Source organism: Solanum verrucosum, unplaced genomic scaffold (assembly GCF_900185275.1).
Source record: "Solanum verrucosum unplaced genomic scaffold, falcon-dt-bn FXZP01000113.1, whole genome shotgun sequence".
Lineage (NCBI taxonomy): Eukaryota > Viridiplantae > Streptophyta > Magnoliopsida > Solanales > Solanaceae > Solanum > Solanum verrucosum.
The window spans coordinates 2360521-2432609 of NW_026020105.1; the positions used below are offsets into that span (position 1 = coordinate 2360521).

Consider the following 72089-nt stretch of genomic DNA (forward strand, 5'->3'; position numbering starts at 1 on the left):
TATACAAATTGTTGACCTCTCTCGCTCACCTCTCTCCTTCCTCTCTCAATCTCGCTCGCCTCTCTCATCTCTCTCCCAATCTCATTCGCCTCTTCTTCCCTCTCCCAATCTCTCTCGTCAAATATATAAATACATATGTATATCAATTGTATAATGTATATATACAATTATCTAACCGATATACATATACAATTCACCTCTCTCCCGCTCTCTGTCTTTTCTCGCTCGCTTCTCTTCTCCCTCTCCCAATCTCGATCACCACTCTCCTCCCTATAACATGTAGTTACAAATCGTAATTAAAAAACTATAGCTATGGAGTATAATTAAACTGTTTTTGAGTGGCTATATGCGAAAGATCATTTTTTTTTATGGGAAAAGAGTTTGATATACCCCTTCAATTTTGTCATTTAGAACTTATATATCTCTCGTTACAAAAGTGGAACACATATACCTTATCGTTATAAAACTTGTCACATATACCATACCGTTACAAAAGTGGAAAAAATAATTTTATGTTATTTGTTTAAGGGGAATTTTCGCAAATAGCCACTACAATAAACTTAATTATGCTCCATAGCTATAATTTGCATATTTACGGGCCGTAGCTACAGTTTATGCTGTCTCGTTTGTATAATTCGCGGGTTTGTATAATTTGCGGGTTCATTTGTATAATTGAGTTGTTTTTTGTATATACTCGAAATAACGAATTTATACAAACACAAATATCTGAACTTTAAACAATTATACAAATTATATGATACACAAAAGTTATACAAATTATATTATACAAATTTCGAATTATACAAACATGCGAATCATACAAATTCAAAACCCCAGCCCACGTAATTATCACTGAATGTTGGTCGCGAGTGGTAATTAACTAAAACTATAACTATAATGCATAATTAACTAGTATATGTTTGTTTAACCACGTAATTTTTCCTTTTTTTTTTAATTGTTAATGTTTTAAAAAATCACGTATTTGATCTTTTTCACACATACCTTAATTTTTGACTTCTCTGATTATTATCATTTGAGTTTTTATTCTTATTTTATTTTTCTTTAATTATTTAGTGTAAAAACAAGAGAAATAAAAAGAAAGAAGTGTGAATGAAAGCAGATTAAAAAGTAAGAAAAACTTAAAATTATTTTTTTACGGCTATATTATAATTTAGTTATTATATTTGTAAAAAAGATATTTGAGGCATCTATAATACATTCTACAAGAAAATAAGTGAAAAGAATAAATTTGACCATCAAAATAATAAATTCAAATTGGTTGATGAATACAAATAGTAAAAAAAAAAATGTGCGAGAAGGATCAAATACAACCCTACATGAATTGTTTTATTTTTTTAATAAAAAATAATTTTAAATTAATATTTTTCATTTCAATTAGAGAAAAATGTATTTATGAGCAATTTGTTTAACAATATAATATATACGAAGCCATTTCATAACAAAGATATATCACCTCTAAACAACAAATCGAAGGGTATACAAGGTTTTTTTTTAAAATTTAATAATCTCGCAAAGTTCAATGAAGTTTACTACTACTATATTTTATACTAATATTTATTTTTTAAAAAATTGATAAAATATTAATTTATTGTTAATTTTCTTTTTTGGTAAAAATCAATTTATGAAACACAAACATTTAATTTTTTTTAAGAAGCTTGTCAAAAAAAAGAAGAAGCTGTACTATTTTTTTTGAGAGTTCATTTATTATCTACTTCTATTAATTTAACGCCATTTTCTGCTGTCGTCTTCTTTGTTCTTCCGTCTGTGCACAAAAAAGGGCGAGAATCAAAGGCCATCCTCAACATCACCCAGGTATTGATTCTGCCATTGCTGAGATTATAGTTAGGGTTTTCCTAAATCTTCCATTTTGCTTGAATTGTCTGTTCTTCATAACAATCTCTTAACCACAGATCTGAAAACTTTGACCATCTGATTCCTTCATATCTGAATTTATTTGAGCAACTTCACAAATAGTGCTTATCGTTATTGTTAGTTTCATTTCGCACGAATTTGTTGTTTCTAGGTTGTGTTCCCTGGAAGAAACAGAAAATAAGTCAAATGAGAAAGTGAAAACATCTGTGTTAAGGGATATGACGATTAAGTAGTTAAAAGTAAGCATCTTTTTAACCAAAAAAAATGAACTTGAATCAGAAAACGCTCGGCCATTAGCTCGAAAATGGGGAAGCAGAAGGAAAGTACTGCTATGGAAATTGAGGATCAGAGTTCTATTCCTTCTGATCAGATCAGTAACCTTAAGTTCTCCGTCAATGGTACTCTCTCTCTCTCTCCCTCCTCAAAGGCTTATCCGCTGGTTCCTTTTTCCAATTGCATTGAAAATTGTGGATATTTCACTGAATTTAGGTACATTTTGTAGTGTTACAGCTTTTAAAATCTGCTCAAATGCAGCATGGATTGAGATTCGGTGATTATGCTCGTTACAGGTGCTATTCCGATGCATCCATGTTCCTCAAGACAATTAAATAAGTGATTTAGGTGTGATTTGTTTTTGAGTGATTTTGGTGTTAAAGGTGTAAGAAATTTGGAATTTACAGGAGGTATTGTACGGCTCGATTAAGGAGATTGTATAAATCGCTCAAGTTCACTCACGGACGTTTGAAGTACACTAAGCGTTCAATTTCCGTAACTACGGTCACTGAAGTGAGGTGTGTGTATTTGTATTTTGTTTGACATGTTTTGTATGGCTAGTATTTGCTTGGTTTATAATTTAAGTAATAGATTAGTTGAAAATTTAGGGGTTCTTTTTTTGATTCTTTTGGTTTCTAATTTTGAGTAATATGGTTATGTGTTTGAAGATTGTATTTACTTATTACAACAACAAAAATTACCCATCATTCTCAAACTAATTAGGGTCAATTATATGAATTCTCTACATTTTGTTCAGTCCAAAATTCACTCTTTTCTTTTTTAGATTATTGTGACCAGTGGCAAAGGCAAGATTTTCATTAAGGGGGTTCAAAATACGAAGAATTAACACACGAAGAAGTCGAAGGGGGTTCAACATCTATAATAATAATAATAATATTAATAATTTTAACCATGTATAAATAGTGTTGTTTTCTGCTGAAGGGTTCAAATAAACCCCTGGACCCTTATTAGCTCCGCCTCTGATGGCGACGTCCGGGCCAGCTTGTGCGTCACTAAAATATTTCACCGCATACTTGCTAGCTCCCACTAGTAGAGTTACTTGTTAACTTTATCCACCCGGGTTTAGGCAATTGAAAAGAAATCACCTTGTGTTTCTCTATGGAGATTTCAATCCTAGTCTCTGTTAACTTTATCCACCCGGGTTTAGGCAATTGAAAAGAAATCACCTAGTGTTTCTCTATGGAGATTTCAATCCTAGTCTCACATGTTTTTCATCCCACTTCATTGACCTCTAGACTACACTTATTACTAAAATGATACATATCTAACCGTACTAAAAAAGGGATCAATTGAAACGTAGGCATTGCCTAGTGAAGGTTTGTCAGACTCAGAGAAGGGAAAAAAGAGAGGGAGTAGAAGAGTTTCTGCTGTATTGGATTATTTTATTCAACAATTGTATGTTTGCAAGTCTAAAGTTCTAATTTGTGAAATTGTTTGATGTTGATCAAGCTATCATGACGCCCTTTTTGGAGCGGTTGGGTGCATTTCTTGAATTAATTTCTACAAAGTTGACATGTTAAAGATCTAGTTCCTTGAAGAAGTATAAAGAGAGGAGTGTTATACTTCTTTTTGTAGTGTGATCTATACTTTCTGCGGATATTGTAGTCTATTGAGTTATGAACAATCTACTCTGCCTAATATGAGTCATATTTTCTTTCTTATCTCTTGAATGTACAAAGTTGATTAATGCTTAACAATCTCAATGATTTATGCTTGTTGTAGGTTTCTTCACTTGGTTCTCTATACAGCTGAAAGAGCTTGGAGTCATGCTATGGAAAAGAAAACATTGCCTGATGGACCAAATGCACGCCAAAGAAGTTATCTGATTGGTCGGTTGAGAAAGGCGGTTAAATGGGCTAGTCTTTTCCAGGAATTATGTTCCATCAAGGGAGATTCGAGAACATCTTTAGAAGCGGAGGTATGCTTTTCTTGTGTCATGATTCTCATATACATGGCAATGTGTTTGCTCATGAGAGCATTTGATTTTAGTCATTAGCCTAAACCTTCGTTCATTTCGACCCCTGAGGTGCTGCCAGAGGTGTTGAGTTGTTGATCTTCTCAAAATGCTTTTTCCTTGCTATACTTGAAGTCTCTTTGTTCATTTTTCTTTTGATTAGGATGATCTTTCTGAAATACATGAAGTCAGGGAAACGAAACTCATGCCACTAATGGATAAAAGTGTAGTGGTGGCAGGAAAGTCATTGGGTCCTTCAGAATAACCATGTTATAGATTTTGGTTGATTTGCTTGATTAACATGTTAATATCTGATGACTTCAAATTATTATGAAAGAAACAGATTCTTCTGTGACTTATTTCTCTATTTACCTTTCAAACTTCGCTTTTGTCTGTGCTAAAACTGAATTTACTTCACTCGCAAGGGTGACCGATTTGGTTGAGCAGGGGATCTCCCAAATGGGGGCATCAGGTTCGAAACCCCCTGCATTCTTTCTTGGTCTAGCTCGTCGCACGGGGTCTGCCTAGCGCGGTTTTCCTCTCGTGTTGTTTTTGCCTATATGGATTTCTTTGCTTCTATTCTGTTTTATTCTTAGTTAAGTAGTCAGTGATTCCGATAAATTGTAGATCGTTTGAGACAATTTTTCTCTTTGTGGTTTTAGTTTTACCTTGTGGTGCACCTATAAGCGGATAAAACCCAAACAAATAATATTACTATGAAGATTCATCACAGTATAACTATTTTTCAAATACTGACCGCACTTACCACAATCATCTTTAATTTCTTAATGGAACTGGCTTTGAAGCTTACATCGTGGAGTTGTCTTGTACTTGCTAATGACTTCATAAATTGAGTAAGTTCCTAAGTGTTAGTATCCTTGTCTAGGTAGTAGCTTGTACTCTTGGAAGGATAAAACAAACTGACCCTAGTGACTTACTTGGATAGAAAGGATAAAAGCGAAGAAAAGAGCTTCATTTGGATGACAATTAGGGGGTCAAACTTGCTGCTGAAATTCTGAGGAAAAGAATGATACCTATATTAACTGGTGTTATATGTGTAAATGTTCGAGAGAAAACTTGGTCCACTTGTAGCTACATTGAAAGGTTGTTAGTCAATTGTGGTGTACACGGGACAGTAGTGAATCTGTTCGACTATAGTCATTAATGTTGGCTATGGTCAAGGATGTGATATTTAGCTACTCTCACAGAAGATGAAAAAATGTAGATCCTTTTCTATGATTCCGGTTATAAAAAACGGTTTTAAAGTTGCCTATTTCCATTAATTTATCTGCCCTTTTTTTTTGGTAAAGACCATTAATCTATCTGCCCTTTTGTGTGGCTAATCATTTACCTGACCCGGTATATCAACTTTGTTTCCTTAATGAGAACTTTAGTACAATGTAAAATCTGTTTTAAGTTTATATAATTGGTAGTGCCTTTCACCTTGCCTTTTGGCACCTTGCCTGTATATGTTGGTGGTAGAACAGAGAATCAAATGTAAAGAATCATATCATGTTGTTGATTCTCTACTTTCTAATGTACTACTTTTATGTGGGAGATTTTTGTATGATTAGTAAAATTATTTACCTTGTGAAAAAATCAGAGAATCAAACTTAGCAGATCTGCAAATTGTTGACATAGTTTTTTTCTTGTGGAGATTTTACATAAACAATAGTTAATTAATCTGAATCTCTGAACACCCCAATCACTCCATTCCTTTTCTAATCACATCCTTTTACCATTGTCATTATTTTTTTTCATTGCTCTTGTGTAGACGTGGTGTTTCATTTTGTGTTTGAATGCTTAAAGCGAGTCAATATAGTTTTTAATTATTGACACAAATCTTCTAGAGTTTGCTTTTGTAGTGTGATTCAGCAATCTTGTTCCTAATCTGCAGGCTTATGCTGCATACATGAAAGGGAGTTTATTGTTTGAAAAAGATCAAAATTGGGACGTTGCTCTAAAGTGTTTCAAAAGTGCCAGGTACTGTAGTCTTTATGGAGATGTATACTTGTCTATGGCTGACAGTATAATGGCCAGAATGTCTAGTTTGTTTCCAAATAATATCCACGGAGGAAGTTGTAGAATAATCTCTTCATTCTGCTCGCCATATCTGCTTCTTTTATTTGAATATACTATTGTTTCAACAAGGTCCTGAATTCTCGCTATCTCTTATTTGGATAGGGCTGTGTATGAGGAACTTGGAAAATATGGAGATCTAGAGAACCAAGTATTGTGCCGTGAGCGAGTTGAGGAACTAGAACCTAGTATCAGATATTGCTTACACAAGATTGGTGAGTCTAACTTACAAACTTCTGAACTCGTTTCCATCGGTGAAATTGAAGGGCCTGCACTGGACCTTTTCAAAGCGAAGTTGGAGGTGAGCTGTCATTTCTAAGTGTATTTACAATTTACCCCGATAAAATAAAAGTGTGTATGGCTTACAGGCACTATTTTTTTGTACGATAGTGCTTCCATTATACTCTGGGTGCTGTCTTTCTCAATTTTTTTTTTTTTTTTTTTAAAAAAAAGTGAGTATGGAGGATGATTTGCTCCTAATTGATCTATCACTTTCTTTTCTTTGTTAACAGGCTGCTATGGCAGAGGCAAGATCTCAGCAGGCTGCATCTATGACAGAATTTCATTGGCTTGGAAATAGATTTCCAATTTCAAATGCAAAGATACGGGTGTCCATCCTGAAAGGTATGTTTACTTTGATGCAAAAGGTAGCACTTTGAAAAACGCATCAATAGTCAACTTACTGGAGGTTCCAACATTAGGATTTTTTTGTCTCTTGAGTTTGGAATTGTTCCAGTCGACTATTTTGAACCAAATTTTGTTCCTTTAACCTAGTTTTAGATTTTGGTCTACATACTTGTGTTCTTTATTCAACAGAGCATTTCTAGGGAGTTCCTTGATATTTTCCTCTTAGCTTTTGGATGTCTGTACTTGAAATTGAAATCCTTGTAGGCTGCAGAGCACTCTCTATGACCCTTGTGAGTTGTCTTCTAATGTTAATGATGTTAACAGTTGCAGATTTGCATGTCTAGTCCCAGCGACAGTGATGAGGAATATAACAGAGTATAAAATATGTAACAAGATGAGGCAAACCAAAAATTGTAAGGAATTGTCCACTAGGAATGCCATGTTATACAATGCAACAAGTCTGTTATCTTACAAAGAATGAAGTACACAGATGCATGTATTATACCTAAAAAAGTTTGCATCAACATTGTTGCTTTTGCAAACTTGAGTGGGAAATGAGAATTTTCACCGGTTTTAACTTATGAGGCTCGTAATTTAGTTTTAAATTTCTCCTCATTTTCGCATCTCTAGTGAAATTCTCCATTTGTTCCATTTATGTGACACTTTTTCCTTATTAGTTTGTTCCAAAAAAAATGACATCTTTCTATACTTGGAAACAATTTGACTTTAAACTTCTCATTTTACCCTTAATGACATGCCTTTATAACCACAAAAATATCATTGCATTTATAAAACCACAAGATCTAAAAAAAAGTTCTTTCTTATACTTTGTTCATAGTCGAACACTAACACATAAATTGAAATGGAGGGAGTAACTTTTAACCACTTTGTGTTTTGGTCAACTAATTGCATATTTGCATATCTTCCTTTAAAACATCATGCTGGTTTTAGCTTTATTTCAAGCTTATATTATACACTGTACCATTTAATCAGCCCAGGAACTGGAGAAAGATATCCATGGTTCAGCTGCTGATTCTCTAACAGCAGAGAAGAAACTTGTGTTATATGACAAAATATTTGCAGCATATCACGAAGCCAGGAGCTGCATCCGGAATGACCTGGTGAGTGACTACTCCTTATATTACATTATAGTAGCTGGCTCTTGGAAATTTCAAGTTGATCTTGATATATATTGCATAAATCAAATTAAAGTCCTGAATTGGTTCATCTTGTACACATGGTTTTTCTTCTAGGTTACGGCTGCTAATTCAGAAAATGTGAAGGATGAGTTAAGTGGACTGGATAAAGCCGTTGGTGCAATTTTAGGGCAGCGAACCATTGAGAGGAACCAGTTGCTAGTTAAAATAGCTAAAAGCAAGCTCAACAAGGTTCGTGATGATAAAAATGAAAAGGTCACGAAGCCAGAGGAGCTTGTTCGGCTGTATGATCTACTGTTACAGGTAAAATTATCGAGTGTTATTTTCTTATTACATTCTTAATCAGTGTATTTTAGATCAGAATTGGCAATATGACAAGGCTCACTCATATGGCTATTGGACTGCACTGTTAACTGCTTTCTCTGGTGCAGAATACTGCTGATCTTTCTGATCTAGTTAGTTCTGGAAGAGATAGAAAAGTGGAAGAAGTTGCCTTAGCTGAAGAGTGTGAGCTGAGAAGTATGGCTTTCCGAGCAGAAAGGTTCGGCTTTTATTACTTCATTAAGTGAAATGTTTTTTTTGAGCCAAGGGTCTATCGGATACAGTCTCTCTACCTCTCAAGGTAGAGGTAAGGTTTGTGTACACACTACCCTTCCCACTTGTGAGACTATACTGAGTATGTTGTTGTTGTTGTTGTATTTTTTCTTTTATCATGTGATAGTTGAAAAAGTTTCTGGTGAGAAGAGGAGAGTGAAAGACTATCTGCATATGGTTTTAGCATTTCTTGTGGCCGTCTAAAACTAATATTATTGGTGAATTTATGAGAAGGAGATCTGGAACTTTTAGTGTCCTAGATAAGGAAGTTGTACCATTTCAATGTACAAAATGCTTAAGAGGTAATCAATGAAATTTTGGGTCAGTGATACTATGTAAGATTGTACTTTGCCTGTTTGGAGTAATTTGAAATTGTGGTTCCTGTGCTAGTATCTATTTAAACTATAATAAAATGTTCATTATCTTAGATAACGGACATCATTGGATTAATCTATTTGCCTCCTGCTAGTTACTTCACGACTTAGACTGAGTTTCATTCCGCACTAATATCTTCATGTGCAAAATTTTGTTCAATTTGATGTGGTAGACCTGTAGTTTGGTGCGCTAATTTCAACTTCTGGCTAAGACATTAGGAGTCCTACCGATTCTCTTATTTTAAGCCTGTTCTGAAAAATAATTTTGCTTTTGCACTGTGATGAGGTCTTGTTTATAAGTCCTCTTGCCCCTCCTCCTTCTCTTCCCCCATGAAGCACTAGTCATCTTAGATCTTACTTGGTTTCTGGGGTTGTAGCTTCCCGTATCTGTAACGTTGTCCTAGGATGAATATTTTCTTGTTTGAAATCTATTCAAAGCTTTGATTTCAATTTTCCTCCAGGTGCTTCTACTTAGCAAAGTCCTACAGTTCGGCGGGAAAGAGGACAGAAGCTTATGCCTTGTACTCTCGAGCTCGTTCTTTAGCTGATGCAGCTCTTACGAAACTGCAGTCCGCGAATGCTGCTGATCAGGTAAGCATTTAATCAGTCAAACTACCTGCTTTTATTATATTAAAAATTGATTGTGCATGTTCTCTAAATGTTCATTGATAGAGTTTCCTAGCTGCTTCTTAAAGGAGAAACTAGTACGAAGATGCCCGTGCTAGATGCAGGCCCAACTCCAAAAGAGTTCTACTCCGAAATGTTCAAATTTGTATCTTTATGTATTCATAATTTTCCCAACTTCCTCAGAACTTTAAATCTTATCTTAAGATCTTTCTTTTAACTTAATAGTAATACTACAGTTACTACAATATTAAACTTCAGTTGATTACATTTTTCCCGAAGGAAAAATGTGATGGAAACTTCTATGGTTTTAAATCTAGTAATGTATCTTTATACACTTAAATATTTACACTTGTTTTTTATATGTTACTAAAAAAATAAAATATAATAGTGTTTGCAACAAATTTTAAAGTGACAAAAAATAAATTGCAATCACAAATAAATTATGAAGAAACATAATTTTATTGATAAACAATGTGGGTACAATTCTATTCCTCCCTTTGATTTTTTTCTTCGAATTTTCTTCGTGATTGAGGACCATTACTAGCGTATTTCTATAATGTAGGATGATGTAGACCTCTTGGAGATTTATTTGATCTCCATGAAAGGATTTTGTGGATCTTCTTGAAGTATTTGGTTGTCAAGAAGAGTTCGGCCACATCTTATCTTTGTGAATATTCCATAACTTTATAGAATTTTCGAGATGCATCTCCAAGGGAATATATTACCCTTTATATAGGCATGAACTAGGGTTTAGGGTAGAGGGGGCATCTGCGCATCTTATGTGCACATGCCCAAACCATCCTACCCGCGCTTCCCTCATCTAATCTTCTCTCTTCTAGTATGTCCATATGTCCATCTCAACATCCTCATATCGCAACTTGCATCTTCTGAACATGAGAGCTATTAACTACCCAACACTCTGCCCTATATATCATAGTCGGTCTAACCACCACAATGCCATGAAATTGGATTTTATGGCTTTAAGCATCCATGTTGACCTTCAACTGGTAACTCTCCTTAATATATAAGTACTCCCTCCTTCCCATTTTATGTGACACTGTTTGACTTTGCACGGTGTTTAAGAAATAAAAGAAGACTTTTGAAACTTGTGGTCTAAAACAATTCTTGGATATTTGTGTGGTTGTAAATCATTTCATTAAGGGTAAAAGGAGAATTTAAAAGTTAACTTGTTTCCAATTATAGTAAGGTGACATTCTTTTTGGGACGGACTAAAAAGGAAAGGGTGCCACATAAAATGGGGCGGAGGGAGTAATTAAGTAAGATACGGAGGTTACTCAACATGGACAAAGCACAAGTGCCTAATTTGAGAATCAGAAACAAGTATATCAACATACAGCGGCAAAATCAATGAGGACATACAAAACACAAAATATACATGGCATCCCCATACATATCTATAGCAAATTACAAGTAAATCACAAAGAATCACTACAGTTGTGAGCACACCTGCTGAAAATGCGGAAGGCAAAGCAACACGGAAGGCAACTATGGAAATAAAAAATGGAGCTTACCACTCTTCCATCGGCTCTCTTGTCCGGGGGGGGGGGGGGAGCAAGGAAATGCTTCAATCAGCAGTCATGGCAGATTTCCACTCACAAGGAAGATTTCAACAGATGGGAATGAAGAGGAACATCAATTGTTGAACTCTTCTCAGCAATCAACAGGAGACAGAAGGACTACTTTCCTTTTTTTGTTTGGGGCCGGGTCTTTGGGCCTGTTATTTGTATTTTTTGTTATTTTGGACATGGGTCTTTGACCTATGTCAGTTAAATAAAATGGTCCACAGACCAAATTTCAATTAAAAAAAAAAAAAAAAAGTTCTGATGCATAATTATAGCAGTCTTATATTTTCTACTTATGTCACTTCAATCAGTAATATGAGTGTGAATGCTTTTTCTTCTCCATTTCTCCTTTTGTCATTGTTTTCTCTCCATCTGTAACAGGTCATGATCAAGGAACTGAGAACACTGTATAACGAGAGCAGATCTAACAGCTGTGCTGAGCATGCCAAAGGAATTATGGAGGAGGAAAAGGCTCCAGAAAATCTCTCGAAAAAGATATCTAATATCTCATTGAATGGAACTGATAAGAAGGTATGATTTGGCCTTCCATATGTCTGATATACTTTTGCAGTCATTCCCATTAGCTAATTTGTTGTTGTATTCACCTTCTCTTTGATGTTCTTGGTGCAAATGGAACCGGGGTGGGGGTGGGGCGGGTTGAGCTTAACCCGCAAATTTTTTAATCCGCCCCTCCCCGCCCTGCATAACAACGTTTTTCATTTTCAACCCGCCTCACCCCGCCCCGCATTACTTTTTTAATATTTTTTTTTCTAGTTAAGTTTGATACTAAAAATAAAATTCATAACAATAAATTCTTTTTTTCATTAAGTTGTATTAATTTAATAGGATAGTGACTTAAAAGATTTATTTTCAAGGGTCAATTGAAAAACATGTAAGAAATTATATTATTTTTTATTAAACCATTTTCATATACTATCTCGAATATTTTAGTAGATTTATAGAAATTATCTTAATAAATAATGTTCTATCACTTTTATAACTTTTATAACATGTAAAAAGTTAAAATTAAATTTGAACTCACATAAAATCACATATAATAGCAACCCGCCCCGCCCCGCATTAATTTAAAAAAAACCCATTTCAACCCTCCCCACATCCCACCCGCCCCTCCCCATATAGCCTTAAACCCACCCCGCCTTGCATCCGCCCTGCTCCATTGCCATCCCTAGAAACTAGGAAGAAACCCATGGAGATTTTCTGTATTGTTAAACTACTTCCAACCAACTTCTTCTATGATCTTTTCTGATTGGGTTTGATGACATTGAAGAAAGGAAGTTTGGATTTCTTATGAAGAATTAATATTGACTGAATGAATCGTGAGAGTTGAAAAAAAAAGTTTGAACGAAGAGGTTTGAGTTCTTGGTAATTCAAAATGTAGTTAACATTAGATGAACCTCTTGCTTATCTTAGCAGAAGCATTAATAGTTCTCCTTGTGTCCTTCAGAGGATACTGCATTTTGTGTGCTTGATTCCTCAATTGATAGGCATATTGTGAAATGAAGTTGTAAATTCCATTGTTTTTCAAGTGTTTGTGCTGGAAAAGGTTTCAACTCAATGAAATGATAACGCAGTTAGGGAATTTCTTCTGGTGTTATAATTCTGCTTGTGTTCCCAAAAAAGGTCAAACATGAACAAGTAAGCATGGTGTTTCTTCATTGATAGTTCTCACTGAGCACTTCAGCATTGTGTTTGACACAAATCCCCCCTCCTCTCCTCCACCCCCATAGTAGAAGTTTCAGTTACACAGTTCATTTCAGTTTTTTATCCATTTAGTACTACGTAGATGCTCCCGACTGTTAGACGTGTTTTCTGGTAGTTCTAAATAAGCTAGCACAACCTTTCCCATTCTCTTCTAGTTTTAGTTTGGTACACATTAGGGTCACCTGAATGTTTGAACTACCAAGTATGACGAATAATTCTGCGATATTTGATATGTGGTAGAAACTTAAAGTTTTCATGCTACTTAGCTTTCATTTAATTCCATGACAGTTGATTGCCTATCTGTTTTGTATTCCAAGAACTCCGGGGTTTCTATTAGGCATTTCATTTTGTATTCGTCCATTTCTAGTTTGTCTAGTTTCTGCTTCCATTTCCATTTGTGTTCTTCTGATCCCCCGACGTGTGTAATCCATGTTTTATACTTCTTTCTTTCAGATGGAGAAACTTCTCATGGAAAAATTGGATACATACGAATCAGCTGTTGGTGAAGCCAACATGAAGGTTGTTCCTCGAATTGAAACATTTCCACCTGCCTTCCAACCAGTTCCTCGTAATCCCATCGTATTGGACCTGGCCTATAACCTTATTGAGTTCCCATCACTGGACTCTCGTATGAAGAAAGATAAGAAAGGTTTCATTAGTAGGTTTTGGGGCTGAGCTTCTTTTTTTTCATTGGTCATTGATTTTTCAGTTGCACCATAGAGTTGAGGCAATTTTATCAAATTTTTAAGCTGCAAAATTCTTCAACATGACTTCAGAAATTTTTTCTATATCTGAGAAGTCAGAGAAAAATTCATTTTATATGCACGGTGTTTTTTCTGAAATTCTAATTTTGGAACAGAGGGCCTTCATTTGGTTGCATCTAATAGTTTGCTTGAATTTATTTTAGAAGTGAATTGTACTACCAAGTTGCATCTCTTTCTATTTCAAATAATAAGAAAATAAACAAAGTTTGTTTTGGAATAAAGGGCTCAGAGAATTTATTTATTTTTAATTGAAAAAGAGATTTATTTTTTCGAATGAAGAACAAATCTACATGTATACATACTCTAGAGTCAAATTAAACGTTTGAAAGGTGTTGGAGGAAACTACATTATTCCTTGTTCAAAATTATTACATGACAAAATGTTATCAGGCTATTCAAAATATAACATACAAACAAGAAGTTAAAAGGGTTTTTAATATTCTGCCGAAGGAAATTGGAATGAACTCTTTGCCTCTACCTGACTCCGGCCACGATTACTCCCTCGTTCGAATGTACAACATGACAAGAATCTTTTTTTCTAGTTTCATCGGCAAACATGTTATCATACTCGAAATTTCAATAATCAACTACCCTAAGTTTGATAGAGAAAGGAAGCACAAAAATTATTCATGTACTTTTAGTCAAAAACTTCAAGAATTGCCAAAAATCATTTATCAATCGAAAACATGATGTTAGTGAATTTTCACTGTATAATAAGAAGTTTTCTATATAGAATAAAAAATATTAAATGTTTAGTTGTCAATTGAGATTGATCAAGATTTTTCTTTGTATTCAAAGTGTGATGAAGTTAGCATTTGGTATTCTATAAAATTTATGTATCAACACTTATAATTAAAGTTTTCGACGTAGAAAGTTTTCCGTTTTGAAAGAACTTAATTTTCAAGGAGATTTAACACGGCTCTTAGAGAACAAATTTGTATACATTCATTTAGTTAGTTAATTTATTGAATCTATATTAAATTTTAATTAGTAGAGCAACATATCTACGATATTTCGAATTTAAATAATTTAATATCTTTTTGTAACATTAAGAAATGAAAAGAATGATTTTTGAATAATTTTTGCTATAATAGTCAAATCATATTATTTAACTGTCAAATATTGTTATAGGTGTAAAACAACCAATCGTTATAAAATTCAAAAAAGTGTTGAAACAAACAAGATTGTTACAGTGAAGTCTGACTATTGTAGTTTGGTTATTTAGGGATATTTTAGTTTGTGATGGCTAATTTTTTTGTTACAAGTGTTGTCTTGTTTATGTTAAGGAATTCATTTATAAGGTAGCGTTATTGAATATTAAGAGAATAGAGGCAAAACTATTGAAAACAGTTCTTAAGGTGTTACAAAGGACAATTATAAACTTATTTTGAGTTTGACCTCAAGCTTAGTGAAAAGTTTTGAAATAGTCATGTACAGAGGTAGGTCATAGTTGTTACTCTCTTGAATAAATATTTTTTTCACATAAAATACTTATGGAAATGAAAAGAGCTTTTTGGCATTGAATGGAAAATGACCATTAATAAAATGAAAAGAGCTTTTTGGTATTGACTGGAAAATGACCATTAATTATATTACAACAACAATATAAATATTAAATGAAAAATACATAAATATTAATTCATTAGAGACAAAAAAGAAAGAAAAAAAAAAGAGCTTTTTGGTATTGAATGGAAAATGACCATTAATTATATTACAACAACAATATAAATATTAAATGAATAATACATAAATATTAATTCATTAGATACAAAAATAAATAAAATAAAAAGAGCTTTTTGGTATTGAATGAAAAATGACCATTAATAAAATGAAAAGAGCTTTTTGGTATTGAATGGAAAATGACCATTAATTATATTACAACAACAATATATCTTAGCCTTTTGGTATTGAATGAAAAATGACCATTAATTATATTACAACAACAATATATCTAGTTAAAGGTCAAAGAAGAGTTAAATGTGTATATATTTAGTCAAAGATAGAAGTGTAGAATGTACGCAAATCATTATTCGTATTACAATAACAATACATCTAGTCAAAGGTCAAAAAAGAATTAAATGTCTATTTATCTAATAAAAAATAGGAGCGTAAAATATACGCAAGATTTGACTATATATATCCCGTCATAGGTAGAAGTAAGGGTGTACATGACCAGGTTGGTTCGGGTTTTTCAAATATCAAACCAAACCATTTGTGCAAAAATTTTAAATTTATAAACCAAACCAAACTAATAAAATTCGGATTTTTTTGAATTTTTCGACCTCGGGTTGGTTCGAGTTTTTCAAATACCAAACCAAACCATTGTGTTGAATTTTTAAATTTATAAATCAAACCAAACTAATAAACCTCAGATTTTTTTCAGATTTTTGGATTTCTTTGGTAAAGTTTGCATACAAACATATAATTAACTTGTGCTCCACATATTTCTTTAGTCCAACCAAAATACAATTATCTAAGGCGTTTCTTAAAAAAATAACACAAAATATGAGATTAGTACTGATGACACAAAAATGTTCAATAAAAAATAATAATAAAATCATCATATAAAATAAATATTGCAAAGTTATAATGAAAATGATCATAATTTAAAAGTACTAAATCATGCTAAAATAGGTTTAATAAGTATTAGTTACATTACTAAATATTTAAGGAAAATTAAAATTAGATTATGTATTTTAATTGTCTAAACCAATGTAAAACTAAAGAACAAATATTCAATATTATTGTCATTCTCAGTGTTGAATTGATTTTCTTTTTACATTAGTATTAATTTGATTTTGATTTAAGTTTTATTATAATTATCAACATCTATGAACTATAATCTTTATTGGACCATTCCAAATTCTAAGTTTTAAACTTGAAATAATATATTAAAAGATAAAAACTATGAAATAGTATAAGAAATATTTTAAAATTATATCAAAGTAAATATTTTTATGTATAAAATGAAATTTTAAAATTACATATATAATGTCGGGTTGGTTTTTTTTAGTTAAAACCAAATCAATCCAAATATAGTCGAATTTTTTTTCCCAATACCAAACCAAGTCAAACCAAACCACTAGTTGAGTCTTTTTTCTGGGTTGACTCAATTTGCGGTTTGGTTCGATTTTCGGTTCGATTTTGTACACCCCTAGGTAGAAGTGTAGAATGTACACAAAAAGAGTACTATGTGTGAAATTATTAGAAACTCAATACACATAGTAGTCTTAAAAAAAAAGGAACAAAATTTCCCTCATTCTTCCTCGAAATTCATTTTCTAGGCTTCATTGTTAGTACAATAAAAATACCCTAATAGTGCCAATTCCTCCTTCCTGCCTTCCTGGACTCCACTCCATTTCCCCCATGATTATAGGTAAATCTGTAACTAATCTATTGATATTCTTTATTATTTTGATGTATGAGGGCAATATATATATATATATATATATATATATAATATTATTTGCTCAATTTTGTCCTAAAGTTTGCCCTTTTTGTTCTTCTCAATTTGATTTTCATGCTATTTCTTTTCTATAAACTGTTTTTGTGAATTCTAACATCAGTTTTAAGTTCCTCTTTTAGTCTATTCAGGAACACCCTAAGAGACAATGATCTGGCTAGTTTGTGATCCTTGACAAATGTTTTGCAAATTCTTGATGATATACCTGTATAGAACCTATTTGCTTTTCTTAAAAGTATAAAATCATTTTTTACATTCTTCTAAATAGTTAAAGGCTAGATTGCTTATTCTTGATTAAGGTTGAAGACTTGAAGAGTCCAAAAAGTGCCTTAGGATTAAAACACTAATAAAAGTTATTCAAAATTTACTTTACTATTTTTTTTAAAACATTACTTTTTCTTTTCGATTAGCGTTATGCTATAGTTACATAGGTTTCTTAGGATTTTCGAATTTTAATACTAGTAAAATTGTTGATTTGATGTTTTAAATCTAGAAAATGAAACAACTTATGTTTATTTATTTTATTACTTAAAATAAAAAGATTTTAGTAATAACAAACTGGTGCTATTGAAAATATCCATTATTTTTCTTTGTAGGTTGAGCTCTAAAATGTCATGTTCGACAAACTTTCGAGTTCAAATGATTCTTCAGTATCACTATCATCTTCATCGAAAATCTAAGAAACATAACAAAAAGTCGACTCTCAGATTTTGAGGATCCCAAAAAATACGATAAATAACCAATAACTAAGGAGAAAAAGAGTTAAAACACTACAAACCTGCATTCAAGATATTCCAAATATAGGAAACTTCGTATCAAGCAAAGAGCATATGAGTGCTTATATGATTCCACCAACAAAATATCGGGCAGGTAAAAGCGTTTGACACTGTTAGGATTAAAGGGAAGCCATGTTGGTGCTTCATATTCTTCTTCAGAGTGAAGAAGGATATGAAGCACCCACAAAGCTTCCCTTTAATCCTGATAGTGTCAAATAATTTTGCCTACCTGACATTTTGTTGGTGGAATCAGATAAGTGTTCATGTGTTCTTTGCTTGATAAGAAGCTTCCCATATTTGAAATATTTCGATATGAAGGTTTGTAGTGCTTTAACTTTTTTCCTTATAGGGGTCATTTGTCGTACTTTTTTGGTTTCTCAATAATTTGAGAGTTGACTTCGTGTTATCTTTCTTAGGTTTTCGATGAAGATGGTATATAGTGATACTGAAGAATCACTTGAACTTGAAAGTTTGTCGGACATGACATTTGATCACCTCGAGGAAGTTAAGCTAGAAAATTTTATAGGAAGAATGTCTGAGATGCAGTTTATCAAGCTTTTGTTAGCCAACTCCCCGGTGTTGGAGAGAATTCTAATAGATCGACAGTTTCTTGATCAAGAACTTCTTGACACAAGATTAGAATTTTTCACTGAGATCTCAATTTTTTTTGTGTGCATCACCTAAAGCAATAATTGTCTACATAGATTTAAGCTGATCTCAATCTTTTGCTTAGAAGTTTAAACTCAAAAAGGAGAAAAAGATGTTGATGTAGTATTATAACCCTCTATTCTGCCGTAACATCTAATTCATAACATGATCATTGCTTGTATGGATGTTTTGATTAGTTTGTTGTCACTGCATGTTTATAAATGATGCATATATATATATATATATATATATATATATATATATATGTTTGTTGTCTAACAAATGATCGATGTATATTTACTCTTTTCGTTAACAAGTGTATATTTTTTGAATTAAAAAAAGTAATCTTAAATTGTTTTTATTGAGTTTTTAAAAATACCACACAACCCAAAAGAAATCATCTTGCCCATTTCTTAACTTTTCCCGCCCACTCAACTATAAAAACCAATTCTTTTTTCATTTGGGTTAGTTCTGGTAATAATTCAGACATGAATCAGAAATAACTGATAATTCAGAAGTGTTTTAATAAATAGTTGGTGGTAGTTCAAATAAAAAAAGTAAACAACAATAGTTTTGATAAGAAACTCTATAAAATATGATATTTTAAATTTATATTTGACTATTATTAATTTAAATAGACGATAATGCTCCAACGTACAAATCATTTCTTGATGTCAATAAATGAAAAGAATAATGACAATAAAGATTAAATATTATAATATGTTAAAATGGATCACTATTTTTATTATTTTACTTTTACCTCTAATTATTTAATATTTATTTAATATTCCTACGTAGATAATATTTATTTTAGGACAGTCAAAATAATAATAATAATTATTGTTTGAATTCATGAAATATAACAAAATAATTGTGTCCTCTTACTTTTATCATTTTATTGTGTGTTAATGCTATTTTTGAGAGTAGAATTTAACATTATTCTATATGGAGAGAAAATCACTAGTAGATTCTGAAGCCAGTTCAATGTCCAACAAAATGTGCTTCGTTTTTTTTCTTCCAAAGATTAGACGTATAATTATAAATTGGTATCTTGACGTTTGAAATTTTTTCTAACGGTCGCTCTTTCTTCAAGGAGAAGAAGCGGACGTAGACTTCGAGGGTTAGGGGATAAATTTGGTCGAGAATTTCATTACCTAAGTACGCCACTATAGCCACTAAAAGGGTCATATCTTGTTGAAGAGCAAATGAAAGAAGCGAGACCTTGCGGAGTAGGTACGGAAGGGGAGGCCTCTTCAGAGGTAGTTAAAACCCTTTATTGCAGGGAGGCAAGATAGAATTATTAGGATTACTCAAAAATCATTTCTCCATTTGACAGAAAAAAGCAACATTTTAAGAAACGTCAACGTATCAGGTTACCGTGATCAGAAATCTTTTAGCTTTACTAACTAATTTTAGTCCTTGAGTACTCTTTCTCAGTTGGTTCTATTTTAAAATTGATTTTGCTTGATTACATAATTTTTTTTCTGGTATTAACTTATCTGCACATATTTGAATACACAATTATGAGTGTCACTTAGATATCTATTGATTTTTAAAACTGTTAGATATCCTAATGCTTATTTTTATTGCAGACTGATCAAGAAAAATATGTTAACATGTACAAGGCTTACTGCCTTAATTAAAATTGACAAAATTATCACAGTTAATAAAGTAAAATTTGTCAATGGGAATCCAATTGGAGAGTGTTCTCTTTATGGGGAAAGAGATTTGACATTTACGTAGATTGGACTGCAAATGTAGTTAAATTTGAGGCTTTGGTCACATAAAAATTTTTCAGACAATTTATATTTTGTGTTTGAATACATAGAGCACAGTCAAGTTTGTCAAATCGTAGGTATTTCTTCTATTTAATTATTGTTTTAGCATTTTTAGGGGTTTCATTATTTATAACACGAGTTGACTGCAATTTGATTGAAAAAATAATCATTTTATAAGAAAAATACACATTATATTATGTATATATGTTACAGAGTCGTTTCAATGACGAGTCTTTTATATTTTGTAATGTATGTTGATGATGTCTCTTTAATTTGACTCTCCTAAAGCTAAATATATGTTTCCATATTGACACGGGCTATTACCATCTAAGTAGATAAGAAACATAGTTGGAAATGCCGCTGAAATTTTGTAAGCATTTTCTCCTCATGAAGATGTGAACATATCTCTGGTGCCCGTAAGTTTTAAGCTCTTGGTTCTAATAAGTGACTCATTTTATTCTCTTTTTTTTTTAAAATAAAAATAAAAATTCAATTCTTTATAACCTCAAACTAGTTGAGTACTTTATCTACAAAGTCATCAAATCTATTTAATTGATTTTCATTTAAATTTGTTGATCTGAATTTTTTTTTAAAAAAATAATCAAAATTGTAAAAAACAAAAAGAATATTCATTTAGATCATTTAATAATTTGACTCACAAAAAATATAATATTGACCATTTTTATTTTATCCCTTTTCCTCCTGAAAATTTAATAAAAAGACAATGACTAGTCGTCTTCTAATGATTCAATCTCACAAAAACAACAGGTTTCAAATTGTTTGGCGAAACATAGTCTCTAGCAGTTTTTTTTGGCTAGCGCTCATAGGGTCATTGCTTTCTGTCAAGATTTTTTTCATATTTAAAATTTGAACTCGATACTTTTAATTATAAATAAGCAGCCCCATCCGTTGTACTTGATGGGCAGTCCTTACCATTCAATTTTGATGTTGATAATTATTCTTTGATTTAAAATCTTTTCCTTAATCCTCAGTATTTCTTTCTTACCCACTAAGATCCTTCACCAATATTACTATTATTTTTACCAAAATGAAATCGTATAGCAATTATGTGGATCTTCAATTAATTGCTTAATTATCAAATGTTCAGCTTTCCTTTTACGTGATCAATCAAATCTTGCAAAACTCATATCATCATTTAATTTTTAATATGGTACGTGGGGGTTATGTGAACATTTAATAATTCAAATATGATTTTTCCAAAATAATGATAGTTTAGAGTGATATCAATCTATTTACTCAAGAATTTATTACTAATTGATCGGATCTTTTTTCTAAAATTATAGATATGTGAAATCCGTGATCCAATAAATTTGATAAATCTATCGGTGTATTCTGTAAAATGTTAATTTTCTATATTTGATGAGCTAAAATTTTTGCAACATATTTCCTCTAGAAAATAAGTTTTTCTTCTTCTTTTGAAATGAGGAAATGATTTCTATAATAAATATCATAACTTGATATCAATTAAAAGTTGGATTACAAGTATGTAGCGTAAGATAACCTTGCATATTAATCGTTTGTTGATATTTTAAGGAACTAAGTTTTACAAGATAGTTATGTACACTTACTTTACATAATAACAAAATGTGATACATTGTATAGAAAGTTAGTTGAGATGCAGATTGAGTTGTTTTGATCTTTGATCAAAAGATTAAGACCTGATACATATGAGAGAAGAAGAAAAAATATTATTCATAAATTACAAGATTGGAAAAAGAATCAAATCACAGTTGCTTGATATAGGAGGTATGTACATACATGAAAGCAAGTGTACAATTACTTCAATATAATGACTTAAGAACCAAGTGCAAGGCTGATAAGGCTAGGTAGATAGCTATTGTTTCCGAGGTCGGCCAAAGCAGAGACAAATTCATAAACACAAATACAAGTAAAGTTGTGGAGTTATTCTTTAAGTGCACAAAGAAAACACAAGCACAAATCTTCTTGTGGTTCATCTAGGAAAATGACCGCAGACTGGCACTACTTTGACTTGAAGTTCCTTCATCATTCAGCTCTTTATTGGTAAACTAAGAAGTGATTGATTGTACAGAGAACTATCTCCAAACTACCTCCAATGCATCGATTAATAAATGAAAAGGACAAACGTAGTTGTTTTACACAATTCAAGTAGCTTATATATCATAATACTCTGAAAAACTATATGAGCTCTAAGGCAGTATATTGATCACAATAATCAAACTACTTTCACGGCTAGTAATATAAGTAAATGCAACAAACTATCAACCACAACTACACAAAGGCAAAGATATATATATATAAATATGGTCCCAGCAAAATCTATAAAATGGAAGATTTTTTGTACTATAATGGAATAGTCTAGTTTTGTGACTTCAATTGTGGCTTAAGATTTATAGTCTTTTTCATAGTTTTGTGCTCTTTTAACCGAAGACCTTTTGAGGAATAGATTATAATGCCCAAAGTAAAGACACCCTGCACATACCGAGAATCACTTCAAATGATACATTCATGAGTTCAAAAAAAAAAACTTACATTGAATCGCTGTTGAACTATGTCTTGAAAGTGTCAAACACTTTAGCCTATTTTACCTCTTCTCAAATCTAACTCGAACAACGGAAAAAAATGGTGTGGGACATCCCAAGAGCTTAGAATCAATAGGTTTAAAGGAATGATATTGCTACTTATACGCAAGTACACCAATGATAGGCTTATTGTATTGATTAGACTAACTAATAGTGTATATGCAATCACTTACGGTGCTGACTTGTTTTTATTAAAAATCAACGGCAACATCGAAGACAAATTTGAGGCGAAACAGAGAAGCAAAGAGCATCTCAAATTTCTGAATTCAACAAAGACGCAATTCTTATAGTCCAACCGGTAACCCTACAGATCTAAAACAGAAGAATCGAATTGGGTCTTGATTTTCATTAAAAATTATAAAAGATGTAGAGAAATTTCAAAACCACAACCCAAAAATATAACCAAAAAGCAGAAAAAGATAACAAAAAACTGCACATTTCTTAATAACACAATATAATCATTTACCTATACAACCACAACACATGTAGAAAAACCAGACATAAAAACTTGATTTTTTTGCTTTGCAAAATAAAGAAGAAGAGAGATAGAGCATCAACTCTCATAGAATGTCCTAAATACACATCAGTTTGGCAGCATTGCTACGTGTCTCTTCCAAAGCAGTATTAAGACACGTATGCAGCCTTTAGTGATGAGTTTGGTAGTGTAAATGACCAAAAGACCCTTATTCTTTTAAAGATGGCAAAAATTAGTCATCTTGTTGTCTCTTCTATATAAGTAAGTAAAAGTAAAGTATAATAAAAAGAAATAATTTAAATTAATTTGATGTTTTTCTTAATAAATTATTTATTAGGAGTTTATTTAAAAAAAATTATTTTATTAATTATACTTTAAACATATAAATATGACTATTAATAATCTTATATAGTTATTTAATGATATATATATACTATTAAAAAATAATTTGTTTTGAATATAAAAGCTAAATAATAAAATTTTATTAAATTATTTAACTATATTAAATTTAAACAATTTAATATGTAGAGAATAAAAATGGAAATATATAGAAACTCAATAAAGTTATCATTGTATAAGTGTCAATTGTAAAATTAAATGGACCCCACTATACTCAATGATAGAAGGCATAATATGCAATTTAGTAGAAAAGTGTAGGGTTTTTTCTAAAGATGTTAAGAAGGTCCAAATAATAAGGCTAGTAGTACAATTTTTTCTATGCAATACTTATCACTTTGAGAAGTTGGAATGACAAAAAATATCCCCACTTGCCAATTGAATGACCAATAAGCAGCCTTTGAAACTCTCTCTTCTAATATATATATATATATAAATATATTTATATATTTTGGAAAAATGACAGCGTAAAGTAACAACTAGTATGAAAAGCTGGTCGCCTTTGGAAGCCTTCGCCGGTAACCAAAGCGTATCGTTCCTGCAATCACTTTGGTACTTTGTTATAACTTTTTTTTAATATATATATATATATATATATATATATATATATATATATATATATATCAATTTTTAATTAGTAGGGCAACTTATCTGTGATATTTCAAATTTAAATAATTTAATATCTTTTTGTAACATTAAGAAATGAAAAAAAAATGTTTTTTCAATAATTTTTTCTATAATAGTCAAATCATATTATTTAACTGTCAAATATTGTTGTAGATGTAAAACAACCAATCGTTATAAAATTCAAAAAAGTGTTGAAACAAACAAGGTCATTTTTTTACATCTATCGGGGGTGTCATGACCCAGACCGTCGTGATTAGCACCCACACTAACCCTCCGGAGGGAGAACCACTACTACAACTCAAACCAAGCAACTAAATCAAAACTAAAGCATTTAAGTTACGGAAGCAATTTAAATAGCTAAGACTGAAGTTCCCATAAACTTCCAAAAGATCTAACAACTAAACAATGCGGAAAATATACCTAGAACCTGAAAGTCAATGTACCAAAACATCTAGTAATGAACCAAAAGTTTAAACAAGAAAGGTTACAACCCCAACTAATGAACTAATAACTAACTAGAAAAATCTAAGTCCGAAATGTAGACATAGACAGAAAGAGAACTCATGGCTGCCCTGAAGAACTGGCTCACCCTTGAATTCGAATAACGATCACTGATCTTCTAAGTGAGGTCTGTCAATAGCCGCTTGAAGATGCCTTGTACTTAACAAAGAAAGAGCAAGTGCAATATCAGTACAACCACAATGTACTGGTAGGATCACACAGCTATCCCACTAAGTGTAACATACATAAATCAATACAACAATATAATCACATGCATATATCGAACATACACAATACTATCACATGCTCAACAATATACATTTATACCAAGTCATTAGTTCTCTCATGGAACCCAAACTCAAACAGTTAGTATATCGGAACGTGGTACCCGATCCAATATTTATGCCAGAACATGGCAACCGATCCCACAATGATGCTAAAACGTGGCAACCAATCCAAGTTAGTGTGTCGGAACGCAACATCCGATCCATTCAACAAGCCACATTCACAATCACAAGTACATTCTCATAATCATACAATCAAGTCATGATTCAATGGCATTCGTCGATCATATATCCTTATTTACAACAAGTGTGATCAATAATGCAACTTTCACATACATACATGTATTATAATGAAACAAGACAAATATACATCACACAATCATAGAATCACAGCCATCACCTACCTCGAAACAAGCTTGAAACCCTAAGAAACTTGATCCTTCCCTTCTGGATTCGTTCCGCTTGTTTTTGGTCTACAAATAATCAATATAATACGGGAATCAATAAACAATCACTAATTACCTTAATTACAAACAATTCTATGAACCCTAGATCAAACCCATGATTCCAAGTATCCAAATTAGGGTTGTTTCCACCATAGATTATAGATCAAAATCCTCCCCCATTGATATTTACTCATTAGATTACGTTCTACGGATCGAAAAACAGATTTGGTTAAAATCTTACATTTAGCCTCAAGAATAGTGGAAAATCGTCAAGAAAAGACTTGGGTTCGTTCCTTAGCTCTCAAATTTGAAAATTACAGAATAAAATGTTTTTGGGATTTATTTACAACTTTAAGTCGCGTCTGGCCCGCCACAACAGTCCTCACCCCGCTACAGCCCTCCCTGGTGGCAGAAATCCCTCCTCAACGGCTTGCACGGAAACAATGAGCTATTTAAAGAATTCCAAAACCCCCATTTCACAACACACCTTCAACCAACAACACTCAGGAAATACCCAATCACGCCAAAGTCAGTTTCGGGAGTTGTACTCCCCCGAATTCAATTCCGTAAAGTAGTACGAGTTCCTTAACGCGTTAGCTATCTACTCATGTAATCAAAATCATATTTAAATCACCCAATTTCTAACAGATTTCCCTAGACCTTACTGACTCTGATTTCGTCCAAATCTGGACTAGGTTGGGAAATTCCAAGTTACTACAAAAAAGTTTTTCGGCCCAAAATCTTTCTCCGTTGGCTTTTCTATAATGACGAAAATTGGTCGTTACAATAGATACCAATTTACCCATCACTCGTCGCCGAGTGACAAACTTAAGAAAATAGGCTAAGGAAAGAATGAAGTAGTACCTGATTCGACGAACAATTGGGGATACTTGTCTCGCATATCCCTCTTGGTTTTCCAAGTAGCTTCCTTAACTGGATGATGCTTCCATTGAACTTTCACGGACTTGATATCCTTGGTCCTCAGTTTACGCACATCACGATCAAGAATTACAATTAGTTCTTCCTCATATTGTAAGTTCTTGTCTAACACAATTGAGTCCCATTTAATGATGTAATCTCTGTCACCATGATATCTCTTCAACATGGACACATGAAATACCGGATGAACTCCCGATAGGTTAGGAGGTAAAGCCAATCTATAGGCTATCGGTCGTACACATTCAAGAACCTCAAAGGGACTAATGTATCGCAGACTTAGCTTGCCCTTCTTGCCAAATCTCATCACCTCTTTCATGGGTGATACCTTAAGAAGAACATTCTCACTAGTCTAAAATTCCATGTCTCTTACCTTATGATCCACATACTTCTTCTCTCTACTCTGGGATGTTAGAAGCTTAGCTTGAATACTCTTCACCTTATCTTGAGCATCCTTCACTAAATCAACCCCCAAAGGTTTCACATCTCCAGCCTAGAACCATCCTATGGGTGATCTAGATCCCCTCCCATAAAGTGCCTGAAATGGTGCCATATCTATGCTGGAGTGATAATTATTATTATAAGAGAATTCACACAAAGGTAGGAACTTATCCCAATGCTCTCCAAAATCAATTACACATGTCCTCAACATGTCTTCTAACACTTGAATAGTCCTCTCTGACTGCCCGTCTGTCTGCAGATGGAAGTAAGGTTGGCAAACGGACAGGACCGGTTTTACCGGAACCGGTACCAGAACCGGTTTTACCAGAAATTACCAAAGGTTCCGTCCGGTCCCTTAGTTACCGGATTGGAACCGGTTTGGAACGGACCAGAACCGGTTCTTACCGGATCATTTTGTACCGGTAATTTTTTTTTATTTTTTTATTAACTTTAATTATTATATAATATTATATTATTAATTAATAAAATTATATTATTAAAAAACTTCAATTTAAAACTTTAAACTTTAAAGTTACTTTAAAGTTTCAATTGAATTTAAGTTTAAACTTTAAAGTTTAAAGTTTAAAATTGACTTTAAATTTTAAAAGTTTATAACTTTATATTGAATTTAAAGTTTAAAGTTTAAAGTTTATATTGAATTTAAATTTTAAACCTTAAAATTTAATTTTATATTAAAGTTTAAACTTTAAACTAATATTAAAATAATTGAAAATTAAATTTCTAAAATGATTTGGATTAAATATAAGAGACTATTTAAAAAGAAAATCAAGGCGAATAGCCGTATATTTATTCAAATAAATAAATTGTACAATACAAATATTAGAAAGTGACAAATAGTACATAATCTAGGTATTGAATATTAATTATTGTACTAACAATTGAAACTCTTTTTAAAATCTTTTCGTAACTTTTGTATCATTTCAAAAGAAACATTTTTTGGAACTTGTATTTGTCGTTCTTCTTCCATTGCTTCCATACCATTATCACTATTATCACCAAATATTTCATCTATTTCGTCTTCTATTTGGCTATTTAATTGTGGTAGTCCGGTATTTCTTCTTTCGGCATTGACCCAATCTCAAAACAACACCGATATTTCCAAACAATCCTTTGCTAATGAATATCGATGTTCTCCAATCATAAATCTCGCCGCACTAAAGGCTTGCTTCGAAGCGACCAATGATGCTTGAATCGCTAGCACATCTCGAACAATCCTAGCAAGGGTCGGAAATTGATTTTCACGATTCTTCCACCATACTAATATTGGAGCTTGAAGTTGTCCTTCTTCATGCCTAATCTTTTCCCGTGCCTGATTGAAATATAAATCAAAATCATTATTAGTAGATGATTCAAGCTCAAGATAATCATCCATCCAATCATCCGTATCATCGCTTTTAGGTTTACAAGATGTAGGTTCAACTATTGGAATATTTTTTTCGATAGATTTATATGTATTATATAATTCTCTAGCTTTTATATATATGCTACTTTTACAATCTTCAACACTAGGAGTTTCATCATCTTTAATTTTTTAAATTTGCATAAATCTTTTCAACCATTCTTTCAACACCTTTTAATTTGTAATTTGGGTTGAAAGTAGTAGCAGTCAAATAGATTTGAGGAATAGGGAAAAAATATTTTTTGAATTTTTCAATCATAAAGCAAGGGAATTTTCAAATCGATCTTTTCCTTTATATTTTGCAAATTCAGATGAAATAGCACAAATATTTACTAAAACAGAAGAAATAGTTGGATAATATTGACCAGAAGCAGCATTTGTTGCTTTATAAAAATTACTTAAAAATTCAATAAGTTCTTTTGTATTTTCCCAATCTTCATAGCCAATTCTCAAATTCGGGTCCGTATTATGAGCATTAAAAACTAATTGTACCGGCTCTTGATAAATATAAGCAACTTGAAGCATTTCAAATAAAGAATTCCATCTAGTGCATACTTCTTTTGGAACTTTTCTATATTCAAGTCCACATTCTTTACAACGATTTTTAAATTCTGTAATTCTAGCTTTTATTTTAGCTTTAAAAATCTAATTACAAGCAAGTCTAATTTTTTTACAAGAAATTCCAAATTGAGAAATACCATCTTTTAGTATCAAATTATACACATGTGCGGCACACTTAATATGAAAAGAATCATTATCAATTGGACAAAGTCTACATTTTGAATAATCAATTGTTTTTAAATTATTAGAAGCATTATCTAAAGTGACACTCATTATTTTATCACATATTCCATAAAATTGTAAAATAGAGCCTATTTTTGTTGCTATATAAGCACCGATTTTAGTTTCTTCAACATATTTATATCCTAATATTCGTTTTTGCATGTTCCATTCATGGTCAATCCAATGGACAATAATTGTAAAATAATCATTACCATTAGGACTACGTCCCATATCAGAAGTAATAGATAATCTACCATCATAATAAACAAATAAACAACGAAGAAAATGACAATATTCTTTTTGATATTTAAAAAGATCACTTTTAATTGTACTTCTTGGAATACCTTCATAATCTGGGTTATACAATTCCCGAATATACTGAATAAAACCAGGATGTGAAGGAAATGAAAAAGGCAAACCACAAACAGTAACCATTTTAGCTAATTCTCTACGATCTTTTTCTTTACTATATGTACGGTGTGTGCTTCGGCTAGCCGGGTTAGTCATATTTAATACACTTTGAACCATATTAGAACCTCCAACTCCCATAGAATTTTCAGGTTGAGGTATTTCATTTCTATTAGCCCTTTCTATATCATCTAGGCGAGCAAATTCTTTATTACACTTTCTCAAATGTGTTCTTTGTCGTCCCGTTCCCCCTTGTGTATCCGTAGTTACATGTTTCATGATCAATTTACATTTTGTGCAAGTATACCAAAAATTTCCATACTAAAGATCTTTTAACACGTACAACGGTCTTTGAAAAAGTAGGTAAAGAGGGGACTTCATCTTGTTCTGGTAATTCGGTAGCCGGACTAGTAGGGGTAGGGGTCTCATCATCTTCCTCATTTATTTCTACTTCCTCATCTAATTCTTCCTCAAAATTAGTAAAATATCTATTTAAAGTTTCATGATCTACTTCATTTTCGGAATTAAATTCAATAGGTCGTGAGTTTCGTGTAAAAGAAGTTTCATCAACATGAGTATAATCATTAGTATTAATTCTAAATCTAGAAGATGACAAATTTTTAGAATTAGAACTACTTCCTCCTCCCCTATTATTTTTTCTTTCTGACATTGGTCTTTTACCACTATATTTTTCAAAATTCATTTTCAAGTTTAAAATAATTAATATTATGAAAAACAAGCAAAGATAATATAACAAAAAAATAAAATAACTTAATTAATAAACAAATAAAAAATTAAAGTTGGAACGAATGTACTGAACGTCTACTTAAAAGTAGACGTATAACCAAAGCCAAAATTGAGAGATGCCAATTGAAGCTTCCGATTTACTTCAAATAAATCTTCGAAATTCGAAATCCAAGTCAATATCACAAAATAATAATTATTAATTTATGAGAGATTGAAAATTAAGAGATTTTATAAGATATTAATGAAATAGTTTGTGAATTTGTGATTTAAATGAAAAAATATGAGTATATTTATATTGTTAAGGGGTAGAGAGGGGTGGGGGGCTGTTTGGAGCCGTTTTGGGCCCCAGCCCAATGGCTAAAAGGGCCCAACGACTCTATAACGTTCAATTATTTTTTTAAAAAATAAAATTAAATTGACCGTTGAACCGGTTCGGAACGGTTCTTACCGAACTGGTTCAACCGGATAAAAATCCGAGTTCCGTTTCAGGTCCGGTTCCGGTACCTATAAGACCGGTTCCTTACCGGTTCAACTGGTACCGGTCTTACCGGTACGGGAACCGGACAGGACCGGACAAAAACCGGTCCGTTTGCCAGCCTTAGATGGAAGGCTGTACTAAAAGTGAGTCGTGTGCCCAATTCATCATGCAACTTCCTCCAAAACTTGGATGTGAATTGGGTACCACGGTCTGAGATGATAGAAAGGGGCATCCCATACAACCTTACTATCTCTTTCACATGAACTTTAGCCAGTTTTTCAGCATTATAATCTATTCTTACCGGAATAAAATAGGCTGACTTAGTCAATCGATCAACCACTACCCAAATAGAATCAAACTTCCTCAAAGTTTTGGGAAGACCAACCACAAAATTCAGGGCTATCATTTCCCACTTCCATTTTGGAATATGCATTATTTGAAGCAAACCCGTTGGCCTTTGATGCTCATACTTCACTTGTTGGCAATTTTGACACTTAGCCACAAACTCCGCTATATCTTTTTTCATGCCCGACCACTAATAAATTTGCTTCAAGTCTCGTTACATCTTGATCACACCCGGATGAATGAAATATCGCGAACCATGATATTCTGCCAGTAATTTCTGAATCAAATCATCTACTCTAGGTACACATATTCTTCCTTTAAACTTGAGCACACCCTCCTTATCTAGAGTGGTCTCTTGTGCCTTACCAATCATAATATTCTTTCTAAGCTCTTTCAAATTTTCATCCTCAAATTGCTTGACCTTGATCTCCTCAATAAATGTGACCCTTACTTCAATGCTAGCTAACACCCCGTCTCTTTCTGAGATGCCCAATTGCATGAACTTAGAATCTAAGGTTTGAATTTCCTTATCCAAAGGTCGCTTAGTTACACTCAAGCAAGCTAAACTACCTATACTCACTGCTTTTTGACTCAAAGCGTCTGCCACAACATTAGCCTTACCCGGATGGTATTGAATGGTGACATCATAATCTTTAGGTAACTCCATCCACCTTCGTTGTCTCAAACTCAGATCCTTTTTAGTGAACATATGCTGCAAACTACGTGATCAGTAAACACCTGGCACTTAACACCATAAAGGTAATGCCGCAAAATATTAAGAGCAAACACTACCGCTGCCAACTCCAAATCATGCGTTGGATAATTTCTTTCATGCACCTTCAATTGACGCGATGCATAAGCTATAACATTCTTATCCTGCATTAACACAACACCCAAACTAGAATGTGAAGCATCACAGTAAACTATAAAATCCTTACCCTCTACCGGTAATTCTAGAATAAGTGCGGTGGTCAAAAGAGTCTTGAGCTTTTGAAAGCTCTCCTCACATTTTTCAGTCCATTCAAATGGTATCTCCTTTTTGGTCAAATTTGTCATATGAGTGGCAATAAAAGCAAAATTCTTCACAAATCGACGGTAGTAGTTAGCGAGCCCCACGAAACTCCTAACTTCCGTCACAGAGCTAGGCCTAACCCAATTCTTAACTGCCTCAATCTTTTGGGGATCTACTATTACTCCTTCCTTTGAAACTACATGCCCCAAAAATGCAACAGAAGTCAACCAAAATTCACACTTAGAAAATTTAGCATACAACCTTTGTTTCCCAAGAACACCCAGAACAGTACGAAGATGGTTGGCATGCTCTTCCTCACTTTTTGAATAGACCAAAATATCATCAATAAAGACTATGACGAAAGAATCAAGAAACAACTTAAACACCCAATTTATCAAACTCATGAAAGCTGCAGGCGCATTAGTCAAGCCAAAAGACATAACTAGAAATTCATAGTGCCCATAGCGGGTTCTAAACGCCGTCTTGGGCACATCCTCAGGCCTATTTTTAATTGATGGTAACCAGACCTTAGATCAATTTTAGTGAAAACTGATGCGCCTTGCAATTGATCAAAAAGATCATCTATTCGAGGCAGTTGATACTTGTTCCGAATGGTGACCCTATTTAATTGACGATAGTCATTACGCATTCTCATACTACCATTCTTTTTCTTAACAAACAAAATTGGGGCACCCTACGGGGAAACACTAGGACAGATAAATCCCTTATCTAGAAGCTCTTGAATTTGAGCCTTAAGCTCTCTTAATTCCGCCGGAGCCATGCGATATGGATGGATAGAAATGGATGAGTACTAGGTTCTAAGTCAATGCAGAAGTCTATATCTCTATTCAGAGGCATACCAGACAAGTCATTAGGGAACACATCTCTAAATTATGACACCACAGGAAGAAACTCAATAGATGGAGACTCAACCTCAACATCCTAAATATGAGCCAAATAAGCTAAACAACCCTGCTCTACCAATTTCCTATTCCGAATGGAGGATATGATCTTAGCTTGCTTAGGCTTGTACACCCCTCCCACTCTAATTTTTCCATTCCCAGAATTTCTAAAGTTATAGACTTAGTATTACAATTTAACACAACATAATAAGGGGACAACCAAGTCATGCCTGAGATAATATCAAAGTCAGTCATATCCAAAATCAGTAAATCAGCCCAAATCTGAAAAACCCATAAATAAAATAGGACAAGCATGATAGACATGAGTGACTATTACTGACTCTCCAACTGGGGTAGAAACATGGATATGTGCATCAAGTATATAACAAATCATATCAAACTCTGAGGCAAATTGCACGGATACATAAGAATAAATAGAACCGGATCAAATAACATATTTGCCATCTGGTCATAGACAAGAATAGTACCTGTGATCACTGCGTCAGACGCCTCTGCCTCATTCATGCCCGAAAAGGCGTAACACTGAGATCTATCATCATGTCGAGCGACTTCCCTACCTTGTTGCATGTTACCCTGCCGGCGTTACCATTTTCTTTATCCCCACGACCTCACTGATTACCTCTTCGCCCACCTTGTGGAAGCCCTCGACCATTATTACCATTTCCCGCGGGTACCACTGCTCTAGTCTGCTGTTGCGCGGACTCCATCATGCGCGGGTGGGGACAATCTTTCCTCATATGCCCATGTTCTCCACAATTATAGCAAGTATGATCAAAAGACGGCCTGCTACTCGCCGAAGGTGCGGCTCCCTAGCTATCCTGAATTAAATTATGAGGTGGAGTTCCCAAGTAATTACATATAGATGTGGGAATAGTGGACTGAAATTGGCTTGGCTGGAAGCGTTGGCCTTCCGTACCCTTTGGAGTAAGAACCCTGAAAGTTACTCGAGTTCTTAGCCCTTTTAGACAATGCCTTAGCCTGTCCATCTCGCCTCACCCCCTCTACTTTCTTAACAAAGTTAGTTACCTCATTAAAGCTCCTCCCTGCAGAAGGCATATGAACAGATAATACTTGCAACTCAGAGTTTAGTCCCCTAATAAATAACTAATTGAGTAGCATATCTAGACAAAGCATGGAAGTTGGCCTCATAAGCAGCCACATACATACCACCTTGCTCCAAAGCCATAAACTTATCCTTTTTGCAATCCCTAAAAGTCCTATACACATATTTCTCTAGAAACAGAACATGAAATTGGGTCCAAGTAAGTGGATGTAAAGTTAAAGATCTACATTCCATATAAGCTCTCCACCACTGCTTAGACTCACCTTGAAGCTGAAAAGTCACGAACTCAACCCGATAATGATGGACAATTCCCAACTTATGTAGCCTCTCATAACAGTCTAAGATAAACTCATAAGCATCCTCATTCTCAGAACTAAAAGACACATGAGGCTTTAGCTTAGAAAACTTAGTCAACATTTCATGCTCATTATCAGTCATCACAGAACCCAACAAAGGACGGAAGAAAGCATCATTACCTCCCGTTCCATCCGTTTTGAAGGCAGTGTTAGCAATAGGAGGACAGACGGGAGCCTGAGCTGCTTGAACATAGGGAAGGACTCCAGGACTAACCAATCCATTCAAGAACAACATAATCTGCTGAGCCAACACTGGATCTAATGGAGGAATACCTATAGTCTCAGCCTGCACCTCTTCCTCTTGTCCCACTTCCTCAACATTCTCAACATCAACATTTTCCTCTATATCTTCATGATGCGCATGAGGGTTCTCATTCCTAGGAGCATTCTCAACAGGAGCTCCATTCCCAATATGTGCTACTCTTCCACGACCTCTACCCCTAGCTCTTCCTCTACCACTGCCTCGACTACGACCTCTCGCTGCATATTCCTCAGCTGGAGAATTAATGGGAGCTACGGGCCTGACGCCATTGAGTCTAGTATTAACCATTTGCGGACAGAAGAATGAAGGATGTTAGATACCAATTTTTGAATCGATAGATACCAATTGGAATCAAGTTATAGCACGAAATGAGACAAAAGAAAATAGAGAGATTTCCTAAAGTCCTATAGCCTCTCAAAAAAAAGTAGAGACGTCTCCGTACCATTTCACAAGACTCTACTAGACTTATTTTGGTACATCGAGATCAACAAACCTAGGCTCTGATGCCAACTTTGTCACGACCCAGACCGTCGTGATTGGAACCCACACTAATCCTCCGGTGGGAGAACCACTACTACAACCCAAACCAAGCAACTAAACCAAAACTAAAGCATTTAAGTTACGAAAGCAAGTTAAATAACTAAGACTAAAGTTCCCATAAACTTCCAAAAGATCTAACAACTAAACAATGCGGAAAATATACCTAGAACCTGAAAGTCAATGTACCAAAACATCTAATAATGAACCAAAAGTTTAAACAATAAGGGTTACAACCCCAGCTAATGAACTAATAACTAACTAGAAAAGTCTAAGTCTGAAATGTAGACATAGACAGAAAGAGAACTCATGGCTTTCCTGAAGAATTGGCTCACCCTTGAATTCGAATAACGATCACTGATCTTCTAAGCGAGGTCTGTCAATAGCCGCTTGAAGATGCCTTGTACTCAACAAAGAAAAATCAAGTGAAGTATCAATACACAACCACAATGTACTGGTAGGATCACACGGCTATCCCACTAAGTGTAACATACATAAATCAATATAACAATATAATCACATGTATATATCGAACATAAAACAATATTATCACATGCTCAACAATATATATTTACAACAAGTCATTGGTTCTCTCATGGAACCAAAACTCAAACAGTTAGTGTACCGGAACGTGGTACCCGATCCAATGTTTATGCCGGAACGTGGCAACCGATCCCATAATTATGCCGGAACGTGGCAATCGATCCAAGTAAGTATGTCAGAAGGCAACACCCGATCCATTCAACAAGCCACAATCATAATCACAAGTACATTCTCATAATCATACAATCAAGTCATGGTTTAATAACATTCGTCAATCATATATCCTCATTTACAACAAGTGTGATCAATAATGCAACTTCCACATACATACATGTATCGTAATGAAGCAAGACAAACATACATCACACAATCATAGAATCACAACCATCACCTACGTCGAAACAAGCTTGAAACCGTAAGAAACTTTATCCTTCCCTTTTCGAATTCGTTCCGCTTGTTCTTGGTCTACAAACAATGAATATAATATGAGAATCGATAAACAATCACTAATTACCCGAATTACTAACAATTCTATGAGCCCTAGAGCAAACCCACGATCCCAAGTATCCAAATTAGGGTTGTTTCCACCAAAGATTCTGGATCAAAACCTTCCCCATCGATATTTACTCATTAGATTACGTTCTACGGATTGAAAAATGAATTCGGGGAGTTAAAATCTTACATTTAGCCTCAAGAATGATGAAAAACCGTCAAGAAAAGACATGGGTTCGTTCCTTAGCTCTCAAATTCGAAAATTGTAGAATAAAACATTTTTGGGGTTTATTTACGACTTTATGTCGCGTTTGGCCCTCCACAACGGTCCTTACCCCGCTACAACGGCCCCGCTCTGGCGGCAGAAATACCGCCTCAATGACATGCACGAAAACAAAGAGCTATTTAAAGAATTCCAAAACCTCCATTTCACAGCACACCTTCAACCAATGACACTCAGGAAATATTCGATCACGCCAAAGTCAGTTTCAGGAGTTCTACTCCCCGAATTCAATTTCGTAAAGTAGTATGAGTTCCTTAACGCCTTAGCTATCTACTCATGTAATCAAAATCATATTTAAATCACCCAATTGCTACCAGATTTCCCTAGACCTTACTGACTCCGATTTCGTCCAAATCTGGACTAGGTTGGGAAATCCCAAGTTACTATGAAAAAGTTTTCCGGCCCAAAATCTTTCCCCGTTGTCTTTTCTATAACGACGGAAATTGATCGTTACAGGGGGTAATAGGGCCTTAGTTTAATTAAGGCGTGTCTCTCAAATTTCGGTCAAGGGGTACTTGTGTCTTAATCCCAATTATATATCTAATTATGCTCCATTATATTAGTGCATTACAACATTAAGAAATGAAAAAAAAAAGGTTTTTGAATTTTTTTTGCTATAATAATCAAATCATATTTAAATGTTGAATATCGTTATAGGTGTAAAATAACTGATCGTTACAAAATTCAAAAAAGCGTCTAAACAAATAAGATTGTTATACAGAAGTCTGATTATTGTAGTTTGGTTATTTAGGGGTATTTTATTTTGTGATGACTTGTTTTCTTGTACGAGCTCCAAGATAAGATCTTGATTGATATTACATCCAGATTGTAGTAGGTATTATCTTGTTTATATTATGGAATTCATTTATAAAGTAGCGTCATTGGATATTAAGAGATTGAGTAGAGGCAAAACTATTGGAAACAGTTCTTTAGGTATTACAAAGGGCTGCTATAAACTATTGCAAAGTTTCGAAACAGTCAAATACAGATAGGTCGTAGGTTTTTACTCTCTTGAGTAAAAAAGTTTCCCATAAAATACTTATATTAGTTTAGTTTTTTGCAATTTATTTGAAGGAATGCAAATATATTACACTCAAAAAGTGCATGGCAAATCTAATAGACTATTAAGTTAATTAACACTAATTATATTTTTAATCATGCTCCATTAGGTTCTGTTTGAAATAAGATTATTGGGCTTAACTAAATCATCAGTGGAGAAAAAATATAACATTAATTTCACATATTCTGAGGAAAATTTTGACCTTTTTCCTAAAAATTATTACTCTTTTTTTCTTAAATTATTTATCGTATTTTTAATACACTAATAGTTATCTCAAATTATTTATTATTTTAGAAGTTCAAGATAAAATATATTTTTCATTTTATTCTTCTTGAAGAGTACAACCACCTCAATTCTTATTTGGTGCAAACTCAATAGGGATAAGTTTTTACCCAATGGTTATCAAAGTAAAACATGTACACCTAAATAATTGAATATTTACGAAGCATGATATAAATGAGCCAAACTTTACAATGTGTAAATTAAGTTTTTTTTTGTTCTTATATTTTCTATTAAAGAAATAAAGTTATATGATACTAGTGTTATTGAGACATAATAAAATTTAATGAATTTATCGGAATGTACATAAGCTACATTAGAATTTTATAATCATAAAAAAAGAACATGAAAAGTACCCCAATTGATTTTGTTCCATCAATCACGTCAGCACGAAAAACAAATCATAAAAAAACTAAATGTCACCAATTTTTTTCTTTTCATTACTAATATTATTGTCCGCACTACACGATCTTAAATAAGAAAATTAGATTAGATTATTATCGAATAATGGTGTAATTTTTTTAAAAAATTCATTTTTAATTTTTAATTTAATCATTAATAATCTTTTCACAATTTTTTCTAACATTCTATAGAAAATTCTTTAGTAGAAAGAATTTGTTAAAAATATTTTTCACTTCCATTTAAAACTTTTCAACCTTATATGGAAAAACTTATTTAAATTGAAATTTTAAAAATAAATATGAAAAGGACAAAATATTGGTAATATATAAATTAATGAGCATGTAAACTTAACATGTTATAAGTTTTTTCTTCCTTCCTCTAAAATTTACTTGTTTCTTAATGTAAGTTGTTCATAAGTTTATGTGAAAATGCATAAGTATCCGCCCTCCCTCAACCTATGTCCGAAATTTCAGAGACACACTTATACTATACTAAGGCCTTATTACCTCTCCGAACTTATTTTATAAATAATTTTCTACCCCTTTTCGGCCTACGTGGCACTATCTTCTGGGCCCAGTGCGTGTTGACAAGCTATCTGGTTGATAGTGCCACGTTGGCCGAAAAGGGGTAAAAAATTATTTATAACATAAGTTCGGGGGGGGGGGGGGGGGTTTAATGAGACCTTAGTATAATATAAGTGTCTCTGAGATTTCGGGCGTAGATTGAGAGGGTACTTATGCATTTTCCCTAAGTTTATTTATATAAGTAGAAAAAAATGAAATGAAACAAAGAAAAATCAAATAAATGTCCAGTTATTGATGAGATCAAATTCCCTAGTATCTTTTTATTCTTGCCTTTTTCTTTTCTTTTCTTTTCTTTTTTAATATATAATCATTAAATTTTCTATTTAACATCAATATTTCAAATATTATATGAAGAAAGAAGAAGAGAGAAGATATAAAACTTGTAATATCATTGATGATACACAATCAAATCATAAAAGTAATAGTACAAAATTATTTTGTTATATTTCATGAATTCAATACTAATTTTTATTATTTTGACCGTTTCAAAATAAGTGTTATCTATATAGAAATATTAAATGAAAAATGCATAAATATTAATTCATTAGAGACAAAAATAAATAAAATGAAAAGAGGTTTATGGTTTTGAATGAAAAATGACCATTAATAAAATGAAAAGAGCTTTTCGGTATTGAATGAAAAATGACCATTAATTATATTACAACAACAATATATCTAGTCAAAGATCTAAAAAGGGTTAATGTATGCAAATCATTAGTCGTATTACAATAATAATACATTTAGTCAAAGATATAAAGAGAATTAAATGTCTATATATCTAATAAAAAATAGGAGCGTAAAATGTACGCAAGATTTGACTATATATATCCCGTCATGGATAGAAGTGTAGAATGTACACAAGCAGAGTACTATGTGTGAAGTTAGAGACTCAATACACATAGTAGTCTTAAAAAAAAGGAACAAAATTTTCCCAATTCTTCCTCGAAATTCATTTTTCTAGGCTTCATTCTTAGTACAATAAAGAAACCCTGATAGTGCCAGTTCGTCCTTCGTGCCTTCCTGGACTCCATTCCATTTCCCCTATGATTATAGGTAAATCTGTAATTGATCTATTAAATATTTTGTTCTTCTCAATCTAATTGTCATGTTCTGGCTTTTCTATAAACTGTTTTTGTGAATTTTAACATCACTTTTAAGTTCCTCTTTTAGTCTATTCAGGAACACCCTAAGAGACAGTGATCTGGCTAGTTTGTGATCCTTGACGAATGTTTTGCAAATTCTTGATGATATACCAGTATAGAACCTGTTTGCTTTTCATAAAAGTATAAAATCATTTTCTCAATTCCTCTAAATAGTTAAAGGCTAAATTGCTTATTCAAGATTACGGCTGAAGACTTGAAGAGTCCAAAAAGTGCCCTATGATGAAAACACTCATAAAAAATATTCAAATACTTTATTATTTTTTAAAAAAATCATTACTTTTTCTTTTCGGTCAACGTTATGCTATAGTTACATAGGTTTCTTAGGATTTTTGAATTTTAATACTAGTAAAATTGTTGATTTGATGTTCTAAATCTAAAAAATGAAACAACTTCATGGGTATGTTTGGTATGCAGGAAAACAAGTTGATTTTTTACTTATTTTCTCATGTTTGGTTGGTGAGTAGAAAATATTTTCCGAAAAAGATTTAGTGTTTGATTTATGAATGATTTTTTTTTTTGAGAAATATCTTTTATTTTTACTAGGGTAGAAAATAATTTTTGAAATTGAAAATATTTTTTAAAAACAAACTTAAATTTTTTTGGGGGTGGGTGGGTTGAGGGTAGGGGTGAAAAATTGAAATTTTGAAGTTGAAAATATTTTTTAAAAACAAACTTAAATTTTTTTGGGGGTGGGGTGGGGGTGGGTGGGTTGAGGGTAGGGGTGAAAAATTGACATTTTGAAGTTGAAAATATTTTTTAAAAACAAACTTAAATTTTTTTTGGGTGGTAGGGGGGCTGGTAGGGGGTGGGTGGGTAGGGGGTCGAAGGTTGGGGTGAAAAAATGAAATTTTGAAATTGAAAATATTTTTAAAAACAAACTTAATTTTTTTTTGGGGTGGGGGCTGGGTAGGAGGTGGGTGGGGGGGGGGTCAAGGGTAGGGTGAAAAAATGAAATTTTGAAGTTGAAAATATTTTTTAAAAATAAACTTAATTTTTTTGGGGGGGGGGAGGAGGTGGTAGAGGTGGGGTGGGGGGCTGGGTGGGAGGTGCGTGAGGGGAGGGGGTCAAGGTAGGGTGAAAAAATGAAATTTTGAAATTGAAAATATTTTTTAAAAACAAACTTAAAATTATGTTTTTTTGGGGGGGGGGGGGGGGAGGGGGGTGGATCGAGTGTAGGGGTGAAAAAATAAAATTTTGAAGTTGAAAATATTTTTTAAAAACAAACTCAATTTTTTTTGGGGGGGGGGGGGGGCAGGCCGGGGAGGGGGCGTGGGAGATCGAGGATCGGGATGAAAAAATAAAAAATTGAAGTTGAAAATATTTTTTAAAAACAATAATAAAATTGATAGGGGGGGGGGGGGGGACGAGGGCTAGGGCTGGGCATTCAGTATTTCGGTTCAATTTCGATTTTTTTTCTTCGGTTTTTTCGATTTTCGGTTTTTATACAACGTGTACCAAATACCGAACCGAAATAATTCGGTTCGGTTTTTATTATTTCGGTTCGGTTTATGTTATTTCGGTTCGGTTTTTGTTAGTTCGATTTTTTTGTTATGGGCCTGCTTAGTGGGCTTTTTAAAATTTTGTAATTTTTTTGTTTATTTTATTTATATTTATATCTTTTTACTTATTTTACTCTGTTTTTTAAATTGTTGTATGATGACAAGTACTAACTACGAAACTGCCGTTATCAATTATCATTGAAATTTGCCCTTGTTAATAAATTATAATTAAAATACTACTAAAAGTGTAGAAGCCAATAAATTATAAATTTAAATTAAGTACTACTAAAAAAGCCTTGTGAGTAGTTCCAACTTTCAATTTCCACACTTGCTGTTATCATTGTTCTTTTTTTTTTTTTCAAAAAGTAACACACAATTACACAAATAGGCAAAGAGCTGTGATACAAATCTCTTTAACATTATTATAAAATACCATAGTTTTACTCAATGAATGTAGGACAACTCAATTAAACTATCAACCTTTAATTTCCTAAGGAAACATTTAAATCCATTTTTATCCCCCTAAAAAATCGAATCAAAATGAATGAATCCTCAGAATAATACGAAATGATGTGGCAGTTTTAGGCCTAAAAGGCACTATCAAATAGGTCAAAAGGCACTAACAAGTAACAAGTAACAATTTAACAAGTAAATAAACTTCACTACACTTCAACAACAAAATAATAATCTAACAAGTAACAATAATGCACCAATGTAGTTTTCATGAGACCACTTTCAAGTTTCAAGTGCCAACAATAACAAACAACAATAATGAGCAACAAACAATGTAGCCTCTTCCATGAGACCACCTTTAAGTTTCAAGTGTCAACAATAACAAACAATAAACAATGTTGCCTCTTCCATGAGACCACGTTCAAGTTTCAAGTGCCAACAATAACAAACAACAATAATGAACAACAAACAATGTAGCCTCTTCCATGAGACCACTTTCAAGTTTCAAGTGCCAACAATAACAAATAACAATAATGAGCAACAATGTAGTTTCTTGACTTTCTTCCATGAGACCACTTTGAAGTCTCAAGTGCCAACAAAATTACCAAAACACTAACAAAACTTGGTACTTTACACCTTTCTTCATTGTCTCGACTTTGGACCTTTTAAAATAAAATTAATGTTAGAATACTACTTTTAAGATTAAAAAAAATGATATGATTAAATAAATGACGTATTAAACTCACCACTATTAAATACTTGAAATAAAATTAATGTTAGAATACTACTTTTAAGATTAAAAAAAATGATATGATTAAATAAATGACGTATTAAACTTACCACTATTAAATACTTGAGACTTGCAAGCCAATCATAGATCAACAATGGAAGAGTTTCTTCCACTATTTGCCATCTCTATAAATAAGAAAATCAAATATGTCATACAACACAATAAGTCTTTTATTTTTTCCAAAAACAAATAAAAAAATAAAAAGTCTTACCAAGTTCAATTTTTTCAAGAAACTCCAAACTTTCTTCAACACAAATAGACTTAGTTTCTTGTCTAAGCCAATATTGAACACACATAAGGCATTGCACACATTTGGGAGTCAATGAACTTCTAAAGGGATCAAGAATACGACCACCCGTGCTAAATGCACATTCCGATGCCACACTCGACATAGGAATAGCCAATACATCTCGAGCCAACTGTGAAAGTATAGGAAATCTAGGAGAATTAACTTTCCACCAAATCAAAATATCAAAATCCTCAGATTCAGCCTCTTGGTCTTCAAGAAGATATCTATCCAACTCAGATTTAACACCTAAACTTCCAAAATCTTCCTTTTGTTTCTTCATGTAAAACTTAGTTCTCAAAGAATTTGTTTTCACATTTTGAGAAAGACCATAAGTAGATGAATCAGAGGAGTCAGATGAAGATGATTGATTTTTAGAACCTTTTGCATACCTACTTACATATATCGCAAACAAATTCTTTAAGTAAGCATTTACTTCATTATTCACTATCTGTCCCTTTTCTTCCCCAAGTAATTCTTCATGAGAAAAACTAACATACATAAATTTATTGCTAGGATCCAAAACAGAAGCAATAAAAAGCATTTTGTTCATCTTTTCAGGAGTACCCCAATATTTCTTGAACTTTTCTTTCATCCCCGAAGCCATTTTACTCAAATCAACATCATCACTTGTCATACATACTTTCAAGTATGCATCAAGCTCACATATATCTTCAAAATGAACATTACAAGTAATATATCGTGAACCTGAAACTTTCAATGTGAGCTCATAAAATTTTTCAAGAAACTTTGTGATATTCCTCACATTAGCCCAATCCTCATATTGAATTGAACCTACAATACTCCCATCTTCACAAACATCAGTAGCAAGAAAAGAATTAAAATTATCATCATAAAGATCAAATCTCTCAAAAGCCTTTTCAAATTTTTCTGCCGTGTCCAACATCAAATAGGTGGAATTCCACCTAGTAGGCACATCTAAAGACAACATTTTATCACATTCTATTTTTTGCATTTCAACACATTTCAAGAAGTTTCTTGTCCTTGTAGAAGATGATCTAACATATTTCACCACTTGTCTCACCCGTTTGATAGAATGACCAATTTCTTTCAAACCATCTTGCACAATTAAATTAAGTATGTGAGCCATACATCTCACATGGAGATGCTTACCTTCCATCATATTAGTTCCCCACATATCTAATTTTTTGGACAACTCTAAAACTGCCACATCATTTGAAGAGGCATTATCAATCGTAACAGTAAAAACATTGTCCAAGTTCCAATCAAGTAAACAATTACTAATACACTCAGCCAAATGCTCACCTTTATGACTAGTGATAGGACAAAAATTCAATATTCTTTTATGAAGCACCCAATCCCTATCAATAAAATGAGCAGTCAAACACATAAAATTGATTCTTTGCACCGAGGTCCATGTGTCTGTTGTGAGACAAATTCTTGGTTGTATTTCTCTAAAAGACATTTTCAAACTCATTCTCAATTCACCATAAACTTCATAAGAATCACTTGTTATGGTTCTACGAGAAGGAATCCGAAACAAAGGTTGAACTTTACTCATAAACTTCTTAAAGCCTTCTTTTTCAACAAAACTAAAAGGTAGTTCATCCAAAATTATCATCTCAACTAAAGCTCTCCTACATACCTCTTGCTCAAATTTCCAAGTCTCTATCGAAGAACTGTTACTTTGAATATTTAACAATTTTTGAATGCCAGGTGCAATAGGCGGGGGCTTATACACTTTACGTCGGTTAGTCAAATGTTGTCTCAGTCCACTTGTTCCATTTCTAGTTGTATTAGCAGCATAGTTTTGTTTACAATGTAAATACTTTTCTTTAACTAATAAACCATTTTCAAATTTTTTTTCGAAGTGTTGCCAAACAGTAGACCTAGGATCCATTTCTTTTCTTTTTTTTGTTTCCTCTGTGCCAATTGAGGCATCATTGCTAGTAGTAGGTGTATTATCCGTAGAATCAGCCATACTTATTCGACTTTGATTAGCCACACCCACATTTGATTGATTTTGTTCAGCCATCTATATAATAAAAAAACTATTTCACAATGAATTCACACTTAGAATATTAAGGAGCAAATAACGAAAAGAAAATGATAATTGGATACATTTTTTCATTGTGATTTCTTTTTCTTTATTACTTTTGCTCTTTTTTTTTTTGTCTGAGATTTGACCCTTTGCTAGAAAATACAATATTACAATTATACAAATGAGCAAATCAAAATAAAAAAATAAAATTTAAATATAAAAATTAAAAATATACAAATCTGAAATCTTTATTAGTTTATTTTAATGGATAGATCAAAATCCAAATGCACTAAAATATTCTCAAGTAATTGACTAAATGCAAGTTAAAAACTTAAAATTATTTTTATATATTTATAAGAAAAAAATACCTGAAAGTTGATGGTTGTCGCCTGGCAGTCGCCAACTGCTGCTGGTCGACTGGGGCTGGTGGTTGGCGGTTGCTACTGCTGTGCGTGCTGCTGGTCGACGGGACTGGCGGCTGCTAGTGCTGGTCGACGGAACTGGCGGCTGCTGGTTGTCGCCTGCTGGTTGCCGACTGCTGCTGGTTGTTGCCTGCTGGTCGCCGGCTGTTGCTGGTTGTGCGGCTGCTGGCTGCTGCTATAGCTTAGAAAGTTAGAATTTAGTAAAGTAAAAAAATTGAAAAGACCAAAAGGTTTAAAGAGTTTTGACCTAATTTAATTAAAATTATAATATTTATTATTTAATATAATATATTTCGATACACTGAAATATCGAATAATACAAAAATTACATACCGAAAACCGAACCGAAATACCGAAAAATACAAAAACATACACCGAATATTGAACCGAAAACCGAAACCAAAATAGTTCGGTTCGGTTCGGTATTTCAGTTTTTCGGTGTTTTTGCCCAGCCCTAGCGAGGGCAGTGGATGGGGGTAAAAAAGAAAAAAAATGAAATTAGAAATATCTTTTAAAAATAATTTTTAATATTTTTTTGGGAGGGGGTGGGGGTAGGGGTAGGGGTGAGGGTGGGTAAAAAAATTGAATCTAAAAACAAGCTTTAAATTATTATTTTTTTGGGGGGGTTGGTTGTGGGGCTGGTTTGAGGGTAGGGACAAAATAAATTGAGTTTTTCAACAAAAAAATAATTGTAGTTTAAAGTTGGAAGAGAGTTTTGGAAAATGTTTTTCGTAAGTTTTGAAGGGAAGTCATTTTCCTTAAATTTGAGGAAAATGAGTTGATTCGGAAAACATTTTCCAAAACATTTAACCCAACCAAACATGAGAAAATTGGAAAACATTTTTCAGAAAATGTTTTCCTTCATACCAAACACACTCCTTATGTTTATCTATTTTATTACTTAAAATGAATAGATTTTAGTAAAAGCAAACTGAAGCTACATGAAAATATCTATTATTTTTCTTTGTTGGTTGAGATCTATGAAACAAAAAGAAATCTGAAACAAAAGGCAGGAATATAATGTCATGTCCGACAAACCTTTGAGTTCATCAAGTGATTCTTCAGTATCACTATCATCTTCATCGAAAATCTAAGCAACATAACAAGAAGTTAACTCTCAGATTTTGAGGAGCCAAAAAGTACGATAAATAACCAGTAACTAAGGAAAAAAAGAGATAATACACTACAAACCTGCATTTCGAGATATTCCAAATATAGGAACTTCTTATCAAGCAAAGAGCATATGAGAGCTTATATGATTCCACCAACAAAATATCAGGCAGGTAAAATCGTTTGACATTGTTAGGATTAAAGGGAAGCCTTGTTGGTGCTTCATATTCTTCTTCAACAATGAACTAAGATAAGTGAAGAAGGATATGAAGCATCAACAAAACTTTCCTTTAATTCTGACAGTGTCAACTGATTTTACCTACCTGGCATTTTGGTGGTGGAATCATATAAGCTCTCATACGTTCTTTTCTTGATAAGAAGCCTCCCATATTTGAAATAATTCGATATGCTGGTTTGTAGTGCTTTAACTCTTTTTTTCCTTATAGGGTCATTTGTCGTACTTTTTGGTTCCTCAATAATCTGAGAGTTGACTTCGTGTTATCTTTCTTAGGTTTTCGATGAAGATGATATATAGTGATACTGAAGAATTATTTGAACTCGAAAGTTTACCGGACATGACATTTGATCACCTCGAGGGAGTTAAGCTAGAAAATTTTATAGGAAGAATGTCTGAGATGCAGTTTATCAAGCTTTTGTTAGCCAACTCACCGGTGTTGGAGAGAATGCTAATAGATCGACAATTTATTGATCAGGAACTTCTTGATACAAGAGTAGAATTTTTCACTGAGATCTCAAATTTTCCGTGTGCATCACTTAAAGCAAAATGTGTCTACATAGATTTAAGGTTATCTTGATCTTTTGCTTAGAAGTTTAAACTGAAAAGTGAAAAAGAGATGTTGATGTAGTATTATAACTCTCTATTCTGCCGTAACATCTAATTCGGAACATAATCATTACTTGAATGGATATTTTGATTAGTTTGTTGTCACTGCATGTTTATAAATGATGTATATATATATGTTTGTTGTCTACACTCTTTCCGTTAATAAGTGAATATTTTTTGAATTTTAAAAAAGAAATCTTAAATCGTTTTTATTTAATTTCTAAAAATACCACACAATCCTAAAAAATCATCTTACCCATTTCTTAACCTTTCCTGACCCCACTCAGCTAATTTTTTTTTTGATTTGGGTTAGTTCTGGTAATAATTCAGACATGAACCATAACTGATAATTCAGAAGTGTTTTAATAAATAGTTGGTGGTAGTTCAAATAAAAAAAGTAAACACCGATAATTTTGATAAGAAACTCTATAAAACATGATATTTTAAATGCATTTTTGACTATTATTAATTTAAATAAACAAGAATTCTCCTACGTACAAACCATTTCTTAATGCTAATAAATGAAAAGAATAATGATAATAAAGATTAAATATTCTAATATGTTAAAATGGATCAATATTTTTATTATTTTATTTTGACCTCTAATAATTTAATATTTATTTATTTTTATTTAATATTCCTACATAGATAATATTTATTTTAGGACAGTCAAAATAATAATAATAATTGTTTGAAAATATGAAATATAACAAAATATTTGAGTACTCTTACTTTTATAATTTTATTGTATGCAGAGAAAATCACTTGTAGATTCTGAAGCAGTCCAATGTCCAAATGTGCTTCACCCCCCCCCCCCCCCCCATCCCCCCAAAGATTAGACGTATAATTAGAAATTAGTATCTTGACGTTTGAATAAATTTCTAACAATCGCTCTTTATCCCTTACCTTTTCAAGTATACATTTATTTCTCCTTCAAAATTTTTGGGGTATTAATCTCAAAATAATTATTAGGATTACTCAAAAATTGTTTCTCCATTTGACTATAAAAAAACAACATTTTAAAGAACGTCAACGTATCAGGTTATCGTGATCAGAGTTTTTTTAGCTTTACTAACTAATTTTTGTTTTTGGTACTCTTTCTCATTTGGTTCTATTTTAAAATTGACTTTGCTTGATTACATAATTTTTTTTTTCTGGTATCAACTTATCTACACATATTTAAATACACAATTATGAGTCACTTAGATATCTATTGATTTTTAAAACTGTAAGATATCGTAATGCAAATTTTTATTGCAGATTGATCAAGAAAAATATGTTAACATGTACAAGGCTCACGGCCTTAATTAAAATTTACAAAATTATCACAGTTAATAAAGTAAAATTTGTCAGTGGAAATCCAATTGGAGAGTGTTCTCTTTATGGGGAAAGAGATTTGACATTTACGTAGATTGGACTGCAAATGTAGTGAAATTTGAGGCTTATGTCACATAAAAAATTTCAGACAGCTTATATTTTGTGTTTGAATATATAGAGCACAGTCAAGTTTATCAAATCGTAGGTATTTCTTCTATTTAATTATTGTTTTAGAATTTCTAGGGAGTTCATTATTTATAAGACGAGTTGACTGCAATTTGATTGGAAAAAAAACATTTTATAAGAAAAATTACGTGCACACACACTATATTATGTATATATGTTACAGACTCGTCGCAATGACGAGTCTTACATATTTTGTAATGCATGTTATCTCTTTAATTTGACTCTCCTAAAGCTAAATATATGTGTCCATAAAGAATAATAGTTAATTTTTCAAAAATCAATAAAGCTTTTGTTTTAGGTCTTCAAAAATTTGAGGTCCATCAATAGTTAACTTAATGAAAAAATATTTTTCTTAAAAATATAAAATTTTAATTAAATAATTGTTTTTAAAAATTTGTCTACTCTTTATCTTAAAAATATCCGCCCATGATTTCAACCAAATTTCTCATGGCTCTGTTTGCCTTCTATATTTCCTATGGATTTTTTTGTTGTATTGAGAATGTCTAAAGTTTTCAAATTTATGGAAGATAGAAACAATTTTTTTTATCTGAGAGCTACTTTATGAAATCATTGTTTGCCCTTTTTCAAGTTCATGTATTCTTTAGTTTTTATCCAAAATTCTATGTCCTTTTGTTATTTGAAATTGGCTTTGCAAACTATATTTGCACTTTCGGCGTCAGAAGATATATTTAATTCTATACTCTTTCTTAGTTAATTACAACTATAGGGAATTATCTTTTATATATATGGCTATGCATAAAGCAGTGATAATGACTCATATTACAGATAAAAATAGATTACATTGAAAGTTAATTTGTCGGCACGGGCCATTACCATCTAGTATATAAGGAACATCAGAAACAAGAGAAGTTGGAAATGCCGCTGAAATTTTGTAACCTTTTTCTCCTCACGTGAAGATGTGTACATACCTTTGGTGCCTGTAAGTTAAAAGCTTTTGGTTCTAATAAGTGACTCATTCTATCCTTTTTTTTTGGGAAAATGCACAAGTATCCCCAATCTATGCCCGAAATCTCAGAGACACACTTATACTATACTAAGGTCCTATTACCCCCCTCCCCCCGAACTTATTTTATAAATAATTTTCTACCCCTTTTTGGCCTACGTGGCACTATCTTCTGGGCCCAACACGTGTTGACAATTTTTTCAAGCTATCTGATTAATATTGCCACGTAGGCCAAAAAAGGGTAGAAAATTATTTATAAAATAAGTTCGGGGGATAATGGAACCTTAGTATAGTATAAGTGTGTCTCTGAGATTTCGGGCATAGGTTGGGGGGTACTTATGCATTTTCCTTTTTTTTTTTTAAATTCAATTTTCTTATAACCTCAAACTCACTCAACTATGAGTATTTTACCTACAAAGTCATCGAATCTATTTAATTGAATTTCATTTAAATTTATTGACATGATTTTTTTTTTAAATTGTAGAAAATAAAAAAATATTCATTGAGATCATTTAATAATTTGACTCACTAAAAATATAATATTGACCATTTTTATATTATCCATTTCCCTCTTAAAAATATAATAAAAAGACAGTGACTAGTCTTCTAATGATTCAATATCAGAGCTATGAATAATAAGAAACACGGTAAGAAACATACGAGTAGAAAATTAAGAAAAATAAGAACAAAATTAAATAAATTATATCCGGAATATAAACAACTTAATATCATAAAGACTGATAACGAAAAATTAGATCAAATAATAGATAATATATCTAAAATAGAATATAAATATATTCAATACTTAAAAATACAATGAATAACAAGAATAACGACTATAGACAAAAACTTAATGAAATAATAATAGCAAAACGACAAGAATTAGAACATAGGCAAAATAGACTTAACAATAGTATATTCGTAGGAATTTGTCACAAATCTATAATAGCACAAAGAAAGACTATTTTATATCTAGAAATACAAATAAATAACTTAGAATATAAACTACAACATAATTTATAAATGAATAAAGAAGAATACGCAATAGATGAAAAAACATATGAAAATTATGACGGATTAAAAATAAAGATAATATTTTCTAACCTAGGAAGAAGATATAAGAAAATAGGTGACAATATAAGTTTAATGTTAGAGAAAGAAACGATAAAACTAGAAGATAATTTAACTGCTATGATAAGAATAACAAAAGAAAATGAAGAAATAGATAGAAAAACGAAAATTGAAAAAATAAAACAACAAGCAAAAAAGGAAGTACAACAATTAGAAGAAGTAAAAAATACCAAAATAATAGAGCTAGAAAAAGAGCTAGCAATATTAAAAGAAATGTATGAAATAAAACAAAAACAAAAAGAACAAAAAACGAAATTAACAAATGAGATAATTAAATTTAAAGAAAAATTGCAACTAGAAGATGAAATAGAAGAAAAAGAAGAAAATGATAATCTACCCGAAATAAGAGTTGATGAAATAAACGACGATGATCTAGAACAACATTCGGAAACAAGCGAAACATATACGGAACTTTTAGCAAACATAGATAATACAAATAATTTAGAAGTAAATACAGAAGACGTAGACATGGACGAAAAACCTAGCACATCAGGAGTTAAAAACCCAAAAAAATTCTAATCCAAAATATTATAATAAAAATTATGAACAATATGATAAAGAAAAAACTACATGGGATAAAAGATTAAATAAAAAATGGACGCCTAAACCAATAACTGGACAACATGATTTTTTAGATTTAGACTGTGTAGCAGATATAAATAAAACAATCCAGTTATGGATAGGATACATATCAAAACAATTAATAGATAACAAGATAACAACAACAGAGGCACCATGATACATAGAAAGAACACTTATAGGAACAATAAAATTATGGCTACAAAATTTAACAAGTGAAAGCTTAACAACTTTAAGAAATAATAAAAAAATTGATGGTGGAATAGCCACTACAACTATGGAAATATTATATAAATATGAAATAGCTATAAAAAATGAATTTAGTAGTATGACAACAGAGGTAGAAGAACAAAATAAAGAAAAGATCATAAATCGGAAATCTAATGACAAAATTAGCAATATGTAATATGTGTTACATAGATGAATATACATGTGCATTTAGAGAATATTATTATAAAGGAACATATAGCACAGAAGAAAGTAAAGAAATAAGAAAATTATATTTTACAAAATTACCAGAACCTTTTAATTCAAAAATAATAAAAAGTTGGAATGAAGCAGAATTAACAGACACCTTAGGAGCTAGAATGAAATTCTTACAACGATGGTTTATGGAACTATGTGAAAAATATAAAGAAGAAATAAAAATGGAAAAAATATTAATAAAAAACTTAGCATGTTGCAAAAATAAAACAACACCTCAATTTGGTTGTACGGATAGGTATTATAAAAATAGAAAGAAATATAATAAAAAATATAGATCAAAATATAAATATAAAAAACCAAGAAGAAGATACTATGTAAAAAACTACAAAACCAAAAGACCAAAAAAAAAACTAACGGAATGTACTTGTTATAATTGTGGAAAATTAGGACATATAGCTTGAGATTGTAAATTACCTAAAAATCCAAAGAAAAAACAAATATCAGAAATAATAATAGACGATGAAAAATATACACAAATAGAGTACGTAGATTATGAATTAGAAAGCAATGATAGTATATATGAATTATCGGAAAACGAAATGGAAATTAATCCAGTAATAGAATCAGATAATGAATACGATATCAATGACTGAAAAAGATATACAAATAATAACTAAAGAAAAATATCAAGATGAAGAATCAGCAGAACAAAAAATAATATTTGATAATAATATATTTGAACAAATAAAAGGAAAAGAATTAGACCTAAGCGTAGCAAAAATGTTCGAAATACCAACAATAAGAAACTGGTTTAAACGACAAAAAGAAGAATATTATGTAGTAAGTCAAAGAGAACATATCATAGATTGCAAATACACTAAAGGAAAGGCCAAAATACCAATAATAAATATACGAATAATAAATAAAGAATTACAAGATATTAAGGCTAAAAATCCAATTAAATATGTACATTTAGGAGGAACAAAAATACTAATAAAAGCATGTTTTAGAGAAGGAATAGATACACCCATTGAAATATACTTAGCAGATGATAGAATTATACAACCCATAGAAAAAAGTATAATAAGTGCGGTAAAAGGTAACCTCATATACCAAAAATTTAAATTTATAATAAGTGCAAATTACTCAGTAGCAATAAATGACAGAAATATAGATAAATCGTTAGTATTATATTGGAGAATGTCAGGAATAGAACTAGCCCTGGGAAGTAAAATATTTACAGCTAGATGTAAAAACTTATATGTTTTAACGACAAAACATAAAATAACAGCAAAAAATAAAATAAAAAAATAAAAAAAGAAGAATTTTTTGAAAGAATAGTCACAGTCATAGACAAGAATGACTATAGTTATAATGAAATTGACATAAAAGAAGATTTAGAAATAATAAAAGAAAGATTAAGTACATCAAAAAGAATAAACTTGAACTGTGAAATACCACAAATCTCATAAAAAATGAGTACCTCAAGAAGAACAGATAAAACTCTACAAAAATCAATGAAAGAAGAAATAAAACCACATCATTACTACATAACGGGAATAATGGAACAACGAAAATATTTAATATTAATAGATACAGGACGAGAAGAAAACTATATTACAAGAGAATTAGTAACGAAAGATGAAATAATAACTATTGAACAATCATGCTCCGAACTACCAAAAGCATTAATGTATACCGAAGAAACTACAGAAAAGGAAATAATCATTGGAGGAGTACCAATAGTGATAAAATTCAAAATATGTCAAGGAGATGAAAATATCATTTTAGGAATAAAATGGCTAGAACAAGTAAAACCATATAATCTAGAAGACAAACAGTTAACAATAAATTATGAAAATAAAAGAGTAATAATAAAAAGGACTTTAGTGTAATAAAAATATGAAAATATATATACTTGCAAAGATAATAATAGAAGGATATTACAACCGATATTATACACCAATGATAGATACGGGAGCAGAAACTAATATATGTAAATATAATTGTTTACCAGAAGATAAGTGGGAAAAATTAAAAACATCGATAGTAGTAACAGGATTTAATAATGAAGGAAGCATGATCATATATAAGGCAAAAAATATAAAAATACAAATATGGGATAAGATATTAACTATAGAAGAAATATATAACTTTGAATTAACTACAAAAGATATGCTATTAGGAATGCCATTTTTAGAAAAATTATACCCACATATAATAACAAAAACACACTGGTGGTTCACGACACCGTGTAAACAAAAAATAAGAGCAAAAAGAGTAAATAATAAAAAACGAAAAACAACAGAATGGATAAAAGGAAGTGAAAAAATTACACAAAAATTAGAAAATATAAAAGAAGAAGACCCTAAAATAGAATTAATTATATTCTCTATAGATAAAGTAAAAATAATTCAAGATAAGTTAGAATTATTATATAGTGAGGATTCTTTACAAGGATGGGAGAAACATAAAACAAAAATAAAAATTGAGCTAATTGATAATAATAGTATAATAACCCAAAATCCATCAAAGTATAATTTTAATGATTTAACCGAATTTAAGATACATATAGATGAATTACTAGAAAAAGGATATATACAAGAAAGCAATAGTAAGCATACAAGCCCGGCTTTTATCGTAAATAAACATAGTGAACAAAAAAGAGGAAAAAGCAGAATGATTATTGATTATAGAAATTTAAATGCAAAAACTAAAACATATAATTATCCGATACCAAATAAAATACTAAAGATAAGACAAATACAAGGATATAATTATTTTTAGCAAATTTGATTGTAAGTAAGGATTTTATCACTTAAAACTAGAAGAAGAATCTAAAAAACTAACAGCATTCACTGTACCACAAGGATTTTATGAATGAAATGTATTACCATTTGGATATAAAAACGCACCAGGTAGATATCAACACTTTATGGACAATTACTTTAAACAAATAGAGAATTGTGTAGTGTACATAGATGATATATTATTATATTCCAAAACACAAGATGGACATATAAGATTATTAGAGAAATTTATACATATCATAGAATATTCGGGTATAAGTCTAAGTAAAAAGAAAGCAGATATAATGAAAAATCAAATAGAATTCTTAGGAATACAAATAGATAAAAACGGAATAAAAATGCAAAAACATATAGTACAAAAAATAATTAACTCAAATGAATAACTAGACACAAAAAAGAAATTATAGTCATTCTTAGGACTAGTAAATCAAGTAAGAGAATACATACCAAAATTAGCAGAAAATTTAAAACCATTACAACAAAAATTAAAGAAAGATATAGAATATCAGTTTGATAAAAAAAACCAAATACAAATACAAAAGGTAAAATTATTATGTAAAAACTTACCTAAACTATACTTTCCAGATGAAAACAAAAAATTTACTTATATAATAGAATCAGATGCGAGTGAAAAAAGTTATGGGGGAATATTAAAATACATATATGATGGCACTACGATAGAACATCATTGCAGGTATTATTCAGGAACATTTAATAATACAGAAATAAAATGGGAAAAAAATAGAAAAGAATTATATTCGTTTATTATCATTTGAACCATATATTGTATATAACAAATTTATTATAAGAACAGATAATACACAAGTAAAATGGTGGCTAACAAGAAAAATACAAGATTCGGTAACAACAAAAGAAATAAGGAGATTGGTATTAAATATATTAAATTTCACATTTACAATTGAAGTAATAAAAACTGATAAGAATGTTATTGCGGACTACTTATCAAGACAAAGCTACCCAGACTGAGAACGAAAATACAATGGAAGAGATACTCAAAGCCATAACTACACTTTGTATAAAAGTGGACAGTATGGACAACGAGATACAAAAGCTAAAGACTAATGAAGATAATCTGAAGTCTAAAGCTAGTCAGCAACATGACTATAAAAATGCGGAGCTACGTCGATCGGAAGACGGAAAAAACCCAGAGCTAAAAGGAGACGATGGGAAACTCTTTAAAACCCATAACATTTGTTTAAATATAGCTGCAGGTACAAGCAAACAAGTTAGTGATAAACAACATAAAAATGCTAACTTAAACCAGCTATTCGAAAAACCATTTACCCAAAGGACACCTAGACATATGTCCCTAGAACCACAAGTATCTACATACGCAAATAGTTTGTAAAACCAAAATGAGAAAAAGACATATAACTACATCACATGAACCTATATTGAAAATATCCTCAAAATCCAAATCTATTTAAGCCGCAACCCCAGATCAACTACAAAAGAACCAAACCAGGATTATTTGACACAAAAGTTACAAGGATATAACAAGTTAATTGCACAGCCGAAAACTAACGTTAATTTAGTAAGAACATGTTACAACTACGGAATGTTAAATACCATATACACATACAACGGATAAGAAGTTAGTGGAATACCAGAACTATACAAAACATTCGTCACATACAAATTAGTTACGAAAAGAAATTTATTTTATACAAAATTCTATACAGCACCAGCGGAGATATTATACGAGAAAATAAAACCTCCAATACAAGTTATCAAGATAGGATTAACTAAAGCTATGATTATACCCGAAGATATCGGACAACCGGAAGCGATACCAAGTTTTTATGCCAACAAAAGAATAATTGGTATATCAACTATTATACAAGAGCTAGCAAACAATTATTTAAACGGAAATGCTATATGGAGTTATTACTCGAGAGATCAATTAATGATATATTCAAATTCAAGAGAACTACGAAGAAAATATATGGATGAAGTCCAGAGATGAATCTTATCACTATTAAAGCCAGAAGAACGACCTACGACAAGAGCACTAAAGACAGGATTTATTTCAACAGAGTTATTAACTAGATATTGCAAGTTAATCGGACAAAAATACCCTGATCACATATGTTCGAAATGTAACGGAGAATATAATATAATTCCAGATGTCCAGCTGGAATGATCTAATAAGATAAAGACGGAAGAATATAAGAAGAAGAAGACAAGAAAAAGAAGATATAGACGGAAGGATAAAGAAAAGAAGACACTTTAAATTCTACTAGTCTTATTATTAAATGTAGTGTAAAATAGTCAACAAAGTAGGTAGTGTGCATGTGTATATTAAAAGTAGGATGGACAAATATAAAAAAGAGTATGGGCAAGTATGGACAAGTGTAAAAATAATATGGATAAGTGTAAGTAGTAGAAATGGTAGGTGGAAGTAGCACATTATTGTAAGTAGTGTAGTACGTGAGAATTTCTTTCTATATAAGAGAGGATATGTGTAAATAAAAAGGCAGGCAATGCCTAACATAATAAAAACTTTCTTGAAAACACTCTCTTCACTAAGATATAAAAATACTTAAAAGTTAATGGAGAAATCTGAAATCCAATCAGATATTTCAGATAGCATGGCTAAGCAAGAGGCAAATGTATATTGTTCAAAAAATATGCAGAACTAATTTCATATATTCCTGAATATCATATATATGATTGAATAAATTTATCTTAGTTATTATGTATTAGAATTATTTGAATAATGATTTCTTGTTTATTAGCACACTGGAAACAGAGAGAAAACTTCTATACTATGCCATCCTAATGTTGAAACCGGTAGGCGAGGAAAGCCGTTTAGGGGAGTAAACAAAGTTGAGGCGCTGATAAGAAGGAAGTATCCGCTAAAGTACGATGCTAGTAGTGACAGGAAAACATGATAAACATAATTTAGTTCATAATGATCTAATATGAATTTAATCAATTATGAATATGATAGGAAGAAATAATTTGAAATAAAAAACCTGCATAATAAAGAACATGACTACATACGTGCATGATGAAATGATAAAAAACTATGAAACTTTAATCTTATATAAACTTAACAGTATAGAAATAATTGAATTAAGAAGAATAATATGGGAAAAAAATATTTTATGATTACGAATCAAAAGATATATTAAATCAAGAATGGTGTGAAATAGATTTACAAGATCTATATTTAGATAAAGAAAGAATAGAATGGTACGATTTAGAAATAAATTCAGATTAAAATGAATTACGAATATTTACAATATTGGATAGGAGTTATGGAAGAAATAAAATTATTAGAACAATTAATGGCGGAAAATTTATATATGTACCAAAAAACCCAAGATATGTTATATCTAGAGTATATCATAAATAATATTAAAGAAATATACAGATTAAAACAACTATCGGAAGAATATTACAATAAATATTATTACATATTACCATGAATTTAGCACTACCAAAAAATAATATTAAAGAGATATCAAGATTAAGACACTTAGCAAAAGAATATTATAATAAAATCTTTAAAATAAAATACTCACCTACCACACTACCATCTACCACACTACCACTTTCATGAATTCACCAACTACCAGTTCCTCACCGAAAAATGGTATCATATTGCTTGGCGAAACATAGTCCTTAGCGATTTTTTTTTGGGCTCGTAGGGCCTAAATTTATTTCCATATTCAAAACTCAAACGGAATACTTTTGATTAAAAAGAACATCCCAGTGCGTTGTACCACATCATTGGTGGTTAGTCCTTAGCATTCAATTTCGATGTTGATAATTATTGTTTGATTCAAGATCTTTTCCTTAATCCTCAATATGTTTTCTTACCCACTAAGATTCTTCACCAATATTACTACTCCCTCCGTCCCATTTTATGTGGCAACATTTCCTTTTTGGTCAGTCCCAAAAAGAATGTCACATTTCCTTATATGGTAAGTTTATAAAGGTACAATTTCTCTTTTATCCTTGTTGGTCCCACTTAATCTTAAAATAATACTCCAATACATTTATAAGGAGAGAGAAAAAAGAGTCTACTTTTTAAAGGGTAATTTGGTGAACATTTCAAAGTCTTCATTTATTTCTTAAACTCCGTGCCCGGTCAAATATTGCCACATAAAATGGGACGGAGGGAGTATTATTTTTACCAAAAATGAAATCGCATAGCAATTTTCTGAATCTTCAATTAATTGCTTAATCAAATGTTTAGCTTTCCTTTTACGTGATCTATCAAATCTTGCAAGACTATAATAACTGCAAATCTTGCTTGAACTCATATTATCATTTAATTTTGGCTTAAGTCATCTGCAGTCCTTAAAGTTGTCCGCATAATTCACTTAGACACCTTAACTAATGCTAGTATCTATTGAACACTTTTATCTATTTAAACTTTGTTTCTATTAGACATTTTTTTGGTAATCAGCAAAAAAGGCTTAAGTCATCTCTGGCCCCTTAAAGTTATCCGCATAATTCACTCAAACACCTCAACTAAGACTTGTACCTATCGAACACCTCTACCGTCCCGAATTTGAACCACTTAGACACTTTATGCTGATGTGGCACAAAAAATGTAATTCACACTTTGGTAGGCGCGTGAGATCAAATATTTCAATATTTTCTCTTTTCCTTTTCAGATTTTTTTTCATTTCTTTTTCTTTTTAAAAAAGAAACTTTAACAACCTTTTTCTCTTTCAATACCACACCATCTGCTACAAGTCTGCAATTATATCTTCACAACACTTCACCACCAATTTTTTAAAAACAAATTTCCGTCATTTTCTTTTTTCTTTTTAAATCTTTTTATCATTGTATTTTAATTTTGTAGTAGAACTACTTTCGTCATTTTTTTTGCCAAAAACAATTAAGATAATCATTCACATTTCTTTGCCGGAAAAAATGAAGATTATTATCTACGTCTTCTTTGTCAGAAAATAATGGAGAGCACCATCCACATCTTCTTCACCTCCCCCTCACACACCGCCCCCGATCCACGCCCCTGCTCCCCCACAAATTAAAGTAGAAATAAAAAAAATTTCTTACTTGGCAGGATGGGGTAGACAAATATAGTACGATTGGATTGATGGACGGTGCATCAAAATCAAAATCAACAAAGGAAGAATAGATCGTTTAAAAAAATACTATCAAATTTAATGGAAATAAGAAAGAATGACGGTCAATAGTCATGGTTAGGAATTTTTCCCTAACACTTCAAAAGCTCCAATAAATAACAATGGTGGACAATAGTGTCACGCCCCGAGCCTATACCCTGGGCGAGACTGGCACTCAAGAACCATTGCTGGCCCCAAGCGAACCCTTGGCCTGACTTACTTACTCAGCGGAAGACTTAGACATAAGAAAGAGAATCCAAATACAAGATACCTCAACATGTCTCAAACTGGACTCATAATGTTTTTAAAATAAATATTTAACTTAGCCAAAATGGCAACTCAAGTCTGAACATAAGCCAATAACAAAATGATGATGAATGAACTAACATCTGACTAACTATCTATGAAGCCTCTAAAACAACTGAGATGGATGTTGGGACAAACCCCACAACATCCTAAAGAACTAATAATAAACTGAAAGCAATAAAAGGGATCCTCCAGAATGCAAAGAGGCTCACCAACAAACTCTGAGCTGCTCACATGATCAATGATGCGCTGGATGCTAATCCTAGTTACCTACGTCTACATCATAAGACGATGCAGGCCAACTGGCACTAGTACATTGAATGTACGAGTATGCGAGTTGGAATGCTAAACACAACTTAAGCTTGAAAAGAATCTGAAAGGAACAGAAGAACTTACCTGGCTCAACTCAACTCAACATAACTGAACTCATTTCAATATAAAACAATTTAAAAACAAGTGCAATATAAAGAAAGACCGTTTAAAACATGATGTCAACTCTGTGTGTATGCAAAGATACATATAACTCTGAGATGTATGTAAAAATACAAATAAGCTGATGTATATAAAAATACAAAATATTGATGTGGGAGTCTCTCTAACCGACAACCATCACTTACGAGCTATAGTGATGATACATCACTTTACCTCACGCTAAGGACCATCCTATACCTTGCCGGGGGTATAGGACCTAACTCACTAAGTGGATCCACTAGTCTATGCTAAAAGCATTAAATGGTTCATCTAAAAATTATGACCCTTTTCTACCCATGATGGCTAGATGGTTTATGGAGACGTGAGTTATCTGAACTCAAGCTCGTCCCCATATCGGTGCTCAATACTACTCCCAAAATATGATACTAGCTCTTTATGTTTAAAAACATACTTCTTTCTGTGATTTTAGATAATTGCTCAAAAACTTAGCTCAAAGGCTATCTTTAGAAATCGAAGTTTCTCCTCTTGCTTTATTGTGAAAGAATTTGCTCTTTAACTGAAAACTAGCCCAAGGGCTCTTTACTGAAAAAACTAGCTCAAAGGCTCTTTACAGAAGAACTAGCTCAAAGGCTCTTTACTGAAAAACTAGTTCAAAGGCTTTTTTGAAAATCTCAGTTTCCGTTCTTATTTAAATGTGAAAACATTTTAAACTCTTTTGGGAATACATAGTCCCCATATACTTTTGAAGAAATGAACTTCAACTTTACTCTTTACTCAACTCAAACTCAAGTCTTAAAACAAAGTTAAAACATTTGTAAAAGACTTTTGGAAAGCTTTATGAACTTCTCTTAACTTCTCTTGACTTTGATCTTAACTGCTCTTTACTCGACTCTTAACTGGTCCTTGAATTGAATTATGGATTCAAGGATTGTGATTTGTGATTGGAAAGATCTCATGATGTTTAGGAATGATTTTAGATAGCTAAACATGAGAAAAGACCGAAAAATCAATATTTGAGGGTGGATCCGTGACGCGGAGGGGTATTTAATTTTTGGTTTCGAAAATGACTTTTGAGGTAGAACGGTCCGTGACATGAAACGGATTTTCCCAGTGGGGACTAGCTCTGCGACACGCCACCACTACCAGATTTTGTCCAACAAAATTTCTTCTTCATTTTCCAGCTCTAAACCCTCTAAACTCCATAGGTTCTTTCCCTAAACATTTAGAATCGATTATATGTTCAGAGTACATCAGATTCTATTAGAAAACACGACTAGAAACGTGAATCAATCTCAAGAAACTCCAATTAACACAACCCACAAGAATTCAAACGAAATTTATCAAGAACTCAAGGATTTACTTTCAAATCTAATAACTTCGCTGAAATTAAATCATGATTGGAGTGTGGGTGAACTAACCCAACGCTATGTGATTTCACATACCTTGTAGGGATCACCCCCGACGAAATCCACAAGCTAAACTCGACGAACTTGACGATTTCCTTGATTCTCCTTCTCTTTTCTCCTCTTCTTTCCTCTTCTCTAAAACCCTAACTCTTTTCCAAAAGCATAAAACTGGCCAAGTTCAGTTTAGACCCTTAATTAATTCACTAAAATGAATTTAATTAATCAGATAAGGAAAAGACTGAAATACCCTTCAAAAATCCGGATTGAACATTCCCTTATTTGAACAACCCAACTTCCAATGGGCGTATCTCATTCATACAAATTTGAAATCGCACAAACTTGGTGGCGTTGGAAAGATCATTCCAAGAGATGTCCTACCATATCTGGAAGTGCTCCTAACTCATCCTGTGCTAGAAGTTATGGCCGTTTGTTGACCAAAATCTCACTTTTTCCTAACTTAACAAAATTTCCAGATTTTCATTCTTTCCAAAAATGACTATTTCCAATTATTGGCTTCTTCCTATTTATTTCAAATTGCGATATGTTTCAAATAGTCAGTGTTAGGAAATGAGAAGATATAGGAAAAGGTTTGGGGTGGGGATGAGGGATGTATAATTTTTTTTCCCTTTAGTTTGAAAGTATTTTCTTTTTAGATTTTGTTTTGTTTCTATTCAAAATTAAAATTTATAATTATTTTAAATTAAAATGCCATGTGGCTTTATTTGATTTGCTAGTTTACCACGTCATGTGCATGTGTATTACACACACCTTTTCTTTTGACAAAGTGTCCGAAAAATGTTCAATAGATATTTATTTCTTAAAATTAAAGTGTCTAATAGGAAACAAGGTCTGTTGAAGTGTCTAAATGAAATATGCGGACAACTTTAAGGGGCCGTGGATGACTTAAATGTAAAGTGTGTGTGATACACTCTCGATGACATGACAAGATGCTTAATGAAAAGATGACATGTGGCAAGTGGGCTCCAAAATTATAGAAAATGATTTTTAAATTTTAAAAATAAAATTTATTTCAAATACATTTTCAATCTATATTTCTTATATATAAAATTATTGAAAATAATAACACATACTATCCAACCCATGCTACGCCACCCCCTTTCTTCCATCTTTTTCCCTACAACATTTCATTTCCTAAACCACAAAAACTCAATATCTTATCAAATTATTTACCGATTCACTTTTTTTAAAAAAAAAAATTCATATCTAATACATGAGAGAAATATATATAGAGAGAGACACGTACAAGAGTGATGAAGAAGCGGAGTTTGTTGATGGATAATCATTTCAAAATCGATTGTAAAAGAGAAATCAAGAGGACCTAAATTAATTTTATGGAATTCTTTGATATTATTTTTTATAAGTTAAATGAGTTTACATTTTAATTTTGAGTGGTGATGTTTGTTTGACGGTGGCCGGAAATGGAGCTATCGGCTAAATGTTTTACTCCAAGGTCCAAAAATCTTCTTTCTTCTTTTGTTTTTGAAGATCCAATGTAGTTGGCTTTGAAAACCTAGTTGAGGTGAAGAGGATGATCGAAAGCGGGGGTGGAGGGCTTTTTCTTTTTGTGATTAAAAAATTATTTTTTTCAAAAATATTTAATTTTTTAAAGTCATTTACAATGCTAAAAATCAATGGAAGAAGAAAAAGCAAAGTTTTCTTGAAAAAATAAAAATAAAAATATGATTTTAGATATCTTCACGCGCCCAAGGAAAGTGAAAAACACTTTTTCGGCCATATCAACATTTTGTGTTTAATAGGTATACATTTTGAACAATTTAGATGTTCAATAGGTACTAGCCCTAGTTGAGGTGTCTAAATGAAATATACGGATAACTTTAAGGGGCGGTAGATGAATTAAGCCTTTAATTTTTAATATGGTACGTGGGGGTTATGTGAACATTTAATAATTTAAATATGTGTTTTGCAAAAATAATGATAGCTTAGATTGATATCAATCTATTTACTGAATAATTTATCACTAATTGATCGGATCTTTTTTCTTAGATTATAGATATGTGAAATCCGTGATCCAATAAAATGTTGAGTTTATTTTGAGTTCATAATCAAATACTATATAATAAAATTTTCATAAATTCCATAAGCAAATTAAATAAGTATAGTAATCTTACCTTCCCCAATGTGATGATAGTTCAATATTCTCCTTAATAAATGCGTTTCCATTAGAAAATATTATTGAACGCATGCCTAATATTACGTTAAATTAAGTCAAAAAGGTGTACAAAATTATTAAAAAATGGGTTCAGGGAGGGGGTAATAAGACCTTAGTTTAATTAAGGTGTCTCTCGGATTTCGGTCATAGTCTAGGTAGATACTTGTGCCTCATCCAAATTATATTTCTAATTATGCTCCATTATATTTGTGCATTATAGCATTAAAAATGAAAAAAAAAATGATTTTTGAATAATTTTGCTATAAGAATCAAATCATATTTAAATGTTGAATATTGTTATAGGTGTAAACAATCGATCGTTACAAAATTCAAAAAAGCATCTAAACAAACAAGATTGTTATACAAAAGTCTGATTATTGTAGTTTGGTTATTTAGGGGTATTTTATTTTGTGACGGCTTGTTTCCTTGCAGGAGTTCCAAGATAAGATCTTGATGGATATTACATCCAGATTGTAGTAGGTGTTATCTCGTTTATATTAAGGAATTCATTTATAAGGTAGCGTCAGTGGATATTAAGAGTTGAGTAGAGGCAAAACTATTGGAAACAGTTCTTTATGCATTACAAAGGGATGCTATAAACTTATTTGGAGTTTTGCCTCGAGTTTAGTGAAAAGTTTCGAAATAGTCAAATACAGATAGGTCATAGGTTTTTCCTCTCTTGAGTAAAAAAATTTCACATAAAACTCTTATATTGGTTTAGTTTTTTTCAATCTATTTGAAGGAATGAAATATATTACACTCAAAAAGTGCGGATGGCAAATCTAATAAACTATTAAGTTAATTAACACTAATTATATTTTTAATCATGCTCCATTAGGTTCAGTTTCAAATAAGATTGGGCTTAAAGAAATCATTAGTGGAGAACAAATATATTATGAATTTCACATTGTAACGATCCGAACCGTCATTATTTAGGCAAAGCGGAAATTCAGGAAATTCTAGGCCACTGTCCCGCCAGGGCGGGCAAGATGCCGCTAGGGCAGCAGCGCCACAGCGGGGTAAGTAGTCGCCATGGCGGGAAAGGCGAGACAAAATGTCATGGTCGAGTTATTGTTAGGTGATATACGTCATGGTATACTTGTATGTGATGGTTGTGATTCTATGATTGTGTGATATATGCTTGTTCTTGCTTCATTATGATACGTGTATGTATGTGAATGTTGCATTATTGATCACATAAACTGTATTGACCCTAAAGGTCATTTTTGAAAATTTTCATAAAATGACCGTTTTACCCCTCCCGATAATTGCCCCGAGTCCTAATTGTTGTATTTTCGAAGTTGGTTTGAAGGAAAATTGATGAAAAATTGAGTTTTTGGAAAGTTGAGTTTTTAAGAGTTAAAGTTTGGTTAAAAGTGCTATTTCGAGTCATTTGGAGTTTCGAGACTCGAATCGGATTTTCGTCGATTCCAGCAGTTTTAGAATGTCAAAACGGGTCTATGAGAAATTACGGAGTCGAATTTGGAGTTAAAACGAAGATTTGAGGTCCTAAGTTGCAAAAATTGTGAAATTTTGATCAAGAGTTGACTTTGGTCAACAAACGAGGTTCCGGTGCTCGAAATGGAATTCCAAGGGCACCGTTGGATTCAGGGGGTGATTCTAAGTCTAGAATGAGTCTTGGTTGAATTTTTAGAGGCCCTGAGTGCGTTTCGAGTTTTTCAGCCTAAAGTTAGTTTCTTGACGCCTTATCGGATACCGAGTCAAGGAGACCTCGAATTCAAATTCCGACGATTTCATTGAGTCCGAAATGTCATTTTCAAGCTAGTAGCATATTTGATTTGTGTTCGGGAAGTGCCAAATGAGTTTTGGGTGAACTTTTAAGCTTCTTGGATGCTTTGACACTATTTCATCAAATTGTGGCAACTAAAGGGTTCATTATTAGTTTTAAAGGTCGAAAAATTATTCCAAAAGTTCTGAAATTTTGAGCATGAATTATAGGACTTATCTACAAATTTTGGGTGCATTTTCGCTAACCCGAGATTGGACTTTTATCGCAAATAAGAAATAATTGTTTTCCGAGTAGAAATGATATTTGACTGGGCAACGAGCATGAAATTGAGCTCCGATTGAACGAGCAGGTCCGTATCATTATTTAAGACTTTTACAAAAAAAGAATCGGGTCATTTCACTATCGTATGAGGAAATTACGGCCTTTTTAGTGAAAGATTAACTACTGTTTTTCTGGTGCATAACAGCCATGTACTGTTATAAAAATCTCAGACTGTGTTCATTTGGTATTTTGAGCATATCGGGAGTTCTAGAGATCGGAATGGAGTGATTCTTACGGGTTTCTTCTTGAATTAATATGAGGGTTAGTATTCAATCTTCAATTCGACGTTTTCTCATAATTTCTTTATATGGTTTTTTTTCCTATTCGTAAATCTCTTGGGAAAAATTGGGGTTTTATCGATTTGGACTCCTTTTTTGATGAAAAAGGTATATTTACGATCCTTATGTTATGAGTATACTGATTTTAACATAAAATTATTGATTCATCGATTATTTTCATCATATTAACCGCGTACAATTTGGACTTTCCCGATAAAGTTAAAGTTTGATAAATTGAGAATTTGAAGGTCGATCTTAACTCCATTTTTGATGAAATTTCATATTTGAACTTATCTAAGCATGGGTAAGTTGTTTTTCAAGAGATATTTCATTTTCGAGTCGGGGTTTCGGATTCGAATATTTTAGGCTTCTTCAAGAACGTGGATTTTTCATTCAAATTGAGTTTGTGAATTGATTTCAACTCCGTTTTCAAATTGGTTTTCACCATTAGCTTCCAAATACTTTAAGGATCATTTTACATCAAAATTTCCAGATTTGGGTTTCGTTTTACGGTATGAGACTTTTGGACCGTTTTGCCCTTTTTCCCTAAATTTCTTGATTTTGGTGTCATTGGACTCGAATTGTGATTGTGAATAATTATTTGAATAGATTATCGTGATTCGGATTATACTCGGAAAGGAAAGGCCCAAGTCAAGTAACTTTTGGAGTTCGTTTTAAGGCAAGTGGCTTCCAAACTTTATAAAACTCTTAGACTACGCATGACTATCCTAATTGTGTTGGGGAGTAATGGGGATTGAGGATGAGTTTTATTTGTTGATTAGAATTGTTGTAAATGAAAGATGGGGAATAAAACGAGCTAAATGTGTTATATGTGACTTAAATTTGTTGAATAAGTCATGTGATAACTGATATTGAGGGGATACAAGAGCATGAGTAGGCTATGATTGATACAAACATTGATGTTGAGACAGATGATATATAATACTATGATGTGGTCGTGATATGGTTGTGATTGAGACATGTGATGTGTAATACTATGATGTGGTCGTAATATGGTTGTGATTGAGACAGGTGATGTGTAATATTATGATGTGGTCGTGATATGGTTGTGATTGAGACAGATGATGTGTAATACTATGATGTGATCGTGATATGATTGTGATTGATGACATGTGCATATTCATTATTCATCCCATGTGTGAACTATCTGTTGCATGAGTTCTGAGACACTGATATGAGCATAGATGGATATGAGACACAGTTGAGACTAGCTCCGGCTAGAGATAAATGAGATGGACTAGCTCCGGCTAGCGATTTGGATGCCGATGGGATCTGGTTCCGGCGGTGATACATGGTCCATGTGTGGCCCTCATGGGTTCTGATTTGAGTATTTAGCGTGGACTGATTACGTCAATAGATGTGTATCGTAGGACAGACATGCATCACGACTACATGACATCATTATTGCATTTTGCATCGCATTTGCCTTATCTTTGTCTGTGATGTGTGGATTGTATCGGTTTACCCTTCTTATGTGGAATTTGATCTACTTGCTCTTATTTGTTGATCTGAGGTTGATGAGAATATATTGTTGGTTCTGGCTGTTGAATATGATCTGTTTAGTATAAGTTGGTTGGTTTGCTGCTAGATTGAAGTTTCGGTGGTTCGGTTGGGTTTGAAAGGAGTTGTTTGTAGCTACTAGTTTTGCTTAGTTTAGAGTTACTTGCGAGTACCTGTGGTTTTCGGTACTCACCCTTGCTTCTACACAATTGTGTAGGTTGACAGCTCTCTCTCATATTCGGCTTAGTATTTTCTTTAGCAGATTGAGCTTCGGGACATACTCGAGAGGTAGCGGTTCATTCCAGACGTGCCCTTGAGTTATCTTTACTTTCAGTTTTGTTCTATTCAAGAACTATACTCTGAGACTTGTATATTTTTATTTGAGTTCTGTATTTAGAGGTTTGTACATGTGACAACCAAATTCTGGGTAGTGTTGAGTCTTAATTAAAGTCTTCCGCTTATTTATTATCTTTTATTCTCGTATTTCTACTTCTATATCGTTGTGGTTGGGTTAGGCTGACGTGTCCGGTGGGAAATGGACACGTGCCATCACATCCGGATTTGGGGTGTGACATAAACTTTAAAAGAGGATATATAAATGTTGAATGCAATGAATCACTTTTTGATTGTATGATTTTGAGAATGTATTATGTGATTGTGATTGTGATTGTGGCTTGTTGAATGGATCGGGTGTTGTGTTCCAACACACTAACTTGGATAGGTTGCCATGTTCCGACATAAATATGGGATCGGTTTCCACGTTTTGGGATAATCATTGGATCGGGTACCACGTTCCGGTATGCTAACAGTTTGAGTTTGGGTTCAATGAGAGGACCAATTACGTGATATAACTGTGATATTTGAGAATCGTAAAATTGAACGTGGTTCGTAATGATAAATGATATTGTAATTCCTCGGAGTGTTTATATGGTTATGAGGACTTATATTTGATTGTTCTTTTGTGCTGAGTGAACTTGTTTCGTAACGTGTTGTCGAATGAGTTGGGATGGCAAAGGGTTGAAGGGTCGAAATAGTTGAGAGTAAGGGCTGTCCGTGTGTTGTAAGAGTGAGAAATGGGGGTGGTGTACTTGAGGTAATCGTTTAGGTGGATTTCACCTTGGAGAAAGAAATTCTTGGTTGGTAGTTTGAAAGCTTGTGGTGATGTCTTATGTGGCAAGGACGAGGCAACTTAGAAGAGAAAGTAAAGGGTATGTTGGGGGTTGTTAGTCAGAATGGTTGTAATGCGTATTGTGGACTTTTCGACGTGTTAGAATGGCTAGGCTGTGATCAAGAACCTAGTAAGTAGGTTGGTTGGGAAGTAGTTGGTGGTAAAAGTGCTAGTGTAATTCTGAGGTAGTTGGAGAGAGGGTAAAGGTGGAGAACCGATGGATGCTATGCCATGTTTTACTAGTTGGTTTCTTGTATTATGCGGTGGTGTCGGGTTGATCGATAATGCCTACCAGTACGTGTGTTTTGTACTGATACTACTCTTGCTATATCTTTTTGGCATAGTCTGGATGCAGGGTCGGTGATGTTTCATTAGGTGAAGACAAAGAAAATATCCAGCAACTTTTATTTTCCTTCCGCATGGTGTGAGCTATCTCATTTATTATATTGTCCAGATTTTTCTCTTAGTAGCTTTTGTACCTGTTTAGACTAGATGCTTGGGGGATGTTAATTACTTTACAAGTCTTAATCCAAATTTGTTTAAGAAGGTTTTCATATAAAAAGTTTATGATTTCATTTATATTTGTTTTCATTAATTTTCTCCATGTTTTGACTATTGGGATATGTGGGTTCTCCTACTTAAGTGTTAGAGTGGGTGTCCGCACGACCTAGTGGGTTGGGTCGTGACAAATTAGTATCAGAGCCCATGTTACCGGTCTCCCAGTACAAGAGCAAAATAAGGAATAGACTCATGCGGATGGGTGTGTTGACGTCCACACCTAAACTTTAGGAAGCTATGAAGCATTCTAGAAATTTGTCTCATTCTTTCTCTCCTTCCACACGAAGTGTCACTTGTGAAATTAGTTGAGTCCAATTGGTATCTCAACGAAGTGGACTAGACGTCATAGTTACGACTGAAGGGACACAATCAAAGTTAATCGAAACTGAGAAGGTTCCAATTGGTATCTGGACTTAGGGGTTGTATCCGTAATGGTCATCTATGGAATGAACTGACTAATAAGGTGAAATTTTTGTGATGTGTATATTGTAACTGTGAATGTTTGCTTCTTGTTGTTTGAACTAACTGTGATTGTGAAGGTCTGTTTTAGGTGTCTGAATTAACTTATGATGTGAAAAGTATTTTTGCAGGGTGTGTTGTGGCATGATTATGTGCATAGTGTTGCGTGTCTGGATTTGATATGTGTAATATGTTGGCTGAATTGTTGAAAATTTTCAAGTATAACTACTTGAGAATCGTGAAACCCGTTGAGGGAAAAAGTCATAACTAAGTTTGGTGCGAGGGTCTAGATAATCTACGAGTGATTCGTAAGACGAAATCTTGACGTGTGTTGCGACCAATGAATAATCGTGTGAATGTCAGGGTGTATCCTGGGAACGAGTGAGTTGTAGTGCTGAATGTAACTTGAAATAAATCGTGGAGTGTGTATCGTTAAGATTGACTCGGGGTAGCTAATGATTATCTTAGCTAAGGGGATTATTCCAAAGGTGCTGAGTGAAGTTGGGAACTTTGGTGGAATTGAGAAAAGAGGAAAAACCCAGAAAAATTCGGTCCGGGGATTCTGTTTCCGTCTGAGCCACTAGAGCGGGATATTTTCGCTAGGGAGGGACCGCCAGGGTGGGACGGGACGAGGCAGAACCTCAACTTGCCTTCCCCTATTTTTCCTAATTACCCAAATCATATCCGGACTAATCCCTGCAATTCAATCACTGTTTAGCAATCGAATAATTCATAACCTTAGCATTTAAATAATTATCGGCTGTATCATACAGGAAAAACAAGCATCCGTGTGCTTACAAAAACATCAGGAAAGGTGAAAAGAAAATAAGTTTTGTTCGAAATACAAGCCCAAGAAGGGCGAAAGGAAAACCAAATCAAGGACTCTGGAGGTGTCAATATCTGAGCATAGATCCTCCGGATGTACCAGACCGGTCGCTGCCTTATCCATGAAAAGTGAAATGGTTAAAATCCTCTTCTCGATCTAGGGAAGCTCTTGATTAGGGGCGACGCAAGTGAATACGGCCCTCACGACTCTCCATATTTGGACCATCAGACGATCTCTCTCTAGACCCTTCATCCTCTTCTGACGCAACTCGTGACGGAGCGTCTCGACCTCTAGGGCAGTGCTGGTGAAATCAGAGTGAAGTTATCAAAGCTACTCCCCAACCTCTTCTGGACGGTCGCAAGATCATCCTCAACTAGTGCACCTGAGAGTTGGGCCTCATCGTCCGAATCCACGGTCGTCTTACTACTGCTAGCCCTGCCAGTTCTCCTCTTCTTACTCCTGGAAGTAGAACCTGACCTGATCAAAAGATGGTGGAAAGAGGGATCCATGAGTAATACCTCATCAGTTGCCCAGTAAACCTGATCCCGGCGCGCAGGCTCAATCAGAGTCAGCCAACCCAGGTCCATCTCCCACAGCTTAGCCACATACTCAACATTCGGAACCTCGGGCAACTCTAGAGCCTCGTTGATGGTTGTGGCAATAAGGGGGATATCAACTCCCCAGATACGTATGACGGGGTGAGGATCGTCCCATTGCACAGTGGGCAGGATGGCGTAGAATTCCCTC

The 72089-nt window shown here is 32.6% G+C and overlaps 1 protein-coding gene and 1 long non-coding RNA gene across 2 annotated transcripts; one reads left to right on the forward strand and one right to left on the reverse strand.

Moving 5' to 3' along the window:
* The first annotated feature begins 1726 nt into the window (after positions 1-1726).
* On the forward strand, positions 1727-13716 carry LOC125825235 (uncharacterized). Its single transcript, XM_049504575.1, has 14 exons — positions 1727-1833; positions 2173-2291; positions 2396-2462; positions 2574-2684; positions 3910-4105; positions 6039-6124; positions 6326-6521; positions 6733-6844; positions 7841-7968; positions 8101-8307; positions 8436-8545; positions 9434-9563; positions 11564-11713; positions 13358-13716. The coding sequence occupies exons 2-14, from the start codon at positions 2198-2200 to the stop codon at positions 13577-13579; spliced, it is 1809 nt and encodes a 602-aa protein (XP_049360532.1). The 5' UTR covers positions 1727-1833; positions 2173-2197; the 3' UTR covers positions 13580-13716.
* Positions 13717-42431: 28715 nt separating this feature from the next.
* LOC125825250 (uncharacterized) lies at positions 42432-42679 on the reverse strand. The gene is made up of 2 exons (XR_007442838.1): positions 42608-42679; positions 42432-42468 (listed from the first exon to the last, which is right to left on the reverse strand). It is a non-coding gene; the product is annotated as an uncharacterized LOC125825250 (long non-coding RNA).
* Between the last annotated feature and the right edge of the window lie 29410 nt (positions 42680-72089).

What these genes read in the sequence shown, in the direction of transcription:
- LOC125825235 (XM_049504575.1), top strand. Translation starts at nt 2,198, where the DNA reads ATGGGGAAGCAGAAGGAAAGTACTGCTATGGAAATTGAGGATCAGAGT. An exon ending in CCTTAAGTTCTCCGTCAATG is followed by an intron (nt 2,292 to 2,395) that starts GTACTCTCTCTC and finishes TACATTTTGTAG; the next exon opens with TGTTACAGCTTTTAAAATCT. An exon ending in CCGCGAATGCTGCTGATCAG is followed by an intron (nt 9,564 to 11,563) that starts GTAAGCATTTAA and finishes CATCTGTAACAG; the next exon opens with GTCATGATCAAGGAACTGAG.